Raw genomic sequence first — 72089 nt, 5'->3', positions numbered from 1 at the left:
AATCTAAGTTTCCTGCACTTAGTCTCAAACTTACCGCCCAGTCTTAAGCAGATTGTGACCTGTTGGATCGCTCCAGTGTTTGCTGGGCTGTCCGGAGGTCACTACTCAATGTAAGTCTTTGAGAGACAGAACGAGGCCAAAACGAGTCTATTATAGACTTGCGTTGAGAGCTTGTAAACATTACCTCTGACTTCTGGTCTGTGAAAAGATGCGGTCATAAAATAGCAGCACAGGACCGGAGTGGTGCAGGGAAGAGCTGAAGACTGCAGCCAGTATGTATAAGTCTAGGATGAGGGAATTTACTTTCGTAGCACCAATCCAGTGCTAAAATAACAAAAATGCTGGAGTGGTGCTTTAACCTTTAGTTCCTGTATACCCCTGGCTTCCTGTCATGTGTGTTTCACTGGATGATAGTTTCTGAGGTCAGTAGTGGTGCCCACCACAGTTTGATTGATGAGAATCACTTCCCCGATGTCACGGCCTTTTCGAAGGAAATTCCATGCCAGCGTGTTGACAGCCATCTCCCCAGGCATGCTCATTGAATTTAGGTGTACATCTTCATTTTCAATATGCGTATGCTCCAGAAGTTGCTGGTACAGAGGCTTTGAGCTATCACTGACACGTACACCCAAATACAATGCCCATACAGAGGGCTGACTGTCAGTTTGCAGCCGTGGGATTTCCTTGGAGAGGGCTTTGATGTCGGGCAGTTCAGTCCATCATTCAAACTGTTGTAAGCATGACTGAATCGAAATGCAATGCCATATGACTTTTTAGTGTTTTTTTACATATATACTGCAGCTTATAGCTTTATAGACCCACATCAGGGATGCACATTACATGACTTCTACGGCATTGGGTGGCAGTTTAGTAGAGCAAAATGACATAACAGGTTCCCTTTAAGGGGTATAATAAACAGCATCTCATAGTGTGAGGTTGCATGGCAGTTACGCCATGCGGGGCTCACACAGTGAGATCCCTGATCTCAAGAACGGTGAGCAAAAATCCCAGAACCACACAGGGGGATCTAGTGAATGACCTGCAGAGAGCTGGGACCAATGTTACATAGACTACCATCAGTAACACACTAGGCCGCAAGGGACTCAGATCTTGCAGTGCCAGATGTGTTGCATCCAAAGAACACCATACCTACTATGAAGCATAGGGGTGGCAACATTATGCTTTGGGGCTGTTTCTCTGCCAAGGGACCAGGACGACTGATCCGTGTACATGAAAGCCTTACCTTTAAATACTCAAAAATCCTCATAATTTTTGATTACACTTATTAGAAAATAGTACAACAAGGCTCTGTGAGCCACAAAGTATCCATACACCATAGATAGCTGTTATCCAAATGCTCATCCGGTGGACAGCTATTTTTCCTGATTCCTGCATTCGCGTGAGTGTTTCTGTACATTCAGAGGGGAGAGAGTAGAAAGCCATTACCAAACACTGTGTCTCCTTGAGAAACCACTGGTAGCAGCATATATGTTTAATTCATTTCTTCCCTCTGTCATTATTAGTGATGAGCGAGCATGCTCGCCACTGCTCGGGTCCCCGTCCTGCATGTTTGGCGCTATTTAGAGCACCAGTCATGGAGGGATTGTCTGCCACTCACTGTAATGCCACAGCCATGGTTGTTGTGGCATTACAGTGATTGCCCAAATCGATGGGAACAGTGCTCACAGTGAAACATGAAAAGCCGGCAATTCATCAGCGGCATACACCGGTACCCGACAATTTATAACAGAAAGAATATAGCATCACACATGGATTAGATAGATAGAAACATGTCAGTTACATACATAAGAAGTACAGTGACAGTGTTGGTTACTGTACTTGTCATTTAGTGTTAAAGGATTTATTTAAAAAAAATAATAGTGTTTTCATGCACCCGTCTCTTTAACCGGTTCAGGACCGCCCACTGTACATAAACGTCGGCGCTGCCTGGGCTCTGTGCAGCGCCGACGTTTAAAAACGGTGGGTGGTCCCGCAGCGCTCAGGACCCCCAGGGTCCTGCTAGCGCTGCGGTACCGGTTCAGAGCGATAGCTCTGACATGTGGCATCATGGGGACCTGATTGGATCAGGTCCCCATGATGTTAACCTGTTCCTATCTTCTAGATGCCGCGATCCATAGCGATCGCGGCATTTAAAAGATAGGGACAGCCGGTGGTCGGCGATCGGGACCCCCCACATACCTGTCAGCGGCGGGGATCCCGGTGCTGTGACCTCTGACATCATCGAGACCTGATTGGCTCAGGTCTCGATGATGTCAGCGTCACACCAGCCAATCAGAGAGATCACCAGGGAAGTTTGTTTTAGCAACAAACTTTCCCGGGCGATCTGCCTGATAAATGCAGTTTCTCCTCCGATCTCAGTGAGAGAGCAGAGGAGAAACAGTGTGACAAGAGCTGTCAGCCTTGCCACTGTGAAAGTAAAAAAAAATAAAAATAAAAAAGAAAGTAAGAGTTAGGGTTAGTGAGTCTGTCAGATCAGTCAGTCCTGTCAGATCAGTCCAGTCAGATCTGTCAGTCAGTCAGTCCTGTCAGATCAGTCCAGTCAGATCTGTCAGTCCTGTCAGATCTGTCAGTCAGATCTGTCAGTCCTGTCAGATCTGTCAGTCAGTCAGTCCTGTCAGTCAGTCCTGTCAGATCTGTCAGTCAGTCCTGTCAGTCCTGTCAGATCTGTCAGTCAGTCAGTCCTGTCAGATCTGTCAGTCAGTCAGTCCTGTCAGATCTGTCAGTCAGTCAGATCTGTCAGTCAGTCAGTCCTGTCAGATCTGTCAGTAAGTCAGTCCTGTCAGATCAGTCAGTCAGTCCTGTCACATCAGTCAGTCAGTCCTGTCAGATCAGTCCGGTCAGTCCAGTCCGGTCCCGTCCTTTCAGTCCGGTCCGTTCAGTCCAGTCAAAAAATATAAAAATAAAATGGCCCGTCAGACTTATACCGCAGAGGTGTATGCCCTGCTGTGTTCTGACACTGATGACAGCGCAATCTCAGATGGAGATATGGATTTTGAGGGCTTTAGTAGCGGCGACACTGAGAGCCCAGAAATGAGCAGTGATTCTGTTCCATCCTCAAGCCCAAGGACCAGTACAGCAATAGGGGCAAATAGCGCTACTGGAGAAACGTCTCCAAATCAGGGAACACTGCCCAGTACAAGCGCTGTCCCTGCTACTAGTGAATTGGCGCACGCCAGTGTACAAGGGGCGTTGCCACATGATCTAGCATTTCCCAGATGGGAGGCTTCAGATTCGGCTGCTCCATTCAGCCCTGATTTCAACGCCATTCCTGGTATAAATGTGGAGGTGGAAGATTTTGGACCAATTCATTTTTTTAATTTGTTTTTTACAGACAGCTTGCTAGAGCATATTGTCGTGCAAACAAATTTATACGCGTCCCAATTCATAAGCCAGAATCCCCGATCTTACTATGCTAGGGCAAATTTATGGACACCAACTAATGTCCCGGAAATAAAAAAATTTTTAGGACTTACATTTGCCATGGGGCTTGTTAAAAAACCGAGCATTCGATCCTACTGGTCCAACCACCCTGTTCAAGCCACCCCTATGTTTTCAGTCATTCTGCCTAGGACCCGTTATGAAATGCTCATGCGGTTTTGGCATTTTAACGACAATAGTCAATGCCTGCCCAGAAATGCCCCAGAACATGACAGGTTATATAAAATTAGACCCATCATTGAAAATTTGTCAGAAAAATTCTTAAGCCTCTACACCCCAACACAAAATATTTCTATAGACGAGTCCCTTGTAAAATTCAAAGGAAGACTGCACCTCAAGCAATTTATCCCATCTAAAAGGGCAAGGTTTGGAATAAAGCTCTATAAAATGTGCGAAAGTTCAACCGGATACACATCCGCTTTTCGCATATATGAGGGGAAAGATAGCCAACTAAACCCACCAGGATGCCCTACTTATCTGGGGACATCTGGAAAAATTGTTTGGGAGCTGATAAGTCCATTTTTTCAAAAAGGCTACAATCTATATGTGGACAATTATTACACCAGCATACCCCTATTTAAAAGTCTGGTTGAACACAACATCGGGGCTTGTGGGACCATCCGTAAAAACCGTCAGGGGTTTCCACAACCATTGGTCAACCAAAAGTTTCAAAAGGGGCAGTCAGGGGCTGTACGCAACGGAGAGCTGCTTGCCCTGAAATATAGGGATAAGAGGGATATTTTTGTCCTCAGCTCGATCCACACAGATGCCACAAGGGCCACTGTAGAACTAGGATCCACCACTCCGAAGCAAAAACCTGTGTCAGTCATTGACTACAACAAACACATGGGGGGTGTGGACCTTGCAGACCAGGTTCTACAGCCATACCAGGTATCAAGAAAGTCCTATACCTGGTATAAAAAGTTGGTTATTTATTTGTTTCAGGTGGCCACATACAATTCTTTTGTGTTGTACAAAAAAGCAGGAAATTCAGATCCTTTTCTTGATTATCAAGAAAAGGTAATTGAAAATCTTGTCTTTCAAAGTGTTAGCCCCGCTCATCCATTAGAATCTGAGGATGTGAAAAGACTCACTGAGCGACATTTTATTGCACTTATTCCAGCAACGGAAACAAGAAGGAACCCCCAGAAAAGATGTCGTGTATGTACTAAGAGAGGAATGAGGCGTGATACCCGCTACTATTGCCCACAATGCCCATCATTGCCAGCCTTATGCGTCACTGACTGCTTTAAAATCTTCCACACAGAACCACGTTTTTAAACTGTAAAAATGTATCCCAATTTGTCATTCAAACATTTGGTTCATTTAGTGAATGACACATTCGAGTAGAGCTCACTTAATTTCCAGGGGGGGTTCTCCAGAATCTAAACCTTCCATTGCGTGCTTGTTTCTGGAAATCATCCATTGAGTTAAAATGGTCACTAAACCCATAGATGAATTCCCAGAGGGGTTTCATTTCCAAAATGGGGTCACTTCAGGGGGGATTCTTTAGCTCTGGTACTCTGAAAAGTGCCAGAACAGCATAATCCCCCCTGAAGTGACCCCATTATAGAAATGACACCTCTGTGGGAATTCATCTATGGGTTTAGTGACCATTTACCTATCTACTTATTTTCCCACCACTAGATTAATTTATACAGAGGAGTAGATTGTAAAATTCGGTCACTTGTTGTGGGTTTCCTCTGTTTAGGCACCTCAGGGGCTCTCCAAATGCAACATGGCGTCCGCTATCCATTCCAGTCAAATTTCCATTCCAAAAGTCAAATGGCGCTCCTTACCTTCCAAGCCATGCCGTGCGCCCAAACAGTGGCTTTGCACCACATATGGGGTATCAGCGTGCTCAGGAGAAATTGCACAACACATTTTGGGGTCCATTTTTTCTGGCTGCCCTTGTGAAAATTAAAAATTTGAGGCTAAAGTAGCAGTTTTGTGTTAAAAATGTGTTTTTTTATTTTCACACTTCAACATTATAAAATTCTGTGAAGCCCCTGGGGGTTCAAGGTGCTCACCACACATCTAGATAAGTTCCTTGAGGGGTCTAGTTTCCAAAATGGGGTCACTTGTTGGGGGTTTCCTCTGTTTAGGCACCTCAGGGGCTCTCCAAATGCAACATGGCGTCCGCTATCCATTCCAGTCAAATTTCCATTCCAAAAGTCAAATGGCGCTCCTTACCTTCCAAGCCATGCCGTGCGCCCAAACAGTGGCTTTGCACCACATATGGGGTATCAGCGTGCTCAGGAGAAATTGCACAACACATTTTGGGGTCCATTTTTTCTGGCTGCCCTTGTGAAAATTAAAAATTTGAGGCTAAAGTAGCAGTTTTGTGTTAAAAATGTGTTTTTTTATTTTCACACTTCAACATTATAAAATTCTGTGAAGCCCCTGGGGGTTCAAGGTGCTCACCACACATCTAGATAAGTTCCTTGAGGGGTCTAGTTTCCAAAATGGGGTCACTTGTTGGGGGTTTCCTCTGTTTAGACACCTCTGGGGCTCTCCAAATGCAACATGGCGTCCGCTATCCTTTCCAGTCAAATTTCCATTCCAAAAGTCAAATGGCGCTCCTTACCTTCCAAGCCATGCCGTGCGCCCAAACAGTGGCTTTGCACCACATATGGGGTATCAGCGTGCTCAGGAGAAATTGCACAACACATTTTGGGGTCCATTTTTTCTGGCTGCCCTTGTGAAAATTAAAAATTTGAGGCTAAAGTAGCAGTTTTGTGTTAAAAATGTGTTTTTTTATTTTCACACTTCAACATTATAAAATTCTGTGAAGCCCCTGGGGGTTCAAGGTGCTCACCACACATCTAGATTAGTTCCTTGAGGGGTCTAGTTTCCAAAATGGGGTCACTTGTTGGGGGTTTCCTCTGTTTAGGCACCTCAGGGGCTCTCCAAATGCAACATGGCGTCCGCTATCCATTCCAGTCAAATTTCCATTCCAAAAGTCAAATGGTGCTCCTTACCTTCCAAGCCATGCAGTGCGCCCAAACAGTGGCTTTGCACCACATATGGGGTATCAGCGTGCTCAGGAGAAATTGCACAACACATTTTGGGGTCCATTTTTTCTGGCTGCCCTTGTGAAAATTAAAAATTTGAGGCTAAAGTAGCAGTTTTGTGTTAAAAATGTGTTTTTTTATTTTCACACTTCAACATTATAAAATTCTGTGAAGCCCCTGGGGGTTCAAGGTGCTCACCACACATCTAGATAAGTTCCTTGAGGGGTCTAGTTTCCAAAATGGGGTCACTTGTTGGGGGTTTCCTCTGTTTAGACACCTCTGGGGCTCTCCAAATGCAACATGGCGTCCGCTATCCATTCCAGTCAAATTTCCATTCCAAAAGTCAAATGGCGCTCCTTACCTTCTAAGCCATGCCGTGCGCCCAAACAGTGGCTTTGCACCACATATGGGGTATCAGCGTGCTCAGGAGAAATTGCACAACACATTTTGGGGTCCATTTTTTCTGGCTGCCCTTGTGAAAATTAAAAATTTGAGGCTAAAGTAGCAGTTTTGTGTTAAAAATGTGTTTTTTTATTTTCACACTTCAACATTATAAAATTCTGTGAAGCCCCTGGGGGTTCAAGGTGCTCACCACACATCTAGATAAGTTCCTTGAGGGGTCTAGTTTCCAAAATGGGGTCACTTGTTGGGGGTTTCCTCTGTTTAGGCACCTCAGGGGCTCTCCAAATGCAACATGGCGTCCGCTATCCATTCCAGTCAAATTTCCATTCCAAAAGTCAAATGGCGCTCCTTACCTTCCAAGCCATGCCGTGCGCCCAAACAGTGGCTTTGCACCACATATGGGGTATCAGCGTGCTCAGGAGAAATTGCACAACACATTTTGGGGTCCATTTTTTCTGGCTGCCCTTGTGAAAATTAAAAATTTGAGGCTAAAGTAGCAGTTTTGTGTTAAAAATGTGTTTTTTTATTTTCACACTTCAACATTATAAAATTCTGTGAAGCCCCTGGGGGTTCAAGGTGCTCACCACACATCTAGTTCCCTGAGGGGTCTAGTTTCCAAAATGGGGTCACTTGTTGGGGGTTTCCTCTGTTTAGACACCTCTGGGGCTCTCCAAATGCAACATGGCGTCCGCTATCCATTCCAGTCAAATTTCCATTCCAAAAGTCAAATGGCGCTCCTTACCTTCCAAGCCATGCCGTGCGCCCAAACAGTGGCTTTGCACCACATATGGGGTATCAGCGTGCTCAGGAGAAATTACACAACACATTTTGGGGTCCATTTTTTCTGGCTGCCCTTGTGAAAATTAAAAATTTGAGGTTAAAGTAGCAGTTTTGTGAAAAAAAGTTAAATGTTCATTGTTTTCTTCCACATTCCAAAAATTCCTGTGAAGCACCTGAAGGGTTAATAAACTTCTTGAATGTGGTTTTGAGCACCTTGAGGGGTGCAGTTTTTAGAATGGTATCACTTTTGGGTATTTTCTGTCATAAAGGCTCCTCAAAGTCACTTCAAATAAGATGTGGTCCCTAAAAAAAATGTTTTTGTAAATTTTGTTGTAAAAATGAGAAATCGCTGGTCAACTTTTAACCCTTATAGCTTCCTAACAAAAATTTTGGTACCAAAATTGTGCTGATGTGAAGTAGACATGTGGGCAATGTTATTTATTAACTATTTTGTGTGATATATCTCTCTGATTAAAGGGCATGAAAATTCAAAGTTTGAAAATTGCAAAATTTTCAAAATTTTCGCCAAATTTCCCATTTTTTCACAATCAAACGCAAGTGATATCAAAGAAATTTTACCACTATCATGAAGTACAATATGTCACAAAAAAACAATCTCAGAATCAGGGGGATCCGTTGAAGCGTTCCAGAGTAATTACCTCATAAAGTGACAGTGGTCAGAATTGAAAAAATTGGCCCGGTCACGAAGGTAAAAACAGGCTCTGGCGCGAAGTGGTTAAAAAAGCCGGCCGGCAATTCAGCATCGGTACCCGACAATTTAGAACAGAAAGAATAGAGCATCACATATAGATTAGATAGATAGAAACATGTCAGTCACATATATAATAAGTACAGTGATAGTGTTGATTACTGTGCTTGTCATTTAGTGTTAAAATAAAGGATTTATTAAAAAAAATTGGCGTGGGTTTCCCCGTAATTTTAGTCTCTAGCAGAGGTTAAGCAGACGGCTGGGGCAGATGTTTGAAGCCTGGGAAGGGGGTAGTACCCACGGACCTTCCCAGGCTACTAATATCAGCCCCCAGCTGAATACCTAGCCTTTACTAGCTATTAAAATGGGGGACCCCCCAAAAAAATGACGTGGGGGCCCCCCTATTTTAATAGCTAGCAAAGGCTAGGCAGACAGCTGGGGGCAGATATTAATAGCCCAGGAAGGGTGCCATGAATATTGGCCCCCTCCCAGGCTAGAAACACCATCCGTCAGCCGCCCCAGAAATGGCGCATCCACAGAATGCGCCAATTCTGGAACTTAGCCTCGCTCTTCCCACTGCCCTGTAGCGGTGGCAGTGGGGTAATAGGGCTGGGGTTGATGTCAGCTTATAATGCCAGCTGACATCAAGCCCAGGTTAGTAATGGAGAGGCGTCTATAAGACACCCACATTACTAACCCCATAGTCTAAGTTAAAAAAAACACAAACACCCAGAATAAAGTCCTTTAATTGAAATAAACACACAATTCTTTAATGTTCTAAATTAAACCATACTTACCGTATCGCCCATTCCAGCTGAAGCCAACGATCTCCTGCAATAAAAGTAAAATAATAAACCCACCTCATCCTTACCTTTCCATGGTTCCCAGGACAGCTTCAGCTCTGCTACATTCACATGACAGGCTGGATCGCAGCAGAGCGCTGCCATCCAGCTTGTCATCCTTCAGAGACACTGCAGAGCGCAAGCATGCCTGTGCTCTGCAGTGTCTATGAAGGATGGCATGCTGGATGGCAGCGCTCAGCTGCGATCCAGCCTGTCATCTCAATGCCATCCCAGTGTGGGAGAATTCTCCTGCTCAAGCGCTGAGCGCAGGAGAATTCTCTCACGCTGTCAGTGACGTGCATGAGGTGAGCTGAGTTCACTGTCATGTGAATGTAGCAGAGCTGAAGCCGTCCTGGGAACCATGGAAAGGTAAGGATGAGGTTGGTTTATTATTTTACTTTTATTGCAGAAGACATTGGCTTCAGCTGGAATGGGCGATACGGTAAGTATGGTTTAATTTAGAACATTAAAGAATTGTGTGTTTATTTCAATTAAAGGACTTTATTCTGGGTGTTTGTGTTTTTTTTAACTTTGACTATGGGGTTAGTAATGGGGGTGTCTTATAGACGCCTCTCCATTACTAACCTGGGCTTGATGTCAGCTGGCATTATAAGCTGACATCAACCCCAGCCCTATTACCCCACTGCCACCGCTACAGGGCAGTGGGAAGAGTGAGACTAAGTGCCAGAATTGGCGCATCCTATGGATGCGCCATTTCTGGGGCGGCTGACGGCTGGTGTTTCTAGCCTGGGAGAGGGCCAATATTCATGGCACCCTTCCTGGGCTATTAATATCTTACCCCAGCTGCCTGCCTAGCCTTTGCTAGCTATTAAAATAGGGGGGACCCCACATCATTTTTTGGGGGGGTCCCCCATTTTAATAGCTAGTAAAGGCTAGGTATTCAGCTGGGGGCTGATATTAGTAGCCTGGGAAGCTCCATGGGTATTACCCCCTTCCCAGGCTTCAAACATCTGCCCCAGCCGTCTGCTTGACCTCCGCTAGAGACTAAAATTACGGGGAACCCCACGCCAATTTTTTTTTTAATAAATCCCTTATTTTAACACTAAATGACAAGTACAGCAATCAACACTATCACTGTACTTATTATATATGTGACTGACATGTTTCTATCTATCTAATCTATGTGTGATGCTCTATTCTTTCTGTTCTAAATTGTCGGGTACCGATGCTGAATTGCCGGCCGGCTTTTTTAAAGAGACGGGTGCATGAAAACACTATTATTTTTTTTTAATAAATCCTTTAACACTAAATGACAAGTACAGTAACCAACACTGTCACTGTACTTCTTATATATGTGACTGACATGTTTCTATCTATCTAATCTATGTGTGATGCTCTATTCTTTCTGTTCTAAATTGTTGGGTACCGGTGTATGGCGCTGCTGAATTGCTGGCCGGCTTTTTTAAAGAGAAGGGTGCTTGAAAATCGGAGGGCACTAGTGTGTTTCAAGTGCCCTGCTATGTTTTTCATGTACCCTCCTATATACCCTGCCTATCTGCCTATATATTCTGCCTGCCTGATGTTTAATTGAGCACTGTTCCCATCGATTTGGGCAATTTTTGACCTTCTGCAGACCGCCGGGTGGGACCGCCAGAAAAATGCTCGAGTTTCCCATAGACTTACATTGGGCTCGTTGCTCGGGTCGAGCACCCGAGTATTCCAATGTGCTCGACCCGAGCTTCGAGCACCCAAGCATTTTACTGCTCGCTCATCACTAGTCATTAGTGTTGAGCGAGTATGTTCTGTTCCGAGTATGCTCGGGCCGAGCTCCGAGTATTTACAGCTGCTCGGTGATATGGTTGAATCGCTCCCGTGTGCATGATTTGCAACTGTTTGACAGCTTTATTACATGTGAGGAATGTGTAAGAAATAGACATTCCTCACATGTAATAAAGCTGTCAAACAGTTGCTAATCATGCACACGGGAGCGATTTAACCTTATCACCGAGCAGCTATAAATACTCGGAGCTCGGCCCGAGCATACTTGCCGAAAGGGTTAATAGAACATACAAGCTCAACACTACTAGTCATTATTAGTCAAATTAACAGTAGATTTTAGCAAATCTTATCCACAAGTCCCCAAAAAATATCTGCTTAAAAATTTATGTGATGTGAATAGTTTGGAAAGTCAAAATTTGCAATGAATCCCATTTATTACAGAGTTTGGGCATGGATTTGTACAAAAATCTGCATATCTTATACACCAACGTTTTAAAAAATAATGATAGTCCAAATACGGTTCATGGTATTATGTGTCCATATGACATCCTTTTTTTTAAAGCACTCATTGAGTTTAATGGGCAAGTGTGATCCGAAAAATGGACCAGACTAGTCCTTGCTGAGATTTTGTATGTCCTCATCCCAAAAACAAAGATCAGAATAATGCCCATATAACTGTGTATAAAGCTAGTAGACATAAAAGAAACATTAAGCATTCTTACTATCTCATATTTACTCTGTCCTGATATCATAATAACTCTTATGATTTATCTGATTTTGCATCTCTTGTAAGTGATTATAAAAAAATATTTTAAGAAATAAGCCATCTTTCTGATATATTTTTTTAAATCAGATTGACTACTGGGTCCTTCAAGGAGTGCATGCAAATAAAACATCCAAGAACAACTGCCTGAAATCCTGGTCTCTCAAAATAGTATTGGTATATGATATTGGTGGCAGCAGGGCTAAGGCAGATTAAGTTTGTTCCAAGTCCCTTGTTAAAAAATGACTCTAATATGATTTGATCACAATTGGATGTCTATGGGTTTAGTAGACATCCATGTTTTCAGCATGTTGAATTTTAGTTTTCATTACTTGTTTCTGGACGTTACTTCATTCCTACTGGCAATAAATGTATATATTCTACCCTTACGTATCTGCTACTTAAGCAGGCCATGCACAGAAGATAACTGTTGGTCGACAAGCTCTTTTTCCTTACACTTAAGAAAGGAGAAAATCACAGTCAGATTCCTGTCAGTGGTTTATCTCCACTGAAAACAAATGGATCGGCTATTGAAATTTGATCCTTCACCCCATCTCAACATCATCTTTTAGGTGAAGTGTCCGGAGGCCCCCATACATATCAGATGGTTGGCGGGACCCACCAAAATCACTGGGTTCGAACAACCTTGACCTAATGTGTATGGGGGGCTTTTAGTTCAAATAAACTGGGCATTAGAGCTCAATAAGAGAATGGAGCCCAAGCCTAATAAGCATCTACCTTTTTGTAGATTCTGGAAAATAGAAATATATAACTTTGATAGCTTTATTTAAGTAGCAGTAAGAAGTAATAGGGTTAGAGCTGATCTCTTGAATGGTTAACTTGGGCAGTGTTCCTCCTGGCTTGACTGATGTCCAACATGCCTGGTAAATTATTACAAACTAAGTACAGCAACAGTTGGCATATGCGCAGTGCACAGGTAAAGCCAAGATTAGGACACTTCTCTTAACTGCACTTGATATCACTTGAGATGGCTTATTATAAAGCGGCAGGACACATTTGTGCTTGGCAAACTGGTTGCGTATGAACTCTATATGATGGTATCAGGAGAGATAGATGTCAGCTAAACAAGAGAACTGGATGGTCAAGGTTCCTATGTGGCTGAAGACCTTATACAATTACCGTATTTTTCGGATTATAAAACGCACTTTTTTCCTCCAAAATTTTGGAGGAAAAGGGAGGGGGGAGGGAGTTTATAGTCCGATATATACATTGGCTGAGGGGGGAGCTGCAGCAGCGGAGGAGGGGGGCACAGGAGGCAGTAGCCGGCTGCTGCTTCCAACACTGTGCCTGCTGCTAAAGAAAATGAATATTCACTGCTCCCCACGCCCATGGGAGTAAGTTTTAGTGAATATTCAAGGTCTTTAACACTAGAACTACTGATGGAGTCATTTTGACTCCTTTCGTTTTTTATTTCTCTTCTGTGACTACATTTTTCAGAATTCCGGCTTGAAACTCGGTGACTTTTCCTCAAATATGATGTGAAAAAAGATTTTGTGAGAATAAATAATTTTGGTGAAAAATTTGCGCGTTTTTTTCAAAATTTACCAAGAACTACTGAAGGGAGTCATTTTGACTCCCTACTATATTTTGAGGTCATTTTGTCACTAAATGTTGCTATAAAGTTTTGTGCATAATTTTTTCACTCTGTCTTATTTACCCTGATGTTCATATAGATGTAGTTCAATTTACATGTCAACTTTTCACATTTTCCTTGTGTTTTACCTGCTTGTATTACTGTGTAATGCTGAACAAACTCTATCTGATGAGGAGCTAGATGCATTCATTGCGATATTCTATGCTCGTGGAATATCTGGCACGAACCGTCACTCGATTAGCAGTATTTGGTGTAATGACTGGGGAATACCGTTTTGCAAAGCGACAATGTCTAGGGACCGCTTTGTTGAAATTATGAGGTTTCTCAGATTTGATGAGAAATCTACTCGATCGGAGAGACTGCAAACGGACAAGTTTGCTCTATTTTCTACTGTGTGGGACAGGTTTATTGAAAATTGTATTGCGTGTTACAAACCTGGCCCATACATAATGGTGGATGAGCAACTTTTCCCAAGCAAAACTAGGTGTCCATTCACGCAGTACATGCCTTCCAAACCAGATAAATATGGCCACAAATATTGGCTAGCTGTTGATAAGAGGAGCAAATATCTGGCAAATGGCTTCCCTTATCTAGGCAAAGATGACACACGCCGTGCTGAGGACCGTTTAGCTGACCATGTGGTAATGAAGTTATTGGACCCGTTTTTGAAAAAAGGTCGCAATGTTACAACCGATAATTATTTTACTTCAGTAAAATTAGCTAAACAGCTAAAAAGCAAAGGAACAACCATCGTGGGAACACTGAACAAGATAAGGCGAGAAGTGCCTAAAGAAATAAAATCCATGAAAGAGGAATTGTACAACACTAAAGTGTTTAGAAATGAAGACAATTTTACACTTACAGTATATCAAGGAAAGCCCAACAAAAATGTTGTCATTTTGAGTTCCGTCCATCCAGATGTTGTTGTTGCGTCTGATTCCGCTAAAAAAACTCCAGAAACGGTAAAGTTTTACAATGAAACAAAATATGGAGTAGATGTAGTGGATCAGATGGCACGAAAATATACCACACGAACATGCACAAGGAGATGGCCTGTTCATGCATTTGAAAATGCCTTAGACTTTGCGGGTATAAATGCATGGATAATATTCAAGGAGATTACCCACCAAAAAATGTCACGCAAGGCATTTTTGCAAACCCTTGTGAGAGAGTTGAGTGGTCCTTATGTCACAGATAGGGAAAAGGGTTCCACGTCCCAAGTTTCTACATGCTCAGAAGTGATGGTTCAAACAAAATTTTGCCAGATCAAAGAAAAGTGCAAGAAAAATAGATCTGTCGGAAATTGTAAGACTTGTGGTAAGTCTTTGTGTGGGCAATGTACTGCCATAAATCAAAGGCAATGCCTAAAATGCGAAACACCAAATGTTTAGAAGGTGAATTCTGCGCCATATTTTCATTTTTATGCTCCTCCACCTACATTTTCTCTGCTTTTTGTTCTTCAGTTGTTGTTTATATGTGTGCACTTGAATAAAAAAAAATGTTTGAAAAACGTCTATTATAATTATTGTTATTTTCTGTAGAAAAATAAGAAAAGCAGAAAAAAAACAATCAAAAGCATTACTGTTGGATCTCACAATAATAATACATTACAAAAAATATAATTATTAATAAATAACCACAAATGAAACTCTAAAAATAAACGAAAACAAGCAAGGAGTCAAAATGACTCCTTTCAGTAGTTCTAGGCGGGGTCACGAGTCCAGTAGTCCTAGTGTTAATAGCGGGCACATGGGACCGCCGGCTGCAGCAGGAGCCGCACTGCAGGTAGTGTGCGTGCTATAAAGGAGAGTGAATGGTCACTGCTCCACATGCACACAGTCCCGTCTTGGGGAGCAGTGACTATTCCCACACAGCATCTCATAGTGTGAGGTTGCATGGCAGTTACGCCATGCGCGGCTCACACAGTGAGATCCCTGATCTCAAGAACGGTGAGCAAAAATCCCAGAACCACACAGGGGGATCTAGTGAATGACCTGCAGAGAGCTGGGATCAACGTTACATAGACTACCATGAGTAACACACTAGGCCGCCAGGGACTCAGATCTTGCAGTGCCAGATGAGTTGCATCCAAAGAACACCATACCTACTGTGAAGCATAGGGGTGGCAACATTATGCTTTGGGGCTGTTTCTCTGCCAAGGGACCAGGACGACTGATCCGTGTACATGAAAGAATGAATGGGGCCATGTATCGTGAGACTTTGAGTGCAAACCTCCTTCCATCAGCAAGGGGATTGAAGATGAAATTTGGCTGGGTCTTTCAGCATGTCAATGATCCCAAGCACACCACCAAGGCAACGAAGGAGTGGCTTCGTAAGAAGCATTACAAGGTCCTGGAGTGGCCTAGCCAGTCTCCAGATCTAAACCCTATAGAAAACCTTTGGAGGGAGTTGAAAGTCTGTGTTGCTCAGCGACAGCCCCAAAACATCACTGCTATAGAGTAGATCTGCATGGAGGAATGGGCCAGTATACCAGCAACAGTGTGTGCCAATCTTGTGAAGACTTACAGAAAACGTTTGACCTCTGTCATTGTCAACAAAGGATATATAACAAAGTATTGAAATGAACTTTTGTCATTGACCAAGTACTTATTTTCCACCAAAATTTGAAAACAATTTCTTTCCAAATCAGACAATGTGATTTTCAGGATTTGTTTTCTCATTTTGTCTCTCATAGTTGAGGTCTACCTATGATGTCAATTACAGGCCTCTCTCATCTTTTTAAGTGGAAGAACTTGCACAATTGGTGGCTGACTAAATACTTTTTGTCCCCACTGTATACCAGGATGGGGGATATTAACAGAATTGGGGAACATTACCCCTATAGCAGTGTCAGCAGCAGACCCCCTCCCCCTTAACAGGGCATCATGACCACATTTTTTGCTTACATTGTTTTTCTATTTTCTTCCTCTAAAACCTACGTGCGTCTTATGGTCCGGTGCATCTTATAGTCAGAAAAATACGGTCATCCTTTTTTTCCACTATAATTTGTCTATGGGTAGCAGGAACAATATTGGTAACTTGAAGCTTTTTGCCCTATTTACTCAATTCTGCCTAATCTCTTTCCAGTTCCTGAAAGCAGCATGATTGTAAAATATTTCAACCTTGTGAAATGCAGTGTACAAGCCTGTCCTGTGCCACAAATTGAAAGAATGTGATAATAATAGTAATAATCTTTATTTTTATATAGCGCCAACATATTCCGCAGCGCTTTACATACATTATGTGATACATCTGACTTGCAAAAATCAACATATTCTACCTGTTTACAGGGCAGCAAGTTATACCTAAGCGCTATCACTTGGATCTTGCTATCTATAAATAAAATAACAGATGGTAGCTGAGATTTTCTGAAAGCATTACACATTCATATAAAGTCTACATGTCAGAATCCATTCTGCTATGGATTTTAGATGAACACTTGAAAATGAAATATCAATACCGTATAATATAATGTACTAGCTAATAGCTGCTCTCAATATTCCCTTTTTGTATCCTAAAGGGAATGAATCGGGAACATTAACTGTATTTTGTCTTTCAGAGTGCTGAAAAATGTTGTTTAAAATGATCTTGAAGGGAAAAATGTCTTGAAAAAAAGAGTCTATTAACGTTTCTTTACCTTAGATGAAATACTACATTGTATAACAGGAGAACAAAAAAAAACTGATAATATCAAACAACTGAAAAACAAAATACAATGTTAAAAAGAACCTGTCACCAGGTTTACCCGATATAAAGTATGGCCACCACCAAGTATGGCCTCTTTTACAGTAGTCTAGTAAGCAGTTTGTAAGTCCCCAATCCTCCCTGAATAGTGCAAAAAATTACTTTTATTATACCCCCATAAGGTGTAGTGCAGTCCGGTCCGATGATCATCAATGATCTTGCTTTAGCTCCTCATCTCTCGTCCCAAGCGTTATCCTCCTGCCCTGCTCCATGTCGATGATGGTCCTACGTAGCCACACAGTTTCCACCAATCTTGCTCGTGTTCAGGTGCACTTCTCTCTGTCCTGCTGAGGGCATAGCAAAATACTGTATGAGCATGTGCCAGGAGAGGCCAAAGAGCATGATAACCCAGAAGCAAAGCCAGTGCATATGCATTACAGTACTTTACTCTGCCCTCGCATCATCCACATGAAGCAGGGCAGGATGACTGCACTTGTGACAAGAGAGGAGGCGCCAAAAGAAGAACAGAAATGCCCAACGGACCAGACGGCACCGTATGGGGGTATAATAAAAGTTATTTTTTGCATTATACACAGGGGATTACATACAGCTTACTAGAGTACTGTAAAAGAGGCCTTAAAGGTGGTGGCCTGGTGTCAGTTTCCTTTCCAGTGGAAATGCTTTGTAAATGTCTCCCACTTGGATAATAATAGAGGGGGAAGTGGGGACAATCCTCTATGATGTTCATTACCCAATACTTGTGCAAGGTATTGTGTTTTTACAGACTTCAATAAAATGCATATTTTAAGGCTTCTGGGCCTCACTTCAAAATCTATAACAAGGTCCACTAGCTGTCATGTGACATTCATAATAATGATGTTTTCTTATGTGACAAAGGAGCCTTTGGGTGCAGCTGCCACCTCCACACAACATGTAGCTACACCCCTGACTTTAATTGACTAAAGCTGGCCATACACATTAGATAGCTGTTGTTCAGCCAACACCTATCTCTTCCGACTCCCCCATACACAGGACCTAGTATTCCTGTGTTCTGTATGAGAGAGACACTTGGCTTATCTTCCTGCTAATCAAAAGCATTAGTCTTTGAAAATCAAAAGGCTGGATCCTTCTCTCCCCTGACATTATCATGGTAGGCGCCCATGCACATTAGATTCTTGGCCAACCCCACCATAATCGACAGGTTTAGCTGATCTTTATCTAATATGTTTGGGGGGCTTATGTTGCAGCTCTTGGAGAGGTTTTTTAAGGTGACTGCCTGTTTGAGCTGAAATACAATGTTTAGTAATGCAGTTTTTTACGGTATGTGAAGGTTCATACAAATATTAGACTAATTTCTACCAAACCTTCCAATATCAGCAGGCTCAGCAGACAGTCTAATGGGTTTTTACTGGGCCTCCTTATTTCTCCTAGACAGATGATATTGGAGGCCATAAGAATCCGACAATCTTTTTGTTCTAGGTGAGATAAGTCGCTGCCGAAAGTGTCTTGTGACTGCTCTCTCATAGAAAACACTGGAGCACTCAGCTTTGCCTGTGTATGGAGGCCTTGGGAGAGATAGCTGTCAGCTGGAGGTATGGGGAGGCTTAAATCTACAAATAGTAATATAAATATTCTCTTTACTGTACACTATTATCAATGAGGGGGGCAGGATTAATCTCTTTGCACAGTTTACACAACCCCTGTGTGGCCTGCTCCACCTTTTGTTAATGATATGTAGGAGGAGCAGTCAGTGGAGACAAGTCTTCCCCTTGACCAGGAACCACAGAGAACATATTTGGAAGGACCTTTTGTGATGCTTGTGCCTCTTTGCTATGGAAAAAGACAAATTATTCTTTGTATCATTAACCTGGATTTAAGATTTCCTAATTTCAAGGCCTGATATGATCATGGATTAAATCCACCAACCTAGTCACTGGAGGTAGAGAAGAAAATACAGAAAACCTTTAACTTCTGGGTATTCATATTGATTAACAAGCAGCACTGTGAGAGGAAGGAGGAATTTCACATCAAGGTTTGCTTTCCTGGAAAATGTTCTGGAGAGACCATGTGAGGTAAGAATTTATTGTGAACTTTGACCTAAGATAACAAATACTCTTCTTTGCATGTGAGCTTTAGTAAATCAGAACATTGATAAATGTTGATATAAGAAGAAAACATTTGTCACCTCCAAGATATTAAAAAAAAAGTTAAGACTTGGACTAGGTTCACACAAGCATATGAAGAATTATGTTTTTCATTCAGAAAAAAATAGCGATTTTCATCTGTAGTGTCATCCGTATTCCATCCGACTGTCATCTGTATTTCCGTTTTTTACATCCACATGGCATTTGTTTTTTTATACCGACTAAAAGATTTACAAGACCAAATAAAGTTTCCAACGCAAGATGCAGACTGATTATCATTAGTGTTTTGGATTAGATTCTCATCAGCGTTTTGTCATTTTGTCCATTTTTACTATAAGTTTCAGCAATTTTTTTGTGGACAAGTAAGTTTTTTCTATCACATAAACATGAAAACCGGACAGCACTAGGATACAACTAGGATGGCACCCAAGTGTTGTTCGAGTTTTTCACGGACCCATAGACTTGCACGGACAAGTTTCTATTTTTTTGCTGACCACTCAGATGTACATGTGAACGGCCACATTCACTATCATGAGTGCAAGTTCGATTGGTGAAAATCATGGATAGAACTCGTACATGAAAAGCGGATATCTACATGATGCCTCATTCCTTTGTAAGAAACTCATAGAATAATAATAAGGTCACGTTTTTGAAATATTTTATAAGTGTGGCCAAATTAAGTATTTGATTGAAGTGTATCATTATTGTTATTATTATTATTTATTATTATAGCGCCATTTATTCCATGGCGCTTTACATGTGAAAGAAGTATATATAGCAAAAACACTTACAATAATCTTGAACAATACAAGTCATGTATATACAAGTATATGTTATAGGTTTTTACTTTCTGGCAATATTACAAAGCTTGTTCCATCATTATGAACATATAATATTAGATTATAAACTTAAATATTGTTTCAAAATAACAAAACTACTACATAAGCATCATGTTGGCTTAGTCATTAGAGAGCATAGTTGCCTTACAGCACTGAGTGTCTTGGGCTTGAATGTGGCTAGGCGAATTGACAGCCTCATCTGTTTCTCACGTGTTTGCTTGATTTTCTCCAGGTACTGGGTATCATGTGGGCAGCTCAGTGGTTAGCAGTGTTGCTTTGCAGCACTGGGGTCCTTGGTTCAAATCCCACCAAGGACAACATCATCTAGGGGTTTCCTGCAGACCTATATAGAGCTCCTTGGATTATGTTTAGAAGTTAAAGAAGCACTTCCACTAAGATTTTTATTGTTTAAATATGTGTGTACATGCATGTAATGTAGTGTGAGTGTATTGTTATACTCATCTACTGCTGCCTTCTCTGAGATCCTGCGCCGGTCTTCTCCTCTTCTCAGTAACGTCACAGCAAATGAGACCTGCCCGCTCATTCTACACTCTATGCGTGAGCCAGAAGTTACTGTTACAATGAAAGCCTATGGAGCCTTATTTTGATGCTTCATAGACTTAGGCTATGTGCCCACGATGCAGAAATGCTCCGGATGTTTTCCTGAGCATTTCTGCATCTCCCTGGCAGAAAAAACGCATGCGGATTGTACATGCGGATTGTACATGCGGATTGTACATGCGGATTGTACATGCGGATTGTACATGCGGATTGTACATGCGGATTGTACATGCGGATTGTACATGCGGATTGTACATGCGTTTTTCCTGCCAGGGACAAGCAGAAGTGAAGCGTTCTTCACATGCATTTCCACATGCGGGTTGTCAAGCGCTTTCCAAGCGATTTTAGCATCACTTGGAAAGTGCTTGACAACTTGGTCACACTAAATAAATCCATGCAAACGGCATGGATTTATATAGTGTGACCTAAAGAATGGTAAAAAATAAAAAAATAAATATATACTTACCTTCTGATGGCCCCCGGAGTCTTTATTCGATCCGTCCTGGCTGCCGGCAGATCGCGGTACACTGAAGGACCTGCCGTCACATGACTAAATGACGTCAGCGCAGGTCCTTCAGTCCACTGCGATCTGCCGGCAAGCGAAGACATGCACACCGCGGGCCATCAGAAGGTAAGTATAATATTTATTTTTTATTTTATTCTTTTTTTTCACAGGTTCTATGGTACCCGGATCTGGATGAGAGTCTCCTCTTCTCCAGACCCGGATACCATCCGCACATTGAAACGCATGGATTCCGCATCTGCAGATGTAGTGATGCGGAATCCATGTGTTCCAATGCAAGTCAATGGCGGCGAAAACGCAGCACTTCCGCAAAATAATTGGTAGTGCTGTGTTTTTTTCCGCAATGATAATCCGCAGCGGAAATTTCCACAGCATGTGCACAGCACATGCGGATTATCATTGGGGAACATGGCAGGCCTTCTGCCAAGCGTTTTTAAGTGTTTCTGCAGCGTTTTTGCCGCTGCGGAAATGCTTAAAAAACGCATCGTGGGCACACAGCCTTACACTATAAAAGTCATTTCCAGGTCATGCAGAGCACAGCGTGTCCCGGAGAAGTCTGCAGAACGTTGCCGTCATTGAAAAAGAAGAAAAGAGCGGCGCTGGATCCTGGAGAAAGAGACGGTAGGTAAGTATATTAATACACTCCCACTATATTACATGCATGTAGACACATTTAAACTATAAAAATGTTGTTGGTATTGTCTCACGCAAAAAAAGTATACCTGTTGGGCAGTAAAACCACTATTTTATTTAAGGATCAATACGAATGCAAAATAAAAGTGGTGGTAGGGTAAAAATGTCTAACGGAACAAATGTGTTTTTGATGGTGGTGTCTAGAACCTAATGAAAATCCTATTACAGGATCAAAAATGCGTTTTTTCCGTTATATCTATATTGTTGTTTTTTTTTGCATGAGACCCTGCCAAAGAAAACTTTAATTTTTTCACCCCACTCAACCTTGAAATATGTTGGCACTATATTTTCAAGAGGAATTAAACAATGAAGTATCCATAATCACATATTTGTGCATTGGTGAAACCACCACTTAAAAGCATTTGCCACTAAATACAGAATTTCATACACGGAGCTCCACTGGAAGAACGGAGCAATGGTGCCTATGTTCCATCAACTTTATTCGCTTCAGTCTCATAGAAGTTAATGGAGCTGATTTTAAACAACAGGGAGATTTTGGCCCCCATTCTTGGGACCGTTGGGGATTCCAACGGTCAAACACACAGTGATCGTACAATTTTTCACCACTCGAATGACATGTAGAAAATGTATTTAGGAGGAAAACTCCTTTAACCATTTATGGAACTGTTCACTGCATTCACAATAACATACAAAGTCTCAGCTGTCTACTTTGTCATTTCCAAATATATTTCCTGCACAGCAGATGACAGAGCCTCTCTGGGCACAATCTTAATTTCATGAAGTATACTTTATCTATTAGAACACAGTGAGGCAATGTAACATTTTGAGCGGCTCAGAAATGTTTTTTAAACACTGGGAATCTACAGATTTGGATGTCAATTGCTACATTGAAAATGTCAATTTCCAATTAGGAGAGCTCTCAGTGCGACACACAGATAGAGGCCTGAGCGGAGCCTAGAAAGCGGCCAGGAAGAAGCGGGGAATGATTTGGTATTGATGTTTGCTGAGACAAAATTACTCTGTTAAGCGGGTGGATAAAAACAATTAACTTTTCTGCCAAATCAACTGTGGTGTGCTCTCATGCTAATACTAATTGTTTCAGAGTTTTCCTAGAACAGCGTGTTAAGAGCCACGCTTTCTGATAGAGTTTTGCAATGACCTGTAAATATAGCCCTGGGCTTTTAAGATTTTCATTTTCACACATGACTGCACTAGCAAGAAGCTGCAGCACCGCACTCCTTCCTTTTCATTATATACCTCTCCACTTCAGGTGTCTGACTTGCCTTTTGCTGCTTTTTTATTTCATGTTCTTTTGTCAACCTGATTAAATGTTTCATTGCCTACGCTCTAGCAGGTTGGCATTATAGAACTTGGTATTTGGGATATCTAATTATCAATGATTACCATAACTCTGAAGTGGCTGTCATATTTTATTACTTGATATTTTTGCCTTAGGGAAAAGGGAATGAGACTAATGTTGGGTTTCCATGTCTCCTATATGGAGAAATAAAGCCTTAAGTAAGTTGCATGATTGATTCCAGGTTATTTAGTTTTTGATTATGAGTAGTACCTTTTAGTTTTATAGATAAAGAAAAGCCTGAAAATCTATAAGACATTACTTGCTATAGGTTTAGGGCTCTTTAAAACATCCTGATATTATCGGTACTGGAAAAAACAGTACCAGTGCTATCAGTGTCCATGTGGCATCCGTGTGCAGTCTGTGTGCCGCATCAGTATGACACATACCGGCGCCTGGTAAAAAGCAGTACTGTTCGCGCTGTTCCCAGGTGCCGGGTGCTAAAGCCAGCTCTCTTCTTTGTCAGTGAGACCAGGCGACGTTGATGAGAGTTGGAGTCAGCACCCACTGTGTGTGTATATTGTATGTTCAATAAATATTAAAAAAAGAGTGTGCAGTCCCCCTTCATTTTCCTAACTAGCTGACAGAATGCCGATAGCTGGTGGCTGATGTTAATATTCTGGGAAAGGGGCAAATAGCCATAAAGGTTCCCAGGCTATTAATAACAGCTCACAACTGTTTGGTTAGCCTTTACAGGTTAGTAAAAAGGGTACCTCCCCCCCCAAAAATGACGTAGGGTACTCCTATTAATACTAACCAGCAAAGGCTAAACAGACAGCTGTTGGCTGATATTAATAGCCTGGGAAGGGGCCATGGATATTGGCCTCCTCCCAGACTAAAAATATCAGCCCTCAGCCACCTCAGAAATGGTGCATCCACAAGATGCGGCAAATCTGGCACTTAGCATCGGCTCTTCCAACTTGCCCTGGTGCATTGGCAAGCGGGGTAATGTGGGGTTGATGTCAGCTTTGTAAGGTCAGCTGACATCAAGCCTAGGGGTTACTAATGGAGAGGCGTCTATCAGACGCTCCCATTAGTAATCCCTTAAGTTTAAGTTAAAAACACACACAGAATAAAGTCCACCCTCTTTTACCCATTTATTATTTTCAAAACAAAAATAAAAAACCAAAGACATCCTCACCTGTCCACCGATAATTTCTCAAGGTGTGAGCAATGATGCCAGTAAGGTTACAACAGTTCATAGGCCGGCTCACACAGAGCTGATCTTGAAAAGGTGGCTGCCTGTGATTGGCGGTAACCCCAATGACGCCACCGCTGGTCACTGAAGATGTATTCTCACACTCGGCTCAGCATATCCTGGCTGATGGACTGAGCGATCTCATCACGTCATCGCTCAGCAATGCATCCGGATGTAGCTATATAAATACAGTATATATATATATATATATATATATATATATATATATATATATATATATATATATATATCCATAGGGGTGCACCACCTCCTAAGGCAATCTATACACGTGGGATCCATTATCCCCATGTGATGCTTTTCCTATGAGCTACTTAACCTGGGTGACTGTGCACATGACATTTTATTGCATATATTTATTTCTTACCTTTTTTATATTCTTTTGACACTGCATTATTGATTGTCTGTACATGTGCATTACACATTTCTTCTTTACTGAATACTACTTGACATCACTTTAGGGGTATTGTCCATTCATACCACACCTCAGATATCCCCCACATTTACATAGCTCTATTGGTTATAATGCCGGTCATATGGGTTGTATTCCAGTGCCAATTTTTTACCTAGGTTCTGGCACAATGGCGCAATATTTATGTTAGTATCTGTCTAGTCTTATTTTACCCTCAAGATGGCTGGACCATCCTTGTAAATAAGCCCCTGTACTTTGTGTCACCCCCACCTCATTGTAGATTGTAAGCTCTTAAGAGCAGGATCGTCATTATTTTTGCTTTAATTATTATATTATCGTTAACTGTTACTTATGACTGTTGTATATGAACCTCTGAATTGTAAAGTGCTGCAGAATATGTTGGCGCTATATAAATAAAGATTATTATTTTGTGTTTTTGTTACCTAGCAAAGATTTAGGCCACGTGCACACGTTGAGAATTTGGTGAGTTTTTTACATCAGCATTTGTAAGCCAAAATCAGGAGTGGAACAATCAGAGGAAAAGTTTGATAGAAACACGTCACCACTTTTGCATTTTTTCGCCCACTCCTGGTTTTGGCTTACAAATACTGAGGTAAAAAATTACCAACATGTACCCGTGACCTAACCATGTTTAAATTTACAAAGTGCAACTGATCTTTTGTACACATCTTTTCTCTTTTTTATTGCATTTGTTTTACATGTGTTTTGGCTAGCCCGGCATTAATAAACCGGTAGTGTTCACTACATTGTTACATTTTAACACTCAGAAACCCCTCATATGAACAGCAAAGTGGATTTCCAATAGAAGTTAATAGGAAGATTTTTCTAAGTATGTTTGAGGAGGAAAACAAGAATTAATCGATAAAACTCTCCAGAAGCATATCCTGACTAGTGTTGAGCATTCCGATACTGTAATATCGGGTATCGGCCGATATTCGCGGTATCGGAATTCCGATACTTAATTCCGATACTTTTACAATATCGAATACCGGAATCGGAAGTTCCCATAATGCCTGCGCTCTGCAGTGTCTGTGAAGGATGACAAGTTGGATGGCAGCGCGATCCAGCCTGTCATCAGAATGCCATCCCAGCGGGGGAGAATTCTCCTGATTGTTTAAAAGCCGGCGCGCGGTAAAAAGCCGCCGGCTTTTAAACAATCACACAGCCCCATACTGCTTCCCCGCAGCCTCCCACCCCGATCCTCCGCTCCCCTCGCCACCTCCAATCCCAATCGTAAATTAGGACCGGGCGGGGAGCGCAGCACCAAGGAGCGAAGGACCCGGGCGGGGAAGCCGGCAGTGAAAAGACTTCACCGCCGGCTTTCCCGTTCTGTGCTGCGCTTTCCCGCCGGTTATTTCAAATGAACAGCTGAGGTATCAGGTGATGCCGATCAGCTGTTCATTTGAAGTCGCCGCGTTGCCCTCAGAGGGTTCATGTGAGTTCATGCATGACTGCATGAACTCACATGAACTTTCCCACGGCCGCACAGGTCAGCCTCACCTCCCAGACCCGTCATGATTAGTGTGTGTGCGGGGTGTGTGTGCGGGGTGTGTGTGCGGGGTGTGTGTGCGGGGTGTGTGTGCGGGGTGTGTGTGCGGGGTGTGTGTGCGGGTGTGTGTGCGGGTGTGTGTGCGGGGTGTGTGTGCGATGTTTGTGCGGGTGTGCGCGGTGTCTGTGCGTGCAGGCAGACATAGGCCGATGTGACACTATTACTCCCATCGGCCTATGTCTGTCCCCCGTCCACTCCTGCCAGCAGGATCAGCTCGATGGGAGCAGTAGTTCCCATCAGCCTGATCCTGCTATTTAAATTGCCCTACTGTGTCCCCAATAAATGTTAAATACATGTCATTGGTGGCCAGTGGTTACCTAAAATAAATTAGTTCATACATTACCTGTCCCTGCCGATTGGCACCTAAAATAAAGTAAAAAATAAAAAACTACACCTATACTCACCTAGACACCTAATTCCCCGAAGCCATCGATCTCCTGTAATAAAATATAAAATAATAAACCACAACCTTATCCTTACCCCTCCGTAGTAGTCCACGAGTGTCCCACGAAGATCTCCAGTTCAGAGCAGCCACATAGAATGTGACCGCTCTGAACCGCTGCCGCCGCTAGAATGACGGGGCCGTAAGGGTTCACCGGAGTTCAGGCAGCGCTGCTCCGGTTAGCTCCTTTACGGCCCTGCTGTATCGTGAGAAATTCCCACGGTACAGCAGTGCCGTAAAGGAGGTCTCCGGAGCTGCGCTGACTGAATGCACTCCGGTGACCTCAGTCAGTGGCTCCCGCTGCCGGGAGCGGACGTGTTCCCGGCAGTGTGAGCTTACAGCAGCCATGCACAGCTGTCACCATCTCCAGATGTGACAGCTGTGCATGGGAGATCAGCGCAGGAACGTGGACAGGTAACTATTATTTTTAGTAAACTAAGAATTAAATAAAATGGTGTGGTTTATTTCAAATAAATTATTTTTTTCTGGGTGTAGTGTGTTTTTTCTTTTTAACACTTTGTAGGTTAGTAATGGGGGTGTCTTATAGACGGCCATCATTACTAACCTGGGCTTCATGGCAGCTGGCGCTGACATGAACCCCACCACTATTACCCCCTGCCACCGCACCAGGGCAGCATGGAAGAGCGAGGCTAAGTGCCAGAATTGGCGCATCCTATGGATGCGCCATTTCTGGGGCGGCTGACGGCTGGTGTTTCTAGCCTGGGAGGGGGCCATTATTCATGGCACCCTTCCTGGGCTATTAATATCAGCCCCCAGCTGTCTGCCTAGCCTTTGCTAGCTATTAAAATAGGGGGGACCCCACGTCATTTTTTTTGGGGGGGTCCCCCATTTTAATAGCTAGTAAAGGCTAGGTATTCAGCTGGGGGCTGATATTAGTAGCCTGGGAAGCTCCGTGGGTTTTACCCCCTTCCCAGGCTTCAAACATCTGCCCCAGCCGTCTGCTTAACCTCCGCTAGAGACTAAAATTATGGGGGATCCCACGCCATTTTTTTTTTAAATAAATCCTTTATTTTAACACTAAATGACATTTGAGGAGTTAATAAAGATGCAGTCCCTAAATTATTATTTATTTTTTAATTAATTTTTCCCAAAACTTTTGACGTGGGCTTCGCCATATTTTTGTATGCCAGCCAGGTACAGCATCCAGCTTCTATGAACGCGCCATTTTCCGGGGCGGCTGCGGACTGCAATTTTCAGCGGGGGAGGGGGGGGGGCAGAAAGCTTGGGCCTCCCTGCGCTGCAGATTCCATCCCCCAGCTGCCTAGTTGTACCTGGCTGGACACAAAAATAGGGAGAAGCTCCACGTTTTTTTTTTTTTTAATTATTTCATGAAATTCATGGAATAATTAAGAAAAAAAGGGCTTCCCTATATTGTTGTGTCCAACCAGGTACAAATAGGCAGCTGGTGGTTGGGGGCAGCCCGTTCCTGCCTGCTGTACCTGGCTGGACACAAATACAGTGGAAAGCCCCACGTCAATTTTTTTTTAATTATTTCAGGAAATTCATGGTGGTCATGTCTAATATTGGCGTGACCCCATGAATTTCGGGCTTAGGGCCAGCTGATAATGCCAAGCTGGCCTTAACCCCTTTATTACCCAGTGAGCCACCGCACCAGGGCCCTGGATGAGTTGGGTACAGCGCCAGAAGATGGCGCTTCTATGAACGCGCCATTTTCCGGGGCGGCTGCGGACTGCAATTTGCAGCGGGTGGGGCCCAGAAAGCTTAGGCCTCCCTGTGCTGCAGATTCCAGCCCCCAGCTGCCTAGTTGTACCTGGCTGGACACAAAAATAGGGCGAAGCCCCACGCATTTTTTTTTTAAATTCATGAAATTCATGGAATAATTAAGAAAAAAAGGGCTTCCCTATATTGTTGTGTCCGGCTAGGTACAAATAGGCAGCTGGTGGTTGGGGGCAGCCCGTTCCTGCCTGCTGTACCTGACTGGACACAAATATAGGGCGAAGTCCCACATCAATTTTTTTTAATTATTTCATGAATTTCCTGAAATGATTTAAAAAAAAATTGACGTGGGGCTTCGCACTATATTTGTGTCCAGCCAGGTACAGCAGGCAGGAACGGGCTGCCCCCAACCACCAGCTGCCTATTTGTACCTGGTTGGACACAACAATATAGGGAAGCCCTTTTTTTCTTAATTATTTCATGAATTTCATGAAATAATTAAAAAAAAAAAATACGTGAAGCTTCTCCCTATTTTTGTGTCCAGCCAGGTACAACTAGGCAGCTGGGGGATGGAATCTGCAGCGCAGGGAGGCCCAAGCTTTCTGCCCCCCCCCCCCCCCCGCTGAAAATTGCAGTCCGCAGCCACCCCGGAAAATGACGCGTTCATAGAAGCTGGATGCTGTACCTGGCTGGCATACAAAAATATGGCGAAGCCCACGTCAAAAGTTTTGGGAAAAATTAATTAAAAAATAAATAATAATTTAGGGACTGCATCTTTATTAACTCCTCAAATGTCATTTAGTGTTAAAATAAAGGATTTATTTTAAAAAAATTTGATGTGGGGCTTCGCCCTATATTTGTGTCCAGCCAGGTACAGCAGGCAGGAACAGGCTGCCCCCAACCACCAGCTGCCTATTTGTACCTGGCCGGACACAACAATATAGGGAAGCCCTTTTTTAAAAAAATTATTTCATGAAATAATTAAAAAAAAATTGACGTGGGGCTTCGCACTATATTTGTGTCCAGCCAGGTACAGCAGGTAGGAATGGGCTGCCCCCAACCACCAGCTGCCTATTTGTACCTGGTTGGACACAACAATATAGGGAAGCCCTTTTTTTCTTAATTATTCCATGAATTTCATGAAATAATTAAAAAAAAAAATGCGTGGGGCTTCGCCCTATTTTTGTGCCCAGCCAGGTACAACTAGGCAGCTGGGGGCTGGAATCCGCAGCGCAGGGAGACCCAAGCTTTCTGGGCCACCCCCGCTGCAAATTGCAGTCCGCAGCCGCCCCAGAAAATGGCGCGTTCATAGAAGCGCCATCTTCTGGCGCGGTACCCAACTCATCCAGGGCCCTGGTGCGGTGGCTCACTGGGTAATAAAGGGGTTAAGGCCAGCTTGGCATTATCAGCTGGCCCTAAGCCCGAAATTCATGGGGTCACGCCAATATTAGACATGACCACCATGAATTTCTAGTAAAGTATTTAAAAAAACACAACACCCAGAATAAAGTCCTTTAATTGAAATAAACACACAATTCTTTATTGTTCTAAATTAAACCATACTTACCATCACGCCCATTCCAGCTGAAGCCAACGATCTCCTGCAATAAAAGTAAAATAATAAAGCAACCTCATCCTTACCTTTCCATGGCTCCCACGACAGCTTCAGCTCTGCTACATCGAGATGACAGGCTGGACCGCAGGAGAAAGCTGCCATCCAGCCTGTCATCCCGCAGACACTGAGAAGCGCAGGCATGCTTCCACTCCTCAGTGTCTGGCTGTGACGGCATAAAGATGAGCCGAGGTCATGTCCAATGAACTCAGCTCACCTCATGCACGTCACTGACAGCGTGGGAAAATTCTCCTGCACTCAGCACTTCAGCGTGAGAATTTTCCCACGCTGTCAGTGACGTGCATGAGGTGAGCTGAGTTCATTGGACATGACCTCACCTCATGTATGTCACTGACAGCGTGGGAGAATTCTCACGCTGAAGCGCTGAGTGCAGGAGAATTTTCCCACGCTGTCAGTGACGTGCATGAGGTGAGCCGAGTTCATTGGACATGACCTCGGCTCATCTGGATGACGTCACAGAGAGACACTGAGGAGCGCAAGCAAGCCTGCGCTTCTCAGTGTCTGCGGGATGACAGGCTGGATGGCAGCGTTCTGCTGCGGTCCAGCCTGTCATCTCGATGTAGCAGAGTTGGAGCTGTCCTGGGAACCATCGAAAGGTAAGGATGATGTTGCTTTATTATTTTTCTTTTATTGCAGGAGATCGTTGGCTTCAGCTGGAATGGGCGTGACGGTAAGTATGGTTTAATTTAGAACAATAAAGAATTGTGTCTTTATTTCAATTAAAGGACTTTATTCTGGGTGTTTGTGTTTTTTTTTAACTTTGACTATGGGATTAGTAATGGGGGTGTCTTATAGACGCCTCTCCATTACTAACCTGGGCTTGATGTCATCTGGCATTATAAGCTGACATCAACCCCAGCCCTATTACCCCCTGCCACCGCTACAGGGCAGTGGGAAGAGCGAGGCTAAGTGCCAGAATTGGCGCATCCTATGGATGCGCCCTTTCTGGGGCGGGTGACGGCTGGTGTTTCTAGCCTGGGAGGGGGCCAATATTCATGGCACCCTTCCTGGGCTATTAAAATCAGCCCCCAGCTGTCTGCCTAGCCTTTGCTAGCTATTAAATTAGGGGGACCCCACATTATTTTTTTGGTGGGGTTCCCCCATTTTAATAGCTAGTAAAGGCTAGGTATTCAGCTGGGGGCTGATATTAGTTGCCTGGGAAGCTCCGTGGGTATTACCCCCTTCCCAGGCTTCAAACATTTGCCCCAGCTGTCTGCTTAACCTCCGCTAGAGCCTAAAATTAAGGGGAACCCCACGCCAATTTTTTTTTAAATAAATCCTTTATTTTAACACTAAATGACAAGTACAGTAATCAACACTGTCACTGTACTTCATATATATGTGACTGACATGTTTCTATCTATCTAATCTATGTGTGATTCTCTATTCCTTCTATTCTAAATTGTCGGGTACAGATGCTGAATTGCCGGCCAGCTTTCTTAAAGAGACGGTGCACGAAAACACTAATATTTTTTTAAATAAATCCTTTACACTAAATGACAAGTACAGTAAGCAACACTGTCACAGTACTTCATATATATGTGACTGACATGTTTCTATCTATCTAATCTATGTGCGAAGCTCTATTCTGTCTGTTATAAATTGTCGGGTACAGATGCTGAATTGCCGGCTTTTTTAAAGAGACGGGTGCATGAAAACACTAATATTTTTTAAAATAAATCCTTTACACTAAATGACAAGTACAGTAACCAACACTGTCACTGTACTTCATATATATGTGACTGACATGTTTCTATCTATCTAATCTATGTGTGAAGCTCTATTCTTTCTGTTGTAAATTGTCGGGTACCGGTGAATGCCGCTGATGAATTGCCGGCTTTTCATGTCATTCTACATTATTCTTAGTTGTTTTACTTCATGTAGAATTAACCTACAAGGAAAGAAAGGATTTATTTTCATTCCGATATTTGTGTCCCATTGACTTGCATTGGTTTCCGGTATCGGAATCGGCGATATCCGATACTTTTTGGGTATCAGCCCGATCCAATCCGATACGATATTTCCTGATATCGGAAGGTATCGCTCAACACTAATCCTGACCCATAAAGTTGGTATGAATCGATTTGCAGAACCCAGTCCAATAGCATCGTCCATAATCTGTGGCTACAAGACAGGAGCCCGGAGAACCACATCGTACCTCCCGGCATCCAAAGCTCTCCTTGTGATTAGCCAACCTGTTGTGAAACCATTGTTGCAGCATGACACACGTGTGACGTTGCGGCAGGCTGTCTAGTGAAAAGAAGAGTCACAGATGCTGGAGGCAAGAGCTGGTTCTCAGGGCTCCCCGTCCATCGGCCAGAGCTTACCGACCTGGCTGCTAGCCTGGATCCTGTGAATCTATCACTGCGAACCCTGACTAACTGAAGCGGTTTCTGTTTGAAAAATTTCTCAATTTTGAACACTTCAAAAAACTTGTCGTTTGTGAACATAGCTTTAGAACACACACGAAGGGGAAAAAGGGATGCACTGAAAATATAGTTTTCACTCCAAATCAGAATGTGACATATATGCCCTACGTGATCTATCTTACAATGTATACAGGAAAGTTCACACGTTCCCATAACCACAAATTACTTATTAGATATCCAGTCCACTACAGAATAGGTTAGATTACTGGAGAATTTAGAGAAAGCAGCTGGAGGGCACTTCTTTTCGAAGAAACATTGGCAAGATTTACTCATGAACCAGGACATAGGGCAGTGTAAAAGGGATTATTTGGAGAAATATTTATTTTTGAGCTGTTTCACCTTGAATGTTAGATAAATCTCTTGAATATATTCATTTTACTTTTGTGCCAACATTTCCTTATCAAGATTATGGGGAAAATATAGGTTCCAGGAAACTCGTTCCCCATCTGAGTATACTGAATACATATGAAAAAGTAGCAACACTGTCATCATAGTCATTGGTCTTATTGGATACAGTATTATATGTAGAGCGACTGCTTTTGTGCCAAGAACCAAAAACATATCTAGAGTCAGTAATATCTCGTTTTTATACTCACACATTCTTTTTGGCATGATAAGCAGTATTGTGATTTGTGTTTGTCTGTACTGTTCCATTCTCAAAATACTTGTATATTTTAACAGTATACATCACCAGTATATTAGAAAGAATAAAAATTAGACAAACAAATGGGTAAATTTGAAAATATATATATTTATATTTAAGCACATATATGTGTACTCTATTAGTTTAGAAATAATGAAATAACCCAACTAAGGACCAAAAAAAGTTAGAAAAGGGGGAACAGTCAAAGACAAAATATATGAAAAAAGCAATAAAAAAACTTTGAAACAAAAGTCCAATACTGATTATAGAAATATTTTATTCATCAATTTATTACAGGTGACAACACAGGTAACAAACTAGGGGGTTAAAACAATGACAAGAAAAAAGGGGGTGCCACAGCAGGAATATGAGAGGGGGAGCTAGCATCCTGATTATAACATGATCACATATACTATAGTAGCCATAACACAGTGCATGATTACGCCATAAAAAAATCATAATCTGCTAAGTGCTTAATGTGTCAGTAAATCATGCATCAACGATTACATAAAGTGCCCAATGCAAAATACATCAGAATAAGATATACACTAGATGATGGTATATAGTTATAGACTTATGGCTTTGTAATAATACAAAGTGTGATCATGCTTCAAAAAACGTAGCATAGCGTATAGCTCTGTGAGATAGACCATTTAGCGGTCAAAACACCCACATAGTGTGGCATGACAATCAGAAAAGTATATTGTATACTCACAGCCTAGAAGTTATGGCTCCTGTTCCACAATGGCACCCACCCCGACGCGTGTTTCGGCGTCCAGCCTTTGTCAGGGGGTCACCAGTATATTGTATCCATGGGTAAAACAAATAGATCAAGACATTTAGTGCGAAGAGCAAAATTTATGGCAAAAGAGTGGAAATTATAGATACTGTTTTATAGTCTGCTACTCCGTTAGGCCTCCTTCACATGTTCCTGTTTCCAGTACGTATGGTATCAATTTGTTCATGGACACTACGTGTACCCATTATAACCTATGATGCTATGCATATGACTGTGTGTCCATGCAAACCACATGGAGACTTGTCAGTTTTTTCCAGCTGCACGGATGACAAGGGCCAAACAAGTCTATGGGTCGGTAAAAAACACATATAGCATATGGATGGCATTCGTGTACTATCCACGTTTAACATTGCAAGGTATAGGAGAAGCTATGTAATTTATTTATTTTTTTATCTGTACTGGAAAAACACTGATGACACACTGATGGTAAAAACGGACAAACGGATGACACACTGATGGTAAAAACAGACACACAGATGACACACTGATGGTAAAAACGGACACACAGATGACACAATGATGGTAAAAATGGACACACGGATGTCACACTGATGGTAAAAACAGACACACAGATGACACACTGATGGTAAAAACGGACACACAGATGACACACTGTTGGTAAAAATGGACACACGGATGTCACACTGATGGTAAAAACAGACACACAGATGACACACTGATGGTAAAAACAGACACACAGATGACACACTGATGGTAAAAACGGACACACAGATGACACACTGTTGGTAAAAATAGACACACGGATGTCACACTGATGGTAAAAATGGACACACGGATGACACACCAGTGGTAAAAATGGACACAATGATGACACACTGATGGTAAAAACAGACACGCGGATGACACACTGATGGGAAAAACGGACACACTGATGACACACTGATGGAAAATACTGATGACACCAGTATGGGTTTTTCACGTACATGTTTTATACTTTTGTGTGAAGGAGGCCTTATGTACAGTATGCATGTGTAATGCCTAAACTGTATACATATACCAAATCTGCAGCCTAAAAACAAGGACTTGCCAATATCACAATGCAAATATTGCTATAAAGAAATCCCTTCCATGATACTGAATAGGCCCAATGATACTATGATAACCACTGGGATCTTTGGCAAACATTTATTATCCAAGATCTGTAATCCACAGTCTTCCAGTTGTTGGTCCAGAGGATTGCGGCACTTTTCCTGACACATCTTGTTTTCTCTTTATCAGGCTCATTGTAACAACATTTACACTGTTGGCCGTCCATTATAGAAAAGGTAAGGCTCATTATTTCCTACTTTGGTCTATGCTAACGGGAATTGGATGTTTCGCCCCCAGCAGTTCGCCCCCAGCAGTTTGCCCCCAGAAATTCGTCCCCAGAAATTCGCGCCCGCACATTTCGTCCCCAGTATTTGGCCCCCAGGATGTTTTGCCCCCGCACATTTCACCCCCGCACATATCGCCCCCAGTTTGCCCCGGTCCGGGGGCGAAACGTGCGGGGGCAAATCTTCCTGGGGGCGAAATGATAGGGGCGAAATGTGCGGGGGCGAAATGTACCTGGGGGCGAACTGCTGGGGGCAAATTGCTGGGGCCGAACTGCTGGGGGCGAAACTTCCTATAACCCCAGTTATTATGATCAGACATTTCCCATAATAAATACTGTCAGATCACTGCCAGAATTAGTCTAAAGGCCCACTGTTTTCGGTCGGATGGAAGGACCTGCCAGCCATGTGATGTGTATGAGGTGTCCGACAAATAATATCAGCAGAGAAGGATCCGGGATTTTGTTTTTTTGTTCTCCAGGAATTAAGCAGTTAACAGAGATGGCTTACTCCTCTTTCTCCATTGAGAAGACATGCATGCTCAGCTGATCCGAACAGGCATGTGTATGGATGATTGAGAGATGCATGTATGCATTTCACCAACTGCTATCTGATCTGTATAGTCACCTTTAGGCCACGTTCACACATTCAGTATTTAGTCAGTATTTTACATCAGTATTTGTAAGCCAAAATCAGAATGTGTGAATGCGGCTGCCAATCGGATGCCACTCTGATGGTCCGTATGGCACTGTAATAATCGGAGTGAAATCGCTGTATGCTGTGTTTTTTTTCTCATGCCGAATACATCTGAGGAAAAAAGTGCAGATCTGCACTGCTTCATTGAATAACATTCATCCAAGTGCAATCCTTTTTTTATCGGATTGCACTCGTCCCACTTATAAGATCATATGAGCGAGCCCTTATATCCGCTATGTTTGGTATTATTAGTATGAAAATAAAGTAACCATAAGACAAGCTCAAACAGGTTAGGGTGCCAGACCAAGCAGCATCAGTATAGTTAGTGAACTCCCCACTAATACAGAAAATGAGGGTGAGTGTAAGGCCGGTTTCACACGTCCTGATTTTTCCGGTCCTGGAAAAAACTGTACCGGAGATATCCGTGTCTGTGTGTCCGTGTGTGGCACACGTGGGGCACAGCACTTGGGAACAGTACTAACTGTAGCGCTGATTCCTAGGCGCTTGTACGTGTCACACTGATGACACACGGATGTCATCCATGTGTGTTCAGCGTGAGACATTTTGCGAACCGTGCATCGTGTAAAAAATGGACATGTCTACATGGGGAGCACATGGACACATGGTCCGCGAAAACACACTGACATGGGACAAACCCATAGATTTGAATGGGTCTACGTGTGTCAGTGTCTCCGCTACGTGTGGAAACTGTCACCACACACACTGGACACACTGACGTGTGAAAGAGCCCTAAGAGTGTATGTGGCGCCCCTGTGGGTCCAGTTGCCACAGAGGTACTGCATCTCAGCCAGAGGTGTGGTACTCTACTCTCAGGTAAGGAGGGAGAGCACTACCCAGGACCCACCCACTCACATCCAACACCACACCACTTCATTAGGGAAGGGCAAGATTGCTCCTGAGGGAAAGCACAGACCCGGTCCCTGTCTGGAGGATGGAACTAAGTAGAGGAGGTGGGTGGAGGAAGTAGTTTAGGGTAGCACTGAAAGAAGGACTGAAGGTAGAGGGGACCAGGTAAAGTGACAGTTGGTGACGTGGGTCACATGACAGACAGTATAAAAGACAGGTGGAAGCATCTAGAAGGAGGGAAGGAGGGAGTGAGTGAGGACCGTTGTGGAGTGGGGTCCAGACAGAGTGAGGGCCCAGTCAGAGGGGCCCAGGAAGAGAGTGAAGAGAGTAGACCGGAGCAGTGAGAAAGGCTCCAGAGAGAGAGAAATGATCTTAGGGGCACGGAGTCCACCCGTGCACCGCCCGAGTTCACGATGACCGTGAAGGGATCAGGTCGCAGTAGGGGACCAGCCCCAGACTAGTGGAGGCCACTGGCTCAGGACACTGTGTGTGGGGGGCGGAGGGCAGAAGGGCGAGAGCCAGCGCAGAGAGACAACCCGGGAAAGGTACACAAGAAAGGGGTCCCGATCAAGTGCACCAAAGTTATCTGAGAGTTGGCTGGATCACTTCCCCGGAGGACACAGGACTCTGTGGGCTGTTATAACCTGCTGGCAGTTGTAACCTGGAGCACTGTAAAAACTGTGAGTAAAAACTTGAAGACTGCACCCCACTGTGTCCTTAACTTGATTGCTGCGTCACCTGCCTTGCACTACACCAACAACATCTAAAATTACCTATTTAACCGCCCTGAGGCCTAGCTCTACTCGTGGAGAGCTTAACCATCCCTGCTGCGTCACCACCGAACGATCTGAACAGCAGCGGCGACCACCTATAGCCACATACCACGGGTGGCATCACGAAACCTTATCCCCAAAACTTTATTCCCCTATTTCCTTTATTTATTGACCGCCCTGGGCCACGGACCGGGTCACTGCCACCGTGACTACCCCAATAGAACCGACCGGCCCGGCTACCGAGTACCCTAGGCCCTTACGGCCGCTGCATGTATTCACCAGAAAACTGTCATAAAGTGCTCTAAAGAGTCAAAAAAAATTTGCACAATGTGAGAATGCACAAAATTTTTTGCAACATTTGGCATTTTTAAACCAGCTCTGCCAAAATGAGGGCAACTATGGAGGAGCCGGGGCAGGATGGTTGCACCCACACATCAAATTCATAAATATTGCCGACATTTCTTATGCCAGATATGTTACATCAGTCCCTGAAGTAACATTTCTGGTAAGGCGCACACCACTAATAACATACGCCAAATTCATTATAGGGACTGTAATGTAAAACAACGCTATTAACTTGTAGGTCTTGGGTTAATCTGCCAGTTAATAGCAATCTGAACCTGCCCGGTGCCAGCACTTGTATTACACCCCAGCAGCATTCGGTTTCCAGTCATATGATTGGTGCCGGTGCGGGTTCAGTCACCGCTCTGTGCATAGATGTAGCCGCACCCCAGGCACTGACTGATAGCTAAGTCTAATGCTGAGCCTGCTGTCAATCTGTTCAGGGCGCGCGGCTACAGCCAACGCTCTCTATGTATAGAGCGGCGACTGAAGCCAAGTCGTGCCATCCTTATGACTGAAAGCTGAGCGCTGTGGGGGGGTAATACAAATTAATTTCCTCCCGGCAGTGGGGTACTAAGTGCATGTGCCAGGCAGGTTCAGAACACTATAAATCTGCAGATTAACCCCATATCTGCAGGTTAATAGAGGTTTTTTTTACATGACCAGTTCCCTTTAAATAGTGTGTGCCTCTAAAATTAATTTGGTCCATGTTATTGCTGCAGGTCTCTCAGTAAGACTTGTGCACCAAATGCAGTTCTAATGAATAGGGGGCCGAAGTGTATATCAAAATCTTAAGGGGAATCTGTCACCCCTGGCACTTATCTGACCTCTAATATGAGCATACATGTGATGGAAATGTGAATCTATACCTTCCTGTATGCCTCATATTACTGTAGAGGTCTAGTTGCTGTGAAATGTCTTTTTCTTCAGTCAAGTTTCTGATGCTTCCAGTCCCGGGGTCTGGAAGAAATCCCTGCCTCCTGTGGTAATGTGGTAATTATAATGTTTCCCCCCTCCCCTGCCTGTCACAGTGCCTGGATTTGGCTGCTGCAACTGCACCTCGCAGGGCACTGTGACGTGCAGGGGAGGGTGCGTGTTTCAAACCCACAACGCATCAGTTTCTCCTGCAGATTTTTCCCGCACACGCATATGCGCTTTTAGTACGTTTCTGTATGTAATCTGCGCATGACGTTTTGTCAGAGTCAAATACTAGGAAGTATCAAAAATAAAATAACTTTATTTAATACATGACACCAAAAAGAGACAGAAATGGCAGTGGCAAATATGCAATGAAAAAGACGCAAGTAACCTAATTTACCTGTTAGCTGTAGAAATGGCGCAGAAAATCTGCAACATGAAAAATTCAGTAGAAGCTAATGGTAGGAAATATAGCCTTACAGTTCCACCGTATAATGACTCTTTACAACATCACACTTTGGACATATACTCTCCTAGAGATGATAACTATATATGGTACTTACTAGAATATGCCACCATCCAATTTTTTATTAGTAGCAGACTTATCTAGCGATATCACTGATGTATACCTGGGTGTAGACATATGTGCATTATTCATGCATTTCTAGTGCTCGAACCATGTTTTCACTTTGATTGCACCAAAAGTGCCCACCACCACCATTTTTCCCCGTGGATCGTAAAAGTTGTTTTAACCCTTTTCTATGTTAACATTTTTTGTTTGCTCTTTTTAGTCAGTACTAAGGAACAATCTGAAGCTCTTAGAAGAGTCAGCTTACATACAACATTGAAGCCTCAGCATAGGAATGATACCATGTCCTTGGATAAATTGATAGAAGTCAATGGGAGCACTGGAGTAAGAAAGCCGCAAAATACAGATGCACTTATACCTTTCGTTGGCCTTACTGACAGTGAGTATCCCACCTATATTCTGGACTTTTCCTTAAGTGGTATTGACTCTTGGCAAATATTCTGATTGTGGTTTTGTCCTAACAGTTCCGGTGCCCATAATTACAATTATAATCCTATGAAAAATGTGGATGATGTGCTTCTTTCACTCTTAAATTCATGAATTTGTATCTTAATATTTTCTTATTCATTTATAATAATCAACTCACATTGACCCTTGTATTTAATTGGCACAAACTCTACACCAATTTAGTAGGACAATAAATGACCTAAAGCATGTTTTTCAGAACAGGACATGGCAAACTTAAAGGAGCACTTCTCCCATCAATGTTAGAACCTTGCTGTTAGGTTTTTTTCCTTTGCTGGTCACATGACCTTGTTGGCCTATTTAATCCTGCTCCGCCCTTCTGGCTTTGCTGGACTTCATTGTATATCTACTTTCTAGCTAGCCTGTGCTCTGTATCTATCTCTGTTAGTTTGCTTGGTCTACGGACCTCTATGTTCTATCTATTTTGTTTGTTCGTCTGTCTGCTACTATTTCTGTTAGGAGGTGTCCCATATTCCTTCCAGTCCTTAGTACTTGTAGGGATTCCCTCCCCACATCTATAGGTCTTCGTACAGACTAGATTAGGACTTTAGCAGGTCTGATCGCAGGATCAGGTTCCCTGTTACATCGTAGAGATTCAGCTGAGTCCTATAGTAGGGACAGATCTCCTCTCTTTCCTTAGCTTTGGTAGCAGAACATAACAGTAAGCTCAGGAGAATGCCCCATCTAACACTCCTCATGGGAGGTTGTTTGTGCCTGGGACCTTTAGGAGAGATTTGTTTGTTGAGTGTCACGAATCTCGGTTGGCAGGTCATCCCGGAATCTCTGAGACCAAGAGACTGGTGGGTCGCAGTTTTTGGTGGCCTGGATGGCAGAAGGAAGTCATTAAGTGGGTGCGCCAATGTACTATATGTGCTAGATCTAAGTCCTCACATACTCCTGCTGCGGGGTTGCTTTGTCCTTTGGAGGTCCCCAGTGCTCCTTGGACACATTTGGCTATGGACTTTATAACTGACCTTCCCCCCTCTGAGGGTTTTACTGTCATCTGGGTGGTCGTGGACCGTTTTAGCAAGATGTGTCACTTGGTTCCCTTCGTCAAACTGCCCTGCGCTAAAACTCTCGCTAAGACCTTTGTCAAAGAAATTGTCAGACTTCATGGCGTTCCTACTGACATTGTTTCTGATAGGGGTCCTCAGTTCGTGGCTCGTTTTTGGCGTGCCTTTTGTGACAGGTTGGGAATTCATTTGTCGTTTTCGTCCGGATATCATCCTGAATCTAATGGCCAGACAGAAAGGAAAAACCAGGATGTTGAGCAGTTCTTGCGTTGTTTTGTGGCAGACAATCAAGAGGGGTGGTCTGAGTTTCTGCCACTTGCCGAATTTGCTCTGAACAATCATACATCTTCTTCTGCTGGTTGTTCGCCTTTTTTTTGTTGTTCTGGGAGACATCCGTCGTTTGGGTCGTTCTCCAAGTTGGGATCTGCCGTGCCTGAGGAGGAGAATTTTTCCGGTGATTTGGAAAGAGTTTGGACGGATGTGCGTGGTAATCTTCAGGAGGCCAACAGAAAATCTAAAGACTACTTTGATAGGAAACGACAGGAGGTTTTGTTCGCTGTTGGTGATATGGTTTGGTTGTCCTCTAGGAATCTGCGGTTGAGGATTCCTTCTAAGAAATTGGGTCCCAAGTTTGTAGGGCCCTTTAAGGTGCTTCAGGTTGTCAACCAATCTGCTGTTAGGTTGGAGGTTCCTACCTCCTGGAGAATTAATCCGGTCTTTCATGTCTCTCTGTTAAAAAAAGCTGTTGTGTCGGATGGTGACGCCTCTGCCTCTGTTCCTCCGGTGGTGGAGGACGGGGAATATGAAATTTCTCGCATCCTTGACTCTAGACGGTATAGAGGTAGTTTGCAGTATCTTGTGGCCTGGAAAGGTTTCGGACCCGAGGATAACTCTTGGGTGAGGTCAGATGATGTTTCCGCGTCCAGTCTTATCAGAGCGTTTCACAGGAGATTTCCTGATAAGCCTGGTCCTAGGGGATCCGGAGGATCCTCTTAGAAGGGGGGGTACTGTTAGAACCTTGCTGTTAGGTTTTTTTTCCTTTGCTGGTCACATGACCTTGTTGGCCTATTTAATCCTGCTCCGCCCTTCTGGCTTTGCTGGACTTCATTGTATATCTACTTTCTAGCTAGCCTGTGCTCTGTATCTATCTCTGTTAGTTTGCTTGGTCTATGGACCTCTATGTTCTATCTATTTTGTTTGTTCGTCTGTCTGCTACTATTTCTGTTAGGAGGTGTCCCATATTCCTTCCAGTCCTTAGAACTTGTAGGGATTCCCTCCCCACATCTATAGGTCTTCGTACAGACTAGATTAGGACTTTAGCAGGTCTGATCGCAGGATCAGGTTCCCTGTTACATCGTAGGGATTCAGCTGAGTCCTATAGTAGGGACAGATCTCCTCTCTTTCCTTAGCTTTGGTAGCAGAACATAACAATCAAGGTTTTTATCCTCTTAATATATTGAAATCATCATATTATATAGCACTGTGTACTTACAATTGCTCCTTTTGCCTTTCTACCCAGTAAATTATTCTCTTTTCTCGGCTTTATGTAGAAACAGGAAGTGTGTTTTCCTGGTACATTAATTCTTTTGTTTTCCATTAGGTCTATGACATCATGTTATTAAAATCTGACTAGCTGAATCCTTCTAAGCTCTAATTAGAAACAGGAGGTCAATTTTCTATGCACAAGTCATGAGTCACTGAAAAAGTCCCTGACGGGGAGGAGGGAGAAGCTGGGACAGGAGTTGAAGAGGGGAATGCAGGGAAAAGAGACTTCTTGTTTCTACATAGAGCAGAGAAAAGAGAATAATTTACTGGGTAGAAAGGCAAAATGAGCAATTGTAAGTACGCAATAATATGATGAGTGCAATATATTAAGAGGATGAAAACTTTGATGGGAGGAGTGCTTCTTTAAAGAGAAGATGCAAACTCCATGCAGATGTTATCTTGATTAATATGAAACAGAAATATATCATTTTCATCATCCGCAAACCTAAGGCTGCATTCACAACCATCTGTCATGCTGCAGTTTTTAGCCCTGTGCCACTGTGGTTAATCATGTGGAGAAACATGTTTCACCTACAAAACCACATTGTTGATCATAATGGTTCATGGATTTGTAGGTGAAATAGTTGTTTCCCTGCAAGATTAAATGCTCGTACTAGGGAACAATATAAATACCACAGCAGCACAGGACTGTTGCTTTTAAAAACCGCAACATGATCAGGGCTTGTTCACACGTGAATAAACCGCACAGCACTCGGACTAATGTTATTCAATGGGGCAGTGCAGATGAGCCATTGTTTTCACTGACCGAATCTGCGTGTGAAAAAAATTGCAGGATACACTGGTTTCATCCGTAAAGGGAAAGAGACTCACCCATTCAAGTCTATGTCTATGGATGTGCAAAAAAAAATGGATGTCATACAGAGCCACAGAACAGCATCTGATTTTTACGGATAGGCCATGGCCCCACTATCAGTATTTGGTCAGTATTCGGTCAGTATTTTTTCTCAGAAGTGGGAGCCAAAACCAGATGAGGAACAATCAGAGAAAAGTATAATAGAAACAAGTCACCAATTCTGTATTTATCACCCACTCCTGGTTTTGTCTCCCACTCCTGAGAAAAAATACTGACCGAATACTGATAGTGGGGCTGTGGCCTAATAGAAACACGTCACCACTTCAGCATTCTTCACCTACTCCTGGTTTTGGCTTATAAATACTGAGGAAAAATACTGACCAAATACTGAACGTGAAAGCAATTGTAATTGTGATATTTCAGGTCTGTAATGTGACTGACATGGCTGAACGTCAAAGTAACAACACAGATCCATCACTAACATGTGAATGAAGGTAACTTGTCATTATGTAGAGGTCATATCTACTTGGGGACACATTTTTGAAGATTGAGAGAACATGTAAGGCCTGCCATGTGGCCAAAACTCTTCTCATACACGGTGGCCAATGGTGGTACAATTCTGTTCAGCGCCGTGGGTAGCAAAGTTCTGGCTGCGTGCAAGCAGCCATATGATGTTGCCTCACTGTGGACCAATCTTAGACCTTTTATATATTTTAAATCCAGATTCTCAGTGTAGACCTGGTATAGAATTGCAGGGTAAAAACATGAACATCATGGTGGCTCAGTGGTTAGCACTGGTGCCCGGGGTCCTGGGTTCAAATTCCATCAGGGACAACATCTGCAAGGAGTTTGTATGTTCTCCCCGTGTTTGTGTGGTTTTCCTCTGGTTATTCTGATTTCCTCCCACACCCCAAAGACATACTGATAAGGAACTTAGATTGTGGGGTGATGATGTCTGTAAAGCGCTGTGGGGCATGATGGTGCTTTATAAGTGAATGAAATAAATGAAGTTTGTATGTTCTTCTGAGAAGTGCTGTTAGGCCACAGCCCCACTATCAGTATTTGGTCAGTATTCGGTCAGTATTTTTTCTCAAGAGTGGAAGCCAATTGCATTTTTAGGCCATACTTAAAATTGTGGGTATTGGGAATTAATTGAAATGTCCTGGGTAGTGCATTCCAGAGAATTGGTGAAGCAAGTGAGAAGTCTTGGAGATGGGAGTTCGAGGTTTGGATTATTGAGGATGTTACTCTTAGGTCATTAGCAGAATGGAGGGCATGGGTAGGGAAGTAGACTGAGGCGAAGGAGAGATATAGGGTGTTGCTGAACCATGGAGCGCTTTGTGGGTGAGAGTGATAAGATTATATTGGACTCTGTAGTGGATGGGCAACCAGTGCAATGACTGGCATAGGGAAGAGGCGTCGGTGTAGAGGTTGGAAAGGAATATGATCCTGACTGCTGCATTCAGGATGGATTGGAATAGGGAGAGATTATTAAAAGGGAAACTGATTAGTAGAGATTTGCAATAGTCCAGACGAGAATGAATAAGAGCAACAATAACAGTTTTTGCAGAGTCAAAGGGAAGAAAAGTTCAAATTCTAGAGATGTTTTTGAGGTGTAGGTGACATGAGCAGATATAGGGAGTGAATGAAAGATCTGAATAAAATATGAACCCAAGTTTTTGTGGAGTAATGGTAGAAGTACACACGGAAATGGCAATATCGGGCTTAGGTAGGTTAGTAGGGGGAAAAAACACAAGGAGTTCAGTATTTGACAGATTCCGGTTTAGATAGAGGGAGCAATTAATGTTAGAGACAGTGGAAAGACAATCACTGGTATTTTTTTTATTAATGCAGTGGTGATGTCAAAAGATGATATATATAATTGGGAGTCATCAGCATAGAGATGGTGCTGAAAACTGAATCTACTGATGATTTGTAATATAATAGGGAAAATAAGTATTTGATACACTGCCAATTTTGCAAGTTTTCCCACCTACAAGGAATGGAGAAGTCTGTAATTTTTATTGTAGGTACACTTCAACTGTGAGAGTCAGAATCTTAAAAAATCCAGAAAATCACATTGTATGATTTTTACATAATTAATTAACATTTTATTGAATGAAATAAGTATTTGATACTATAGAAAAACAGAACTTAATATTGGGTACCGAAACCTTTGTTTGCAATTATAGAGGTCAGACGTTTCCTGTAGTTCTTGACCAAGTTTGCATACACACTGCAGCTCCTCCATACAGATCTTCTCCATGGATGCCATTCTTGAAAAGTATAATATTACAGGTTATAAATACTAGATCCCTTGATAGGGCGTTGATCCAGGGAACTAGTCTGATTGTCGTATGGAGTCGGGAAGGAATTTTTTTCCCCAATGTGGAGCTTAGTGTTTGCCACATGGGTTTTTTTTTGCCTTCCTCTGGATCAACAAGTTAGGCTATGGGTTGAACTAGATTGGACTTAGTCTTCCTTCAACCTTAAAAACTATGTTAAAAACTATGTTACTATGTTAGATCTTTCAGGTTTCGGGGCTGTTGCTGAGCAACATTGAGTTTCAGCTACCTCCAAAGATTTTCTATTGGGTACAGGTCTGAAGACTGGCTAGGCCACTCAAAGACCTTGAAATTGTAGCGCCGGCGTCCCTGCCCTCTGCTAGGCAGGGACGCTGTTCCCCTCACCTCCCTGCTCCGTGCCCGGCGTCCTCCTCCCGCTCTGCTGGCAGCGCGCGCTCCTTCCCGTCCACTGTGCTTAGGGCGCGCGCGCGCGCTCTCCCTCCCTCTTAAAGGGGCCGCGCGCGCCGTCCTAAGGAGTCCCCGGCCAATGGCCGGAGGACTTCACCATATATAAGGCACCTCCTCCAAAATGGAGGTGCCCGAGCAATGTTGTTGCACTGTTTACTACTCTGCTTCAGCCCTCAGGTCCCGTTGCCAGTTACCTGCCAGTTACCTGCCAGTTACCTGCCAGATTCCTGCCTGATTATCTGCTACCTGCCTGCTAGTCTGAGGTCCGACGGTCTGCCTTACTACTCCTGTCAGTCTGTCTAAGGACCAGTCTGCCCGCTCACCTGGGAGCGCACATCAGCCACCTGCCTGCTTGCCCGAGGTCCGACGGTCTGCCTTCCAACTCCTGTCAGTCTGTCTATGGACCAGCTTGCCCGCTCACCTGGGAGCACACACCTGCTACCTGCCTGCTAGTCTACCTGGAGGCTCCGCCGTCACGTGCTGTGACCACCTGCCTGTCCAGTGACTCCTGCTCGCTCACCTGGGAGCGCTCATCTGCTGCCTGTCTGCTAGCCTACCTGGAGGCTCTGCCGTCACGTGCTGTGACCACCCGCCTGTCCAGAGACTTCTGCCCGCTCACCTGGGAGCGCTCATCTGCCGCCTGTCTGTTGGTCTTCCTGGAGGCTCCGCCGTCACATGCTGTGACCACCCGTTCATCCAGAGACTCTCGCCTGCTCACCTGGGAGCCCACGTCTATCATCAGCCGCCACAGGTCGTACCAACCCTTTACCTAGAGACTGCCCCGGTCACTTGCCGTGACCATCTGCCCGTTCATCCAGAGACTGCCCCGGTCACTTGCCGTGACCATCTGCCCGTTCACTCAGAGACTGCCCCGGTCACTTGCCGTGATCTCCAGCCCGTTCACTCAGAGACTGTCCCGGTCACCTGCTGTGACCTCCTGCCCGTCTTCCCTGGTCGCCACCCGCTCCCTTACAAGGACTGCCCCTTTGTATAGTAGCTCTGAGGTTCCGCCTCCCAGACCCGTTACAGTTTGCTCGGGCCATGGAACCCAGTGGCACCCAAGCTCCCTCGCTCTCGGACCTGTGTCATGAACTGTCCCGTCAAAGGTCCCAACAGGAGTCCATCCTGGGTCACCTGCGGAATGTCAATACTCGCCTGGACACTCTGACTGCTCCACCAGCAACCTCCGCCAGTGCCATGTCTCGCAATCCGGCAGCTCCGCTGCCCACTAATACCATGGTGCCCTACCCCGGACCCCGGCTTTCTGCACCTCCTCGCTTCGGAGGCGACTCCGCCCAGGCTCGGGGCTTCATAAATCAGTGCACCCTGCACTTTGAACTCCTGTCCCACCAGTTTAACTCCGACCGGGCCAAAATTGCCTTCATCATGTCCCATCTCACCGGGGAGGCCCTGGCCTGGCTAAGTCCTCTATGGGAGAGAGGAGACCCCCTGGTGTCCAACTTGCCTGCTTTTCTCACGGCTTTCCGGAAAGTCTTCGACGAACCCGGACGGAAGACCTCATCCGCATCATCACTGCTACGCCTCCGTCAGGGAAGTCTCATCGTGGGCCAATATGCCATACGGTTCCGTACCCTTGCCTCGGAGCTGGCCTGGGATAACGACGCTCTGGTATCCGTCTTCTGGGAGGGTCTGTCCGGCCGTATTAAAGATGAACTTGCCGGTCGGGACATTCCTACCACTCTCGATGACCTAATAACTCTTGCCATCCGGATTGACCTACGGTTCCAGGAGCGTGCCAAAGAGGTCACCCGTGAGAGGAGGTTACCATGTCTAGCTCCTACTTTTCAGAGACCCGTCACTCCCTCCGTCTCTACCCAGGTACACTCTCCTGAGTCTATGCAGGTCGACCAGACCAAGATGGTCAAAACCCGTCAGGACTTACGCCGTGCCGAGGGGAGCTGCTTCTACTGTGGCAGTAAGGAGCACCGGATCCGTGCCTGCCCGGAGAGGTCGGGAAACGCCTGTGTCTAGGTTCGCTCAGAGAGGTCAACCTAGACAAGAATAAATCCTCTCCATCTCTGCTGCTGTCAGTCTCAATCGTCTGCGGGGAGAACCGTTATTTCAAACTAGCCCAACTTGACTCTGGAGCAGCCGGGAATCTTATTTCACAGTCCCTGGTAGAGAAATACCGCATCCCCACCAAACCTCTGGCTGTACCCTTGTCTGTTGCTGCCGTGGATGGGGGCCTCTTACCACGCCCCATCCAACTCATCACCGAATCCATTACTCTGCAGGTGGGAATGCTGCATTCTGAGAGTATCTCCTTTCATGTTCTGCCTGGACTCTCTCACGCCCTCTTGCTAGGCCTACCTTGGCTCCAGAGACATGCACCCGTGCTTGACTGGCAGACCGGAGAAGTCCTTCGCTGGGGTCAGGACTGCCATAAGACCTGTCTGGTTCCCGTCCATCCCGTCTGTCCTTCTCCTACCCCAGCTAATCTACCTGGACTTCCGATTCCTTATTGGTCTTATGCTGATGTCTTTAATAAAAAGGAAGCAGAGACACTACCTCCTCATAGACCATACGACTGCCCTATCGACCTGTTACCTGGTACTACTCCTCCCCGTGGGCGTATTTATCCTTTATCCGCTGCTGAGACCCGGTCAATGTCCGAATATATTGAGGAGAATCTGGCCAGGGGATTCATCCGGAAATCTACCTCCCCGGCGGGAGCAGGCTTCTTTTTCGTCAAAAAGAAGGACGGCTCTCTCCGTCCCTGTATAGACTATAGAGGCCTTAACCAGATCACGGTGAAGAATAAGTACCCCCTTCCGCTCATTCCGGAGTTATTTGATCGTCTGAGGGGGGCTAGAATCTTCACCAAACTGGACCTCCGTGGGGCGTACAACCTGGTTCGTATCCGTCAGGGGGATGAATGGAAGACGGCATTCAACACCCGGGACGGCCACTATGAATATCTGGTAATGCCCTTTGGTCTCTGTAGCGCTCCTGCCGTCTTTCAAGAGTTGGTCAATGACATCTTCCGGGACCTTCTCTACTCCTGCGTAGTGGTGTACCTGGACGACATCTTGGTCTTCTCTCCGGATCTCCAGACTCACCGGAGGGACGTTCGTCAGGTCCTGCTCAGGCTCAGGCAGAATCACCTCTTCGCTAAATACGAGAAGTGCCTCTTTGAGCAGACCTCGCTTCCGTTTTTGGGCTACATTATTTCTCAGACCGGCCTACGAATGGATCCAGAGAAACTGTCTGCCATCGAGAAATGGCCTCGACCGGAGGGGTTGAAGGCCATTCAGCGATTCCTGGGCTTCGCCAACTACTACCGCCTCTTCATACCACACTTCTCTTCCCGGACTGCCCCAATTTCCGCGCTCACCCGTAAGGGTACTAATCCCAAAGAGTGGCCGCCCGAAGCCTTTCTTTCCCTAAAACAGGCCTTCTCTTCCGCCCCGGTGCTGCATCGCCCGGACGGCAACAAGCAGTTCTTCCTGGAAGTTGACGCCTCCTCCTCTGGAGCTGGTGCGGTACTTACTCAAAAATCATCTTCCGGGAGAATGGTAACTTGTGGCTTCTTCTCCAAACTCTTTTCCTCTTCTGAGCGCAACTATTCCATAGGAGACCGAGAGTTATTGGCCATCAAACTGGCATTGGAGGAGTGGCGTTACCTACTCGAGGGGGCTCTTCACCCGGTAATAATTTACACTGACCACAAGAACTTGGCTTACCTCCAGCATGCCCAGAGACTTAACCCGCGCCAAGCCCGGTGGTCCTTGTTTTTTGCTCGCTTTGATTTTGTTCTTCATTTTCGCCCGGCTGACAAAAACGTCAAAGCAGATGCCTTGTCCCGATCCTTTCTGGTGTCCGATCTCGAGGAAGAACCTAAACATATCATCGATCCCGCCAGAGTAATGCAGGTGGCTCCCGTGAGCCTAAATCGTCTCCCTCCCGGTAAGACGTTCGTATCAGTACCTGATCGGGAGAAGATCCTACACTGGGGTCACTCGTCTAAACTAGCTGGCCACGCCGGTCGGAAAAAGACCCTCCAGCTTATTGCCCGGCACTACTGGTGGCCTACCCTGCACAAGGACGTAATAGACTTTGTTTCTGCCTGTGTGTCCTGCGCCCGCAACAAAGTCCCGAGACACCTGCCAGCCGGTCGCCTTCTTCCGCTTCCTGTGCCTGCTGCCCCCTGGCAGCATATTGCTATGGACTTCATAACTGATCTCCCCGTCTCTGCCGGTTGTACGGTCATTTGGGTGGTCGCTGACCGCTTTTCCAAGATGGCTCACTTTATTCCCCTGCCTGGTCTCCCGTCTGCACCCGAGCTGGCTAAAGACTTTATCCGCCACATCTTCCGTCTTCATGGCCTGCCCCTCCACATCGTGTCGGATCGTGGGGTACAGTTCACCTCACATTTCTGGAGAGCCACTTGTAAACTGCTAGACGTCACCCTGGACTTCTCTTCCGCTTACCACCCACAGTCTAATGGTCAAGTGGAGCGGATCAATCAGAACCTGACCAGTTACCTCCGGCACTTCGTTAATGCTCATCATTCTGACTGGGTGGATCTCCTACCATGGGCCGAGTTCTCCTATAACAATCACGAGAGCGAATCCTCCTCCAAATCCCCGTTTTTTGTAGTCTTCGGTCAGCATCCTCGGATTCCTTTTCCTGTCTCCACCTCTGTGGACAACCCGGCTGCGGAATCTCTCGTTAGCAAATTTTCCTCCATTTGGGAGAGTACCCGATCTGCACTCCTCCAGTCGTCCGAACGGATGAAAAGACACGCTGACAAAAAACGCCTGGATCCTCCACAATTTCGTCCTGGAGATAAAGTCTGGCTCTCGTCTAAATATGTCCGACTCAAGATACCTTCTTACAAGTTAGGGCCTCGGTTCATCGGTCCTCTGGAGGTCATCAGTCAGATCAACCCGGTGGCCTATAAATTAAAACTCCCGGCCAACTTACGGATCCCTAACTCCTTCCATGTATCTCTCCTCAAACCTGTGGTACTTAACTCTTTTTCCAAGTCTACAGGTACGCCTCCTGCTCCGGTTTCTGCTGAGGACGAGTTTGAGGTAGAGAACATTCTTGCCACCAAAAGGGTAAGAGGAAAGACCTTTTTTCTAGTAGATTGGAGGGGGTTTGGTCCTGAGGAGAGAACGTGGGAGCCCCGGGAGAACATCCATGCCCCTCTTATCCTAGCTAAATTTCTGTCTGGCCTAAAAAAGGGGGGGCCTAAAGGGGGGGGTACTGTAGCGCCGGCGTCCCTGCCCTCTGCTAGGCAGGGACGCTGTTCCCCTCACCTCCCTGCTCCGTGCCCGGCGTCCTCCTCCCGCTCTGCTGGCAGCGCGCGCTCCTTCCCGTCTACTGTGCTTAGGGCGCGCGCGCTCTCCCTCCCTCTTAAAGGGGCCGCGCGCGCCGTCCTAAGGAGTCCCCGGCCAATGGCCGGAGGACTTCACCATATATAAGGCACCTCCTCCAAAATGGAGGTGCCCGAGCAATGTTGTTGCACTGTTTACTACTCTGCTTCAGCCCTCAGGTCCCGTTGCCAGTTACCTGCCAGTTACCTGCCAGATTCCTGCCTGATTATCTGCTACCTGCCTGCTAGTCTGAGGTCCGACGGTCTGCCTTACTACTCCTGTCAGTCTGTCTAAGGACCAGTCTGCCCGCTCACCTGGGAGCGCACATCAGCCACCTGCCTGCTTGCCCGAGGTCCGACGGTCTGCCTTCCAACTCCTGTCAGTCTGTCTATGGACCAGCTTGCCCGCTCACCTGGGAGCACACACCTGCTACCTGCCTGCTAGTCTACCTGGAGGCTCCGCCGTCACGTGCTGTGACCACCTGCCTGTCCAGTGACTCCTGCTCGCTCACCTGGGAGCGCTCATCTGCTGCCTGTCTGCTAGCCTACCTGGAGGCTCTGCCGTCACGTGCTGTGACCACCCGCCTGTCCAGAGACTTCTGCCCGCTCACCTGGGAGCGCTCATCTGCCGCCTGTCTGTTGGTCTTCCTGGAGGCTCCGCCGTCACATGCTGTGACCACCCGTTCATCCAGAGACTCTCGCCTGCTCACCTGGGAGCCCACGTCTATCATCAGCCGCCACAGGTCGTACCAACCCTTTACCTAGAGACTGCCCCGGTCACTTGCCGTGACCATCTGCCCGTTCATCCAGAGACTGCCCCGGTCACTTGCCGTGACCATCTGCCCGTTCACTCAGAGACTGCCCCGGTCACTTGCCGTGATCTCCAGCCCGTTCACTCAGAGACTGTCCCGGTCACCTGCTGTGACCTCCTGCCCGTCTTCCCTGGTCGCCACCCGCTCCCTTACAAGGACTGCCCCCTTGTATAGTAGCTCTGAGCTTCCGCCTCCCAGACCCGTTACAGAAATGCTTCTTACGGAGCCACTCCTTATTTGTCCTGGCTGTGTGTTTCGTGTCATTGTCATGCTGGAAGACCCAGCCATGACCCATCTACAATGCTCTTCCTGAGGGAAGGAGTTTGTTGGCCAAAAACTTGCGATACATGACGCAATCCATCCACCCTTCAATACTGTGCAGTGGTCCTGTCCCCTTTGCAGAAAAGCATCCCCAAAATATGTTGTTTCCCCCACCATGCTTCACGGTTTGGGACGATTTTCTTGGGGTTGTACTCATTGTTTTTTTTCCTCCAAACACCACGGAGAGTGGAGTTGATACCAAAAAATTCTATTTTGGTCTCATCTGACCACATGACATTCTCCAATGCGTCGTCTGGATCATTCAGATGGTCATTGGTGAACTTCAAACGGGTCTGGACACATGCTGTCGTGAGCAGATGGACCTTGCATGCTCTGCAGGATTTGAATCCATGACTGCGTAGTGTGTTACTAATAGTAATGTTTGAGGCTGTGGTCACAGCTCTCTTCATTTCATTGACCAGGTCCTTCCTTGTAGTTTGGACTGATTCCTGATCTTTCTCAGAATCATCCTTACCCTACGAGGCGAGATCTTGCATGGAGCCGCAGACCGAGAAAGATTGACAGTCATCTTGTGTTTCTTCCTTTTCTAATAATTGTGCCAAAAGATGTTGCCTTCTCACCAAGCTGCTTGCCTATTGTGCAGCCTTGTCCAAGTCTACAATTTTGTCCCTGGTATACTTAGACAGCTTTTTGGTCTTGGCCATGGTGGAGAGTTTGGTGTGTGATTGATCGAGCGTGTTGACAGGTGTCTTTTATACAGGTAACGAGTTCAAACAGGTGCAATTAATACAGGTAATGAGTGCAGAGTAGGAGGGCTTCTTAAAGAATAACTAGCAGGTCTGTAAGAGCCAGAATTCTTGCTGGTTGGTAGGTGATCAACTACTTATTTCATGCAATAAAATGCATTTTAATTATTTAAAAATCATACAATATGATTTTCTTGATTTTTTTTAGAATCTGTCTCTCACAGTTGAAGTATACGTACAATAAAAATTACAGACCTCTCCATTCTTTGTAAGTTGGAAAACGTGCAAAATTGGCAATCAAATACTTATTTTCTCCACTGTATAAGGGCAGTATATAAAAAGAGGAGTGGGCCTATGACTGGACCCTGAAAAACCCCGACAGTAAGAGGAAGAGGAGAGGAAGAGGATCCAGCAAAAGATACAGTGAAGAAGCAGTCAGAGAGGTAGGATGAGAACCAAGAGAGCGCAGTATCCTTGAGCCCGATAGAGTGGGCATAGTGAGGAGGAAGTGATTATCCACAATGTCGAATGCTACAGAGAGATTCAGGAGAATTGGCAGGGAATAGTGACCATTAGATTTAGATGTTAGTAGATCATTAGAGACTTCACCAAGGGCAGTTTCAGTACAGTGTAAAGACCAGAAACCAGATTGTAAAGGGTCAAGAAAAGAGTTATTTGGGAGATAGCGGATTATATGGGAGTGGACCAAACATTCCAGGAGTTTAGAAATGAAGGGGAGAATAGAGACAGGTTTATAGTGAGCAGCGAAGTTCTGGTCAATGGATGGTTTTTTAAGTAATGGATGTATGCTGGCGTGTTTAAAAGAGGAGGGAAAGATACCAGATGAGAGAGAGCGAGATTAAATGTTTAAGGCTGTGTGCCCACGATGCGTTTTTGGTTCGTTTTTTGGTGCGTATTTTCAGTGCGTAAACGCTCCAGAAACGCATTGCATACCTTATCCCATGACTTCCTATGACATTCTGTGAGTTCTGTGCACATGGTCAGGATTTTTTCTGCTCTGATTTTACGCGCAGAAAAAATATGGACATGACCAATTCTTGTGCGTTTCTGTATGCGTATTTGCCTTTACAATGCATTGGAAAAACGCATGGCAAATATGCATGCAAAAACGCATCAAATACATCAAAAACGCATGTAAAAACCGCATACGTTTTTCTGCCAAGGAGATGCAGAAATGCTCAGGAAAATTTCTGCTTCATTTCTGCATCGTGGGCACTAAGCCTTAGTTATGTGAGTGGTGATTGCAGGGGAAAGGGACTGAAGGATATGTGAGGGAATGGGGTCATTGGTGCAGGTAGTAATGCGAGAAGACACAAGGAGCCTGTTAACTTCTTCCGTGACCGGTTAAAAGACAGAATGTGAGCTAGATGCAGTGCGGGAAGAAGGAGAGTGCATGATGCTAGGGGACTGGGAGAAAATTTCCTTTTGGATATGGTAAATTTTTTCTTTGAAATAATTGTCCAGATCATCAGCGCTGAGGTCGTAGTCGGTGCCTTCACTCTTAGATGGAGGAGGAAATGAAAAGTGTCAAAGAGTCATTTAGGATTGTTGGATAGTGAAGTGAAAAGGGTGTTGAAGTAGGTTTGTTTGGAGAGGTGAACGGAAGACTTGTATGTTTAAGGCTGTGTGCCCACTATGCGTCTTTTAAGCGTTTCCGCAGCGGAAATTCCGCTGCAGAAACGTTTAAAAAATGCTTGGTAGAAGGTCTGCTATGTTGCCCAATGATAATCCGCATGTGCTGTGCACATGCTGCGGAAATTTCCGCTGCGGATTATCATTGCGGAAAAATATGCAGCACTACCAATTATTTTGCAGAAGCGCTGCATTTTCACCGCCATTGACTTGCATTGGAACGCATGGAATCACTGCATCGGTACATGCGGAATCCATGCGTTTCAATGTGCGGATGGTACCCGGTTTGAAGAAGAGGAGACTCTCCTCCAGACCCGGGTACCATAGAACCTGTAAAAAAAAGAATAAAATAAAAAATATACATTATACTTACCTTCTGATGGCCCCCGGAGTCCTTGTCTCTGCTTGCCGGCAGCTCGCGGTGGACAGAAGGACCTGCGCTGACTTCATTTAGTCATGTGACGGGTCACGCGACTGCTGACGTCGGCGTGTCCTTAAATCTACCGCGAGCTGCCGGCAAGCAGAGACAAGCACTCCGTGGGCCATCAGAAGGTAAGTATAATATTTATTTTTTATTTTTTACCATTCTTTCGGTCACACTATAAAAATCCATGTCGTTTGCATGGATTTATATAGTGTGACCAAGCACTTTCCAAGTGATGCTAAAATCGCTTGGAAAGCGCTTGTCAACCCACATGCGGAAATGCATGTGAAGAACGCTTCACATCCGCTTGTCCCTGGCAGGAAAAACGCATGTACAATCCGCATGTACAATCCGCATGCGTTTTTTCTGCTAGGGAGATGCAGAAACGGTCAGGAAAATTCCGGAGCATTTATGCATCGCGGGCACATAGCCTTAAGCATTAATTTATCATGAATGAAATTTACTACCAGTCTTCAGTGGGTTCTAGGTATAAGTAAGTACAATGTGGCAAATGCACTCTGTCCTAATCACTAATGTCAGGCTCATTGATCCTTCTCTGATTCACTTTGCTATGAAATCCTCAACCCTTTATAGCCTGTGTGGCTCCACACATCCACTCATAAATCACCACTTAACAGTAACATAAATAATTAGAGGAGACCATGTAATACCCCCAGGCTGGAGCTCACTAGTGTCCACAGGAGAAGTACTAATCTCTAGTAGTTGTCCTTTAATCCTTGGATAAACAAAACTTACTTTTCTGAACAAACACTTTTAACAGGCAGCTAATTTTGCAGCTTTACAAGACAATAAATGGAAACCTTAAAGATTCTTTGGTGTCCAGGGACAGAATAAGGTTTATCTATGGGCAAAGATGCTAATTGTGTCCCTCAATTTTCTTTTTACTCCAGGCAGCAAACTCAGCAAAAATTGTTGCATGAATGGAGGAACGTGCGTTTTAGGAAGTTTTTGTGTCTGTCCAATGTATTTCACTGGGAGATACTGTGAAGATGATGAAAGGAAAAGGTAAGACTCCTGCATCCACAGGATATATATATATATATATATATATATATATATACAGTATATATATGCACTTATAATTAGTGTTGAGCGAATTTGTTAAGCATTTCAAATTCGGGTTCGTGTTCGGGATTCCGGCCTGTTCGTGTAAAAAAGCGTGGCAAATCAGGGATGTTCAAGGGCGGAGCCGATTTTTTGGCGCGAACAAGCCGGAATCCCGAACACGAACCCGAATTTGAAATGCCGTACAAATTCGCGCGACACTAATTATGATTAGTTTAGGGGGGAATCCCCTACATTAAAGTATTTATTAGTTATTTATGACTACAATAAAAATAATGCAGATAATAAGTCATAAGAATATAGCTATACTTCAAATATGTAATGAATCTCCTGAAGTTCAAATTTCAGATGTGGCTGCAGTTACCATCGAAATTTCAGGGATACCAGTAGATATGGTCAGACTCCCCATGAGTGTCTGATGTGTTCTCTGATGGATTGTGGCGGATTGTGGAATCTAATGTGTGCTGGGGCCTCCAGACTCACCCCCGATAAATGATGTCAGGGAAGAGAAAGATCAGATAGTTTGAATTTAAACGCCCAACTCTATTTTTAATGGGGGAGATAACCCACCACCAGAGCTGTTTGGTATTAACTTTCTTCACAATCCTCATTGAGAAGGCATGAACGTTTGACCATGTGTGGGGGGAGTCAGGAGATATACAGTGCATTGTGAAAGTATTTGGCCTCCTTGAACTTTTCTACCTTTTGACACATTTCTGGCTTCAAACATAAAGATGTAAAATTCTAATTTTTTTGTGAAGAATCAACAACAAGTGGGACACAATCGTGAAATGGAACAAAATTTATTGGATATTTTAAAGTTTTTTAACAAATTCAAAACTGAAAACTGGGGCGTGCAATATTATTCGGCCCCCTTGAGTTCATACTTTGTAGAGCCACCTTTTGCTGCGATTACAGCTGCAAGTCACTTGGGGTATGTCTCTATCAGTTTTGCACATCGAGAGGCTGAAATTCTTGCCCATTCTTCCTTGCAAAACAGCTCGAGCTCATTGAGGTTGGATGGAGGGCGTTTGTGAGCAGCAGTTTTCAGCTCTTTCCACAGATTCTCGATTGGATTCAGGTCTGGACTTTGACTTGGCCATTCTAACACCTGGATACGTTTATTTTTGAACCATTCTATTGTAGATTTTGCTTTATGCTTGGGATCATTGTCTTGTTGGAAGATAAATCTCCGTCCCAGTCTCAGGTCTTTTGCAGACTCCAACAGGTTTTCTTCCAGAATGGTCCAGTATTTGGCTCCGTCCTTCTTCCCATCAATTTTAACCATCTTCCCTGTCCCTGCTGAAGAAAATCAGGCCCAAACCATGATGTTGCCACCACCATGTTTGACAGTGGGGATGGTGTTTTGAGGGTGATGAGCTGTGTTGCTTTTACGCCAAACATATCATTTTGCATTGTGGCCAAAAAGTTTGATTTTGGGTTTCATCTGACCAGAGCACCTTATTCCACATGTTTGGTGTGTCTCCCTGGTGGCTTGTGGAAAACTTCAAACGAGATTTTTTATGGATATCTTTGAGAAATGTCTTTCTTCTTGCCACTCTTCCATAAAGGCCAGATTTGTGCAGTGTACAACTGATTGTTGTCCTATGGACAGACTCTCCCACCGCAGCTGTAGATCTCTACAGTTCATCCAGAGTGATCATGGGTTTTTTGGCTGCATCTCTGATCAGTCTTCTCCTTGTTCAAGATGAAAGTTTAGAGGGACGGCCAGGTCTTGGTAGATTTGCAGTGGTCTGATACTCCTTCCATTTCAATATGATCGCTTGTACAGTGCTCCTTGAGATGTTTAAAACTTGGGAAATCTTTTTGTATCCAAATCCAGCTTTAAACTTCGCCACAACAGTATTTTGGACCTGCCTGGTGTGTTCCTTGGTCTTCCTGATGCTCTCTGCACTTGAAACAGAACCCTGAGACTATCACAGAGCAGATGCATTTATACGGAGACTTGATTACGCACAGGTGGATTCTATTTATCATTACCAGTCATTTAGGAGAATATTGGATCATTCAGAGATCCTCACTGAACTTCTGGAGTGAGTTTGCTGCACTGAAAGTAAAGGGGCCGAATAATATTGCACGCCCCACTTTTCAGTTTTGAATTTGTTAAGAAAGTTTAAAATATCCAATAAATTTCGTTCCACTTCACGATTGTGTCCCACTTGTTGTTGATTCTTCCCAAAAAAGTAGAATTTTATATGTTTATGCTTGAAGCCAGAAATGTGGCAAAAGGTAGAAAAGTTCAAGGGGGCCAAATACTTTCACAATGCATTGTAGCTGTCAACTATCGTATGAACAGCTTTATTGCTTACAACACTTGAAAAAAAACAAAGACATAAAATACAATACACAAATACCCAGCAGTAAATAAATAAATCACAATAGTGCATGAAAATAATAAAGGGTACTACTTGGTTAACATAATTTTGATCAAAATAATGCGAAAGCCATCCTGCCACGTCACGGTGACCCTTAGGGTAAGTGCCCACGATGCAGATTTGATGCAGAGCGTTTTTGCCTCTCTCTGGCAGAAAAAAACGAATGCAGATTTACATGCGTTTTTTCTGCGAGGGAGAAGCGTTTTTACATGCGTTTTCGCATGCGTTTTTTCGAGCACTTTTCCAAGGGATTTTGAGCATCACTTGGAAAAGTGCTTGACAAGTTGGTCACACAATATAAATCCATGCAACTGGCATGGATTTATATTGTGTGACCAACTTAGATGCTTTAAATGCTGCATCTACAGTAAAAAAAAGAATTAAAATGTTAAAAATAAAAAAACCTGTATACTCACCTCTCCGGTCTCCTCCCGGTCGCGTCCCCTCTGCTCGGCATCCCGCGGTGTACTGGCAGGACCTGCGGTGACGTCATTTAGTCAGCTGATGGTCACGCGACCATCACCTGACCACTGACGTCAGCGGTCGCGTGACCATCAGCTGATTAAATGACGTCACCGCAGGTCCTGCCAGTACGCCGCGGGTCGCCGAGGAGAGGGGACGCGGCCAAGAGGAGACCGGAGAGGTGAGTATACAGGTTTTTTTTTATTTTTAACTTTTTTATTTCGTTTTTTCGCCACGTGGTAGCCGGGATGAAGAGGAGTTGTAGTCTTCTCTTCATCCTGGGTACCATACGCACCGCAATTACGCCACAAATTCGTGGTCACTGAATTTAATTGAAACGCAGCAAATCCACATATACCTGCGGGTTTTCTGCGTTTCAATGTTCCTCAATGGCCGTGAATTTGCGGCTTAATCGCGGTAGAAATGGTCATGCTGCGTTTTGCAATGCAATGCGAATTCGGCGCGCCAATTAGCACATCATGTGCACAGCACATCCGAATTCACATCGCTTTGCATGGCAGATGGTTTTACAAAAAAATGCCGCAAAAAAGCTACAAGAACGCTATGTGGGCACATAGCATTATGGGACAGTCCTAACTCTAATATTTAAAACCTCACCGTTTGTCAAGTGACGTACATGTGGATAAGGGCAGAGAGACTGAACCAAAACAGTGGACACAGAGACATTGGGAGCAAGATGAATAAGCTTTCCAGCTCAAAGAAATGGAGGCCACACCCTTACACTGTGTGCAGAATTATTAGGCAAATGAGTATTTTGATCACATGATACTTTTTATACATGTTGTCCTACTCCAAGCTGCATAGGCTTGAGAGCCAACTACCAATTAATTAAATCTGGTGATTTGCATCTCTGTAATGAGGAGGGGTGTTGACTAATGACATCAACACCCTATATAAGGTGTGCTTAATTATTAGGCAACTTCCTTTCCTTTGGCAAAATGGGTCAGAAGAGAGATTTGACGGGCTCTTAAAAGTTCAAAATTGTGAGATGTCTTGCAGAGAGATGCAGCAGTCTTGAAATTTCCAAACTTTTGAAGCATGATCACCGAACAATCAAGCGTTTCATGGCAAATAGCCAACAGGGTCGCAAGAAGTGTGTTGGCCAAAAAAGGCGCAAAATAACTGCCCATTAATTGAGGCAAATCAAGCGTGAAGCTGCCAAGATGCCATTCGCCACCAGTTTTGCCATATTTCAGAGTTGCAACGTTACTGGAGTATCAAAAAGCACAAGGTGTGCGATACTCAGGGACATGGCCAACGTAAGGAAGGCTGAAAAATGACCACCTTTGAACAAGAAACATAAGATAAAACGTCAAGAATGGGCCAAGAAATATCTTAAGACTGATTTTTCAAAGGTTTTATGGACTGATAAAATGACAGTGACTCTTGATGGGCCAGATGGATGGACCAGAAGCTGGATCAGTAAAGGGCAGAGCTCCACTCCGACTCAGACACCAGCAAGGTGGAGGTGAGGTACTGGTATGGGCTGGTATCATCAAAGATGAACTTGTGGGAACTTTTCGGGTTAAGGATGGAGTGAAGCTCAACTCCCAGACCTACTGCCAGTTTCTGGAAGACAACTTCTTCAAGCAGTGGTACAGGAAGAAGTCCGTATCGTTCAAGAAAAACATGATTTTCATGCAGGACAATGCTCCATCACATGCATCCAACTACTCCACAGCGTGGCTGGCTAGTAAAGGCCTAAAAGAAGAAAAAATAATGACATGACCCCCTTGTTCACCTGATTTGAACCCCATAGAGAACCTGTGGTCCATTATAAAATGTGAGATCTACAGGGAGGGAATACAGTACACCTCTCGGAACAGTGTCTGGGAGGCTGTGGTGGCTGCTGCACGCAATGTCGATCGAAAACAGATCAAGCAACTGACAGAATCTATGGATGGATGGCTGTTGAGTGTCATCATAAAGAAAGGTGGCTATATTGATCACTAATTTTTTGGGTTTTTGTTTTTGAATGTCAGAAAGGTTTATTTCTAAATTTTGTGCACTGATATTGGTTTACCTGGTGAAAATAAACAAGTGAGATGGGATTATATTTGGTTTTTATTAAGTTGCCTAATAATTCGGCACAGTAATAGTTACCCGCACAAACAGATATCCTCCTAAGATAGCCAAATCTAAAAAAAAAACACTCCAACTTCCAAAAATATTAAGCTTGGATATTTATGAGTCTTTTGGGTTGATTGAGAACATAGTTGTTGATCAATAATAAAAATAATCCTCTAAAATACAAGTTGCCTAATAATTCTGCACATAGTGTATATGTGCTTGTACACATTAGACTGAAAAAAACAAGAGACCTGAACTGGAATATAAATTGGTGTGCATGCAGCATGTAAGAGCATGTTCACACATGGCCACTAAACAGAAAAAAAAACACTGTCTCTCCTGGAAGGAATAATTTAATGTAACTTTAACTAAACAATTAATGTGTCAAATATAATGATAAGGCAAACTTTAATTCAACATTTTCTATGTTATTTGATGTCAAGTTAAAGTTTGCTTCATCATTTTTACTTATACCAGAATGGCGCCAAGTAAAATGATGAATATGTAGATAGTGCCTGATGACAAAAGTCTGGCTACACCGCTGTATACAGTTTGAGGAACCTTTTTTTTGTAAAGTTTTGTATCGATGTTTATGGTGCATTATTAAAGTGACCATCTGGTTACTGTGTTTTTAAACAACATATTTTGCTGCCATACTTATTGTACTCATTTAGAATATTTTTCCACATGACATTATTATTCCATTCTACAATTCCATTACATTTCCCTTTTTGCTCACAGTAAAGTTGATGAATATAATATTTAATTACTCTCCTATGTGATCCATTTGTAATCTATTCTATTCTAAAACAAAGCAAATTAGAATTGAAATTCCTCGCACAACCTAGCTGTGTCAACCATAGCATGTTTTCTTTTAATGCTGCAGTTTTTTCTGTCAGTTTTTGATGCAATTTTACGAAGAACCATGGGAAAAATTAAACAAAGCACTTATCATATGTGGACGAGTATTTTTTTGAGCAGTTTTAAGATTTTGAAGAGAATTTGGAGAGTTTTTGCTCCAAAAACTCCTCAAAGAACTCTGTGTGAACATAACTTAAAGGGAACCTGTCATGTGCTAGAGGTACGGTTACAGACGTCGCTCATTACGTACTGAGCGGTGATTAAAGCCGTGACGATCCCTATGACTGAAAGCCTGAGGCTGCTGGGAGGAAATTAACTTTATTCTTCCCGGCAGACTCAGGCTTTCAGTCATAAAGGTGGGCCGAAGCAGCTTTAATCACCGCTCAGTACATTGTGAGCAGCATCTGTAACTGTACCTCTGGCACATGACAGGTTCCCTTTAGGGCGAGGCAGCTTCAGAATGCTATTAACCCCATATCTGCAGGTTAATAGCATTTTTTTTTTTTTTTGCATGACAGGTTCCCTTTAGGTTATATGCACACTGTATTTTTTGAAGTCTCCTGTAGTGGGTCCACTTAAAAAAACACTTGAAAAATCACTTAAAAATGCTTGACAGACTCTTTCTATTTATTTGTATTACATAAGAACTTTGTTGTTCAGCCTTTTGAGCTTTTTTTAAGTATTGAAACATGCTCGATGGCAAAAAAGAATGTGCATGTCACTTCTTAGAAGCATCTCCTGATGGAATCCACTCCAAACTAGGCACTGTCCAATTAAAAGGCTGCAAAACTATTCCTAAATGCTTCTAAAACTCTTCAAAACTGCTTCAGCAAATTAAAAACTCCTTCAAAAACTCTCTAAAAAGGGCCATTTTTTGAAGGAGTTTCCACTAGAAAATTCATTGTTTTTGACCACCCAAATAAATATTTATTTTCTATATTTCTATATTCTTATAGATCTGGCCCTTCCAGCATTCCTGATTTATTTCTCATGATATGTTATTTCTCAACAGGACAAGAACAGTGTTGATGTTTGCTTAAATCTGAAACCACCATTGTATCTAAACATCAATGTCACCAAATTATTTTATTGCATTTAGGGATTGTGCAGACCAAATCAAACATGGAGACTGGGTGCTGCGTGACTGCAGGCTGTGTCGCTGTACATATGGCTTACTTAGCTGCTTGAAAGAAGATTTGCAACCTGATTGTGGTGAGCTAGTATTCTGTTCTAACAAAAAAAAACTAGATAAAAACTCATAGCTGTCAAGTAAATATTGTATATTCTGAGCCTGAAGATTCAGATGTGACTGCATTTAACCTCGAAATCAGAGGAAAAGTAGAGGATGAGAAGTGGTTTGGAGGGTCAGACCCCTCACATAAGTGCCTATTACATAAGGAGAGCATGGTAGTCCCTGATGGCTTGTGTCATTTTATAAGTACCTTAACCAAGAGTAAATCAAGGTCAACCAGCCATCTCTCCTGCATATCTGATTTAGCAGTTGCTTGAATTTTCCTCTGAATGCTAATTCTTTAGCACATTTTCTTAGAACTCTTCTTTGTAGTCTTCCTTTATTAATCCTGCTGGAAATGTTTTATTAAATTGACAACTCAGCGTTACTGTTCCCCTGTCAATTGGATGTATCACAGTCCATCAGACACATCCTATTGACTATGGGACTGGTAACACTTCAGATTTACATTTCCAGGAGGAATAGCAGAACAGTATGTTGCAACTCAAAGAATACATGTTATTTAAAAGGGAATGCAAACATGGTTATCCAAAGGGGTCACAGGAGGAAGGGTCATCGCTGCAGCAAGCCAGCGGCGGCAGGAGTAGGGTGATGCTGTGTGCCCTGGGCTGGAAGGAGGGGGTGTCCCGGTGGTGAACTTCAAGAAAATGTCAGCTGTGCAGGCAGACGCGAAGTCCCGACACTGCGCATTGCTCTCTTGGTGGCGGGCTTCAGGAAAATGTCTGCCAGAGATTGCAGATTGAGATCTCTGCTTGTCATTGAGCCGAAATCTAAATCTGCGCATGCGCCGCCTTCAGTGTCCATTTTCCTGAAGCCCACCATGGGGATAGTAATGTGCAGAGTGGGGACTTCACTCCTGCCTGCACAGCTGACATTTTCTTGAAGATCACCACTGGGACAACCCTTCCTTCCAGCCCAGGGCCCGCAGCATTGTCCCACTCCTGCCGCCTGTAACCCTGCTCCACCACCACAGCTGCCCCCCCACCTGGTAAGCTACATTCAGACTATAAGACGGACCATCATTTGACACATTAAATTTTTTTTCCCTATTTTCCTCCTCAAAATTTGGAGGAAATAGGAGGAAAATTTTTCCCCACTCCTGCTGTCGTTGTCTTCCTGTAGCCGCGACCCTGCCTCCTGTGACCCAGCTTCACCGCCGTCACTGCCCTCCCATAAGCTACATTTAGACTATAAGACGCATCCCCATTTTCCTACCAAATTTGGGGGGGGGAAGTGTGTCTTATAGTCCAAAAAATACAGTAAATAAATATAGAGCCCCTCTGCCACAAAAAATGTAGACCTATAAGTATTGATTTGCCTTCATTTATCTCTTCACAGACCCTACGAGTGATGGCAGCCGGCTGGAATCATACTCCTGTGGAATAATGTTACATTCGCTGACATGTATTATATTTCACGTGTTAATTGGAAGATGCTTTCGATTTTGCCAATAATTTGAAAACCATTTGACTTATATAGACATATAGATCATCTGCTTAGGTTTTGCTGACATTCCACAATTTTTATGAACTACAAGAGCATCCAAAAAATGTCAATGCTTCCATGGCTCCAATGATTGATATATCCAATGCATAAAAAAAATTTGATATAATGCCCATTACCCATAACTGTGCCTGTTGGCCTCATGAACTGACCCCTCCCTGATGTACATACAAATTTGGCCAAGTGTCATATGTTTTGAATAGGGAAACCTGCCAATCACCACCATTGAATAACTGCCTGATCGGCTATATAGAAGCCACACGGAGGTCATTTAATGACCTGTTTAGACAAGCCGACCAGAGCTTTCTGTGCACAGAACATTCAATAATGCAATAATTTAGTACATATAGAATATCATTATTATCCTGTTTACACAGAATGATGCGCTGCTGATAATTTTAAAGCACCACTCCAGTGTTTTTTTATTGCAGCGCTGGAGTGGTGCTTCTATTCTAAGTTTCCTGCATTTAGTCTCATACTTACCAGCTGCTGTCTCCATCAGTTCGTGAACTCCAGTGTTTGCTGGAGCGATACGGAAGTCAAAACTCGATGTAAGTCTTTGAGAGCCAGAACGAGGCCAGAACGTGGCTTTCATAGACTTGCATTGAGCGATCATGATTGTTACCTCTGACTCTGACTGTTACTGTCAGTCACAAGCCGAGGTCACAAGATAGTATCGATGGGTGGGACGAGCTGAAGATGGCAGCAGGTAAGTATAATACTAGGGGCAGGAAACTTAGATTAGTGGCAGCACTCGAGCTGGAGGGATTCTTTAATACTGGCATGTTTTTTCCATTTATAGGGTGATTGCTGGCATTTTTACACAAGTCGGTTTTCAGCTTATCTAAATAGGAATCTGAAAATATGTCTGACAGAAGAATAAAAGGATCAGACATTGAAATTCAACAAGCCCTATCCTTCTCGCTTCAGGAGAATCAGGAGACCCAAATGCACATTAGATGGTTGACCAATTCCCGCTTAAATCGGCTAGTTGGGCCAACTTTCTCTAATATGTATGTTGGCTTTAAAACAATAGCTTTCCAATTGATATTGGATGGCGCTCTGTTCATGGAAAAGAAGAAGAGGCAGCACTCCAAAGCTTCAATGCAAAACCATTGTATTTGTAATCCAATATGTGGTATATAAGCTTATATCCCAGGATTTTTAAAGCATCTAGGCCGAGATGTAAGCAAAAAAAATCCAATAATGGTTTACAAATTTACTTGAATGCATTAAATCTTGCAAGTGCTGTCCCTTCTTTTCCTTGGATGTATTGCTTGGTGGTTCAGTTAGATGGTAACCCACCTGGAGTATTGCACCCAGTAACCCAAGTGGAGGAGTGCACCCGGTAACCCACCACAAGGCATGCCCCCGGTATGCCCATCATAGCATGGTGTACTGCTCATAATCTGGGGCTCAGGCCATGTCTAGTTATATAAGTGGGTCATGTTAATTAATCTATATGTAAAGGACATTTTTTTAGCTTGCATATATTTCCTCTTCCTATGGAAGAACCATGTCTTGAATTGAAATATTTATTAATTATATATTTAATTTAATACAGCAGTATATTTTGTATTGCACTAATAAAGATCTGTTCTATTACATGTATCTACGCGTTTTGAGTGTACTATTAATGTTCTACATAGCGTGTCTTGCCATCTGCTACGTCTTGACGGCTTTTTACATTTACATATGTCATGATTTTTCCTGATGTAAACCAGTGTTCTACACTGTCCATTAGGAATTATCTTTGACAAAATGAAGGGGTATGGTGTGACACCTCCGAAAACAACTGTATTTTTTAGAACAAGTAACTTGACAAAAAACAGGCAACTAAGAATCCTGACCTTTGTGCGACCTGGTCGGGTCCATGCAATCAAAGTCCTGGAGTGGCTTTGTCACTTGTGTGAAATCTCTAACCTTTACTGTGTGCAGCTGAGAAGAAAGTGACAGAAGAAGTTTACATTTTACAAGACTCTGTAGAAAAACATTTTACACTGCTCAGCATAGTGTTGACTTCAGATCTATCGGTAAAAGTATCAGCCTTGTAATTTTACAAGATGCAAAATAAGAGGCACAGAACAACGTGCAAGAAAATCTCCCTCTGATCTGCTTGGATGGGCTCTTTTTTCAATGTAAAATAAACAGAAGGGACAAGGATTATGATTAAAGTCATTCACTGTATAAAGTCCTGTCCAAGAGAAGGCTGAGGAAGTGAAAATGAAAAATGTATATTTTACACTACGAGAAAAGTATCTGCCATCACAGCTCCAGTGGGGGTTGCCCCAGGTTTGCAAATAGAAGTGGATGAATTACGGAACAAGATGAAGATTTTACACGCCAACATTGAAATTACAACACTAAGAAGAAATCGTGGAATTATGAAAATCGTAGGATCTATAGACATGTTATTGATGTGCAAATGGTGAAAAAATGCCATGTTGCATATTGCTGATTCTACTGTGAGCAGTCTGTGTGACCCAAACTTGCTACTATGGCCTGCAGCATCTCCAGACTTGTCTCGAGTACATCTGGGACATCATTGGTCGGCAGTTACAAAAGGAGCTGCCAGCAGCGGATCTTGATGATTTATTTGTCCAAGTGCATTCCTCACATGACCTTGGGCACAGCCATGTGGGCTTCCCTGTAATGCTTTGCACATCACAATATATAGCACAGTCAATCAGGAGGGATTATCACAGCCTGTATTATAGAATAAGCAGGGAATGTACCAGCCATTTTGTGGTGAGCTTGACTAATGAGAGGATATCCCAGCTCACAGCTTAGCCATTAATATAGGGAGAGAACGTCATAAAACACTGAACAATCTGTGTTATCGTTCATTTACCCCTAGACATTTATGGTCACTTTGACATTACTAAGACTGTGCTTGCTTTAAAGAGCTTAAAAGAGGTTCGATACAGTCCTGGGAGACCTCGGGATAGCATTCATGTCTTTTCCGGACAATTGAATGCTTTGCAGTACATTCAATTCACAGTTAATCGATTCACTGTGAATAACATTTTTTTAACAAATTGGGTGAAACTGGCGAGTTTGAATTTCAAAAGATCTCTAATATCTTGTTTTTAATTCTTTGTGTATTTAACCCCAGGATGTTCTTTTCCATACATTTCTGGCATTTATTTTTCATGAAGTTTAATATCACAAGAATGTGCTGAATATCTATTTACTTGAAATACAGGGCATTCCAAAATTGCCAGTTATAGTTTTGTCTTGTGAACTGCTCAAGGGAGAAGCACAAAATAGCACATTATAAAGTTGAACTTGAAGAATGAACTTGCAATAACCTTTGCGCCGCCATTTGTCAGCATGGCTCAACAAGAGACCAACACAATACATTACCTATGATATCACAAATGACGTAACCTGAATCGTTAGGAAAATTCTCCGAATGCTCCATTGGCTCAGCTTCTTGGGAAACACTGATTTTCTCATCTGGGCTACAGGCCATACAGCTAGGTGTAAAATGAAAAGACAAATCTAGTTAGTATGTGTGCATGAGGGTGTGAGTTTGTTTAATGGTGTGGGGGCGGTTAAATTAACGCTAAGGCTACCTGGCGACTTTGTTCGAGACAGCTGTTGTGCGACTCAAGTTCGCTCCGTGCCGTTGCTGCTTACAGTTATATACAAGTTAATGGTTTTGCATTGCGACAACTACACTACCGCGACCACAACAAGCAAGTCGCAAAAAATCAGACTTAGTTGGACATAGTCGTGGTAGTGTAGGTGTTGCAATGCCACCCCAATTAATTTCTATACCTGTCGTGGCTAAAGTCGCCATGTAGCCTTAGTCTTTGGGTAGAAAATACTGGAGGGCTGAATTATCAAATTATAGCATCAATCAATGTGGTTGATTCTTTGTCCAGTTAGCTGGAAAAAACTGATAATGCGTTTTATGTATGTGGATTAAATCTAATTAGAAATATATCATTTTAGCTCTTCAGTATTTAACATGACTTTACATGTACTAAATGAATATGTAATAAATGTACATGATAACATTGACTCAATACATCCATGTTTTAACAGCCCCAAGTGATAATACACTGCGTTCCAAATTATTATGAATATCGAATTTGTGTGAAAAATATGTAATTTATTTTGATTTTCAAATAAACTCATGGATATATTGTGTTTTAGGACTCTTCGGATCACTGAAATCAATTTCAAACACCTGTGATAGTTTGCCAGGTTAGCCCAATTAAAAGGAAAACCACTTAAGAAGGATGTTCTACATTATTAAGCAGCCACAGGTGTCAAGCAATATGGGAAAGAAAAAGGATCTCTCCGCCTCCGGAAAAGGAATGAAAATATTAAATATTTTACAAAAACGCAAGCACGAAGAGATTTGTGGCTAATATAGAGCACAGATGGGTTAGTGTAGATAAAGGCATAATGAGGAAGGTTTCTGCCAGACAAATTCATTGGATTAAGAAAGCAGCAGTTGAAATACCATTACAAAATAGCAAACAGATATTTGAAGCTGCTGGTGCCTCTGGAATCATGCGAGCCTCAAGGTGTAGGATCCTCCAGAGGCTTACAGTTGTGCATAAACCTACTATTCCACCACCCCTAAACAGTGCTCACAAGCAGACCCAGTTGCAGTGGGCCCAGACCTACATAAAGACTACTTTTAAAACAGTCTTGTTCACTGATGAGTGCTGTTCAACCTTCTATGGTCCAGATAGATGGAATAGTGAATGGTAGGTAGATGGCTACTATGTCGCAACAAGATAATAGATATACTAATAAAAGAGAAGCTTTATATATGGGCAAAGTAAAATGCAATTACTTTATTTGAAAAATCATAGATAAAACCAGTATATATGAATAGATATAAAATGGAACACGACGGAAGAGTCCAATGGTGGGTATACCTGGACAAAAATATGTAAGTCCTAATCAATCCATGTACATAATAGAAATAAATAAATCGGGAAATCCTGAAAATCAGGATATGTTTAAAGAGAATATGTCACCCGGTTTATGCTGCTCCATCTGAGAGCAATATGAGATTCTAATATAGGGTCATTTCCTGGCTTCTTGCTGTACTTTTGATGGAATATATTTGTTTTGCTAGTCTTCTCAATGATGAGCTCCTGTTATGTAGTCCTCCATATTAATGACCTCCAGCTATCCCCAACACTCACATTATAGATTGGAAGCTTCCTGCCTATGCACAGTATAGGCAGAATGATACCAATCAGTGATGTGGGCAGGATTATGACGCGCCCCCTGGGCCATGTTCAAGGGACACCCGGAGCCGGATCTGGATAGGGGTAGTAGTCCTTGTGGCGGTGACCCGGTCCGTGCCCAGGGTGGTCAAACTAAGTGTGTGGCAGTCTTTTGTAGATGTTGTTTAAGTGTCGACTACGCCACCCGTTGGTTTGCGGCTAGGAGGCCGCCGCTGCAGAGCAGACCGCTGAGGCCGGTGGTAGGATTGTGCAGCAAGAATGGTATAACCCCCAACGGGAGGGGTATGGCCTCAGGGCAGCAGATGTGGAAGATGGTGGTTGTGATGGTGCAGCAAGGAAGCTCAGAGACATTCGATGCAGTTTCAGGGTTTTTACTCACAGGTGTTGTTCCGGTCACTCCGGCCTTGAGTGACCACCCGAGCCGTGCTGCGTCCACCAGGTGTGGGACTCGGCCAACTCCCAGGCAGTCCAGAGCGTGGTCCTGAGCTCCCCTCTCTTCCTTCCTACTGGCCGTTCCCACCAGGGATCCACCTTTGTCCGGCTCCCTCGGGCCTCTTGGTGGTAAAACCTTCTCTGGCTTTCCTGACCCTATTCGTGGTGTGCCTTCCTGGTGGATGTGGTGAGGGTCGCGCCAAAACTTGACCACGACCTCCGGTTCCTGGCTGAGGATCATTAGCCTCCACCAGTTTGGGTTCCGGTACCCTTTTCTGCCAACCCTTCACCCTTTTGGTTTACTTCTGGGATCTCAGGGTTCCCTCTTGTCCTGCGTCTCTGGGCCTCTCTTCCTCCTCCTTTCCACTGCAGGCCTGGCCCTGGAGCTGGGCCCAGCCGGAGCCACAGCTCCCTGTCAGCCCTCCTGGCTGAACTCTCCCTCTGACTCCCTCAGCTCTCAGCTCTCCCTGTCTCTAGATGGTGCCCACCATATATACTCCCTCTATGTGTGAGCCCAGGTGACTAGCACCCAATGGGCTCCTACCTCTATGCCCAGAGTCCCTCCCCTATCTGCCCCTACACTACTGGGATGTTCCTCCCCCCCTCCCACTCCAGCCAGGGACAGACGCTGTCGTACCTGCACATCTATCTGGTGGGAGTACCGTTGTTCTGTCCCCCGGAAATGGGATGAGTGTAGTGCATGCAGCTAGCTGAGCTCAGTCCCACACTCCATCCTTACCCGGGAGTGGAATACCACACCTCTGGATCGAGGTGCAATACCCCTGTAGCAGCCGAGTCCTCGGGGTGCTACAATTACATAGGGCTATTCAACCGGATTAGCAGATCTGCAGCAGATATATCAGTGAATTTAGAAAAAATACACCAAGAAGAACAGTATGTATGAGACAGTGCTGGAATCGGTGTCTGTTCCTATTTTCGCTGCCTTCAGAGTGAGAAACAAAAGCCTAGTGAAAGACAGATTCCATTTAGAGTAATTGTTCTGACATGATTATAAATCCAGGCTAACTGTATTCACTAGATTCAGCTAGCAGAGACTGATAATACCTACCAAGAAAGGCACTGAAGATCATGTCTTCCTGAAAATTCCAAAATTAGTTATCCGCAGAAATAGAAGAGAACTCTGAGAAGCGATACAGTGAAACCACATTTGTATTCAAATCATTCTTGCTTTTTCTATACGGAGGTCCCACCTATCCTCCTACAATTCAGGATAGTACATAGGCCATAATTATGTAGGCATTCACCAACAGTAATGTGCAATTGTTATAATTACTAGCTGTTATGGTCAGAATGCAGAGATAGCAAATTATAATCAACGAGCAGCATTGTCCATTTGTGCAATGATCATGGCTATATTTTCTAGAAAATATATCAAAATCTGCTGAGGACAAGGAAATGAACAAAACATCGGGGTTGTATATTGTTACTAGAACTGGCTATTAGTTGTGGTGCATTCTTAAAGATGCTCTGCACT

The 72089-nt window shown here is 43.9% G+C and overlaps 1 protein-coding gene across 1 annotated transcript; it reads left to right on the top strand.

The window, feature by feature from the left end:
• The first annotated feature begins 39270 nt into the window (after nucleotides 1-39270).
• Nucleotides 39271-66997, top strand: LOC141198491 (cryptic protein-like). Its single transcript, XM_073663171.1, has 5 exons — nucleotides 39271-39316; nucleotides 39647-39823; nucleotides 56204-56318; nucleotides 63288-63400; nucleotides 66882-66997. The coding sequence occupies exons 1-5, from the start codon at nucleotides 39271-39273 to the stop codon at nucleotides 66995-66997; spliced, it is 567 nt and encodes a 188-aa protein (XP_073519272.1).
• The last annotated feature ends 5092 nt before the right edge of the window (nucleotides 66998-72089 follow it).

Source organism: Phyllobates terribilis, unplaced genomic scaffold (assembly GCF_046119375.1).
Source record: "Phyllobates terribilis strain yellow unplaced genomic scaffold, ASM4611937v1 Scaffold_1__5_contigs__length_1240528914, whole genome shotgun sequence".
NCBI classification, from domain to species: domain Eukaryota; kingdom Metazoa; phylum Chordata; class Amphibia; order Anura; family Dendrobatidae; genus Phyllobates; species Phyllobates terribilis.
Note: the sequence above shows the minus strand (reverse complement) of the source record. Positions and strands in the feature narration are given on the sequence as shown.

Excerpts from the sequence above, each read along its gene's own strand:
- LOC141198491 (XM_073663171.1), top strand. The coding sequence starts at position 39,271 with ATGGCGCAGAAAATCTGCAACATGAAAAATTCAGTAGAAGCTAATG. Across the intron at positions 39,317-39,646 it reads AAATTCAGTAGAAGCTAATG|TCAGTACTAAGGAACAATCT; the intron begins GTAGGAAATATA and ends TGCTCTTTTTAG. Across the intron at positions 39,824-56,203 it reads TTTCGTTGGCCTTACTGACA|GCAGCAAACTCAGCAAAAAT; the intron begins GTGAGTATCCCA and ends TTTTTACTCCAG.